This window comes from Girardinichthys multiradiatus, chromosome 5 (genome assembly GCF_021462225.1).
Source record: "Girardinichthys multiradiatus isolate DD_20200921_A chromosome 5, DD_fGirMul_XY1, whole genome shotgun sequence".
Classification (NCBI taxonomy): Eukaryota; Metazoa; Chordata; class Actinopteri; order Cyprinodontiformes; family Goodeidae; genus Girardinichthys; species Girardinichthys multiradiatus.
Window position 1 is genome coordinate 37,968,546 of NC_061798.1, and position 71,352 is coordinate 38,039,897.

The 71,352-nt window shown below is 38.9% G+C and overlaps 1 protein-coding gene across 1 annotated transcript; it reads left to right on the forward strand.

The window, feature by feature from the left end:
- The first annotated feature begins 29,927 nt into the window (after nucleotides 1-29,927).
- si:ch211-79m20.1 lies at nucleotides 29,928-57,456 on the forward strand. Its single transcript, XM_047366919.1, has 7 exons — nucleotides 29,928-30,810; nucleotides 41,268-41,370; nucleotides 43,131-43,196; nucleotides 43,306-43,502; nucleotides 49,223-50,336; nucleotides 55,232-55,370; nucleotides 56,494-57,456. Exons 1-6 carry the CDS (start codon nucleotides 30,709-30,711, stop codon nucleotides 55,360-55,362), a joined length of 1,713 nt encoding a protein of 570 aa, XP_047222875.1. The 5' UTR covers nucleotides 29,928-30,708; the 3' UTR covers nucleotides 55,363-55,370; nucleotides 56,494-57,456.
- The last annotated feature ends 13,896 nt before the right edge of the window (nucleotides 57,457-71,352 follow it).

Consider the following 71,352-nt stretch of genomic DNA (forward strand, 5'->3'; position numbering starts at 1 on the left):
CACAGAAAAACCACCAGAATTTCCCCAGATGTCAACTTTGGGGAAGTGGCTTTCCTTCAGGGCTGTGTGACTTCTATATCTGCTGCCGCCATGCATGCTCTTTAACATCAGTGTGTATGTCGTTTGCACCAACTTGTGTTTTTTCTGTAACACTTATGACGCTTTGTTCCGAAGTTAAAAACTTGAGTCAAAGTTGTGTTTTTTTCAGCTTGCTCTCATGTTTGGAAAATATTATAGGCTGGAAAAAGCTGTGGTCACGCCTCACTAAGAGTTGCTCAGTTTGAACAAAGGTTAACTGCTACAGTTGGGGAGATGGGAAATGCAGGTGCAGGAAAATTACAAGTTATTTCAGATGCCTAAACGTGTATTTTCCTAACTGTGTTTCTGTGAGGAGCAGATATTCACATAACTGTGCTTCACAGCATCTCCTTGAGGAAAGTTTGTCCTTTTGCGACTGCTACACCTGTGTTATTTCAGTTACAACCTCAACTTAACCCAAAATATTTGTGCCTTCAGGCATAATGTTCTAAATGAATGTAAGCCTTTGTTTTTTTTAAAGTGTCTTTGCACAATTAGAGTCTCTGTAATTAATTTATTCCAATAGGGGCTTTTAAAACATGGATATCTTTGTTATATTTGACAGATTTGATGAATGAATTGGATCTGCACCAAGGCCAGTTTTTGTGCAAGTCTGAAAACAACTACCTTTGATAACATTACTGAGGACTACATAGGCCTGAGTTAGGCTTTGGGTTTTTGAAAGTCATTTGTTTTTACAAAAGAATGTCAAAGCTGCACTACTAAACTGACCTATCAGCTCCTTTTGTTGTTGGTTTTACTCAAAGGACATCATAATTTTTACAACTTCTACTTTTTAACTGTGTTTGAGCTTTTAGATCAAAATAGTTTGGTTGATTTCCATATTCAAAGCAAAAAAAATAATTGTGAAAATTAAAGAGAGCCAAAACGTGATGATGTCATGTGTGGAACACTGACCTTGGACATTGCGTAACACAATAAAAATATATCTAAAAGATGGGATTACAAAATATGAAGACCCAATTTGAGATCATAAGGTGAATATTTACAAGGTGATTTGTACAGTGAGGAGAACGAAGTCAGAAGAAACATTAAACAGAAAGGAGAAATGGAAGAAGTCAGGAGGGTCGTTGTCTGGGAGCAGCAGCTTGAAGAACAAACAGACCGGCACCATCCCCAAGGATTTAAAAGCACTACGTGGTGACACCATTCTGCCTGTAATTCACCCCAGTGGAGAATGACTGCTTGTGACACAAATTGTAAATCAAAAAGCTAAAAATGACAGCAGACTGACAGACAAGATCATTTCTGCTTAGGTTCTGTGCAGTGCATCTTGTCCCCACAAGTGTGTGACCAGAATAGCCTCTTTTATAGCCTCTTTTATATTAGCGAGCCATGCAGCAATTATGTAAGTCTCACATAATGTAAGTCTTCACATAATCAGTTCATTTTATTCATGAGGCAGTAATGAAGCTTTAAAGGCATTATTAGTTGGCACTCTTAAACTACATAATTTTGTTAATAGTTAATAGCATGTTTTTTGGCTTAAAACGTCAAGCTAATGCTACAGATGTGGAGGTTGGAAGGGATGGTAACATACTTTTACACAATCAGACAGCAGCTGTGGTTAAAAGCTCTCTCCTTCATTTGGCTCACATACTGAGAAAACACAAGTTGTGCTACGGCTAATTCTGGTAAAACAAAACACTTTCCTATCCGAAAATACTCATAAACAACATCCGTGAACACCTTAGTGGTCTCCATGCTGACTCACTACTAGAATTATCTCTAGTAGCTGTGGCCCAGCACATTATCTGTGCTGGGTCCTTAACCATCAGCTTCCATTGAGGCCAATTTCATATTGTCTAACAATTCTGAGGCCAGAAGATTTTTCCAACAGGGAGACCATTTTTGATGGTTGACTAGAAAGCTGTCTTTTGTTTACTTTTACAAAGGTTACCCATGTTTCCTATAGTGGCTCTTTGGGGAAAGCAATGTTATTTTTTATGTAACTAATAAGCAGTCACACATCCATGGGAACTATTCCTATCAGAAAGTTCATTTTGGAAAAAAAATTAAATGTTCTTTGTTTACAGCAAATGACAGTGGTGTGGATCAAGATATGTAGTCACAAACAGTACGTCATTATCCATAAAAGGTAGTGCCTTTCTGTTTTAGACAGGTGGAGGCTCCAAAGGCTCTTTTGATGCCAGAAAGGTGTGTTTGTAATGACTTATACTTATCCTCTTTAAAAAACAATAGGAAAGTCAATTGTAATTTTGCTTTTCATATTTTCAAGATTTCTATTTTGTGTCGCTCTAAAATATGATATTTGACCTTTGCCGGAAAGGAAAGTTGACAGAATAGTGGAACCAAGACATTGACATAGTAACCCTGGTCTGAGCATGCCATTCAGCAACACAGAGAAGATTTTCTGAAATATTTAAAGCAGTTGTTTGAAGTATGACACCATGACCTATGGAAACTATTGGTGGCGTCCCTGCACAAGGATCAGAGGGCCAGGAACAACAAGCAGATTGAGAGTAGTTCCAAGTGAAGCAGAAGAAGAAAAAAGGAGGGTGGAACATTTAAACCTTTCATCCCTACAGAGCAAACCTTAAGAAGCTTCAGAAGAGTTGGATGAAGAAAGAAAATGAAATACTTTTCTTTCTTTATTAGGAGGTAGTGGAAATAGAGCCTCCTACAGCAATACAACAGGGAATTTCCTAAACGCATCAAACCACCACTCAGATCAAAGTCTATGGATGTTTTTCAGTATGCATCTTTGCATGTGGTTAAGTCCTGAACTTAAAAAGGGATAACTCAGGAGCCAAGCAAACCCCTGACCTATTGACCACTTTATATGTGAATGACCAATTGACCAGTTGACAGGTGAATGTGCCTTGTCCTCCCTAAAAGAATGAGACATAGACAGACAGACAGAGTAGGACTGATTGATTGAGGACAGACCCATTTATAATCCAATGGTCCAAACATTACACATTTCAAAGGCATTTAAGGGAAAACCATATATATTACATCACTGTTGCAGTCACACTGACTTTTTATATTTTTCACAGCAAACTTTTTAAACTTCACTTATGTGGTTTGTTTGGGTAAACGGTTCTGCATATAAAGCAGTGTTTTTTAGACATTAAATGTTTTCGAGCAGATTGTTTTGTCTTCCCTGTAAGCGAGGGAAGTGTTGCTGTTTTCTTTTAGCCAGTTTACAGACGATGTGAGCAACAGGTGAGGCAGGTTTAACCTGACTTTATTCTTCTGAAGGGACTGGAAGTTTTACTTTCTCTGGCATCTCATTAAAGACCTTGGGGAAGGCACTATTTTAGTGGTTTTGAAAACCATAACTGTGGCTTGGCATAGCTTGATATCGGTAACTGAGCCATACCTATCATAAGCTGAGATCCCTCTGATCAGTGTCTATGGCATGTCATCACTACCAAAGTAGTCAAAACTCCCCACTATAAAGTCATGGTAAAAAGAAAGTACACCCTCTATCAAAACTAGGATTTTAAGATATATATGTTACCAGGTTGCTAGGCTCCAAAATGAATAAAATCTTAGTTTCCGCCATGTCATTATTTATTAAACGAAAAACATTATTTTAAGACTGGAGCAGAATAACAACTAAAGGTCAAAGTGTATGAATGTAAGTAAAACCTTAAATAACAATTCTATGTTGCATTTTGATCACCTAACACTATTTATTTTTATATTAATGGCATACGTTTTCTAAGTCATTTGTATACAGTATAACAAATATGATCTACAAAACCCACATTTTATGCACAAATTCTGTTTCTGTGAAGGTCTGGTTATCAAATTCAGCACATTTCAGCTATTTGCTGAAATGTAGCTCATATTATTTTGTTTTAGCAATTTGCTTTACTTTATATCAAACAAGTCAAAAAGACTTCTCTCTGATCTGATGCAGCAGATTTTCTGTCTGTCAGGCATTTCCTGGCCAGAAGCATATGTAGACTCCTAAGCAAGTTCTGGGTCTGCACCAGGGTCTCTTTCTAGAGGGATGTGTCCAGAAAACCTCCTTAGGGAGGCGCTCAAGGCACATTCTCAACTCAAACAAACCCAACTGACTCCTCTTAATGTCGAGAAGCAGAGGCTCTATTTTGAACTCCTCTGAGGCTGAGCCAAGCCACCCCTAGTTCATTTCAGCCACTTGAGATAGAATGTAGACAGACAGATAAATTAAGTACTTCACTTTTTGGCCCAGCTCTTTGTTCACAATGACAGACAGGTGGACCTTCCTTGTCCTCCCAGTCCCCTGGATGACCCCCAGACTTCTTGTGTCGCGGGCCTCTAAAGTTTCTGCGTCCCTTCCACCGGCCTCCAGAACTCTGTGCCTCTACAGGATAACCTCTGGGTCGTCCACCTGATTTTTGTGTTTTGTTTTGTTTTCTTATTGACCCGTCATATTTGGATTTGTTGCCAGTACGGTTCTTTTTTGGCCTTTCCAACATACCTTGCATTCAGGCATTCTAGCTGACCTGCTTGCAAATTGATCTAGGAGCTAGAGTAGATCTTCAGCAAACCCAAAAATGACAAAAAGTAGATATATCGTGATTTTCAGTCCCATTCTCACCGTGACCTTTCAGGTATGAAAAAACTAAATATGGAGTAAAAAAAAAAAAGATTAGCCAAAAACACAAATACATACAGGTATTTTTTGTTTGTTTAATGTTAAAGGGTAAAGAGACAAGAAGAAACAAAAGGAACTCATATAAATCATATATACATGTAAACAAGTCAATGTTTATATCTATTAGAGAAGGTAATATAAAATAACATACATACACACTTTGAGTAGTAATATTAATATGAATAGTAGTAATGGTTATGTTAATTACCACCAATAATAATAACAACACACAGAGCAGCCAGGATGCAATGGACCCCAGAAACAACCATCACCCCTAACTCAGGTCACTAAAGGAACCCAGCAGCATTACCCAGACCAACCACTACAAACGTTAAAAGCCTTACATTTTTTAATCAATCTTAAGCTTCTTTCATGCATTTAAAAACATGGCAAGCACATCAGTAAAATCTCAGTTTTTCTAACCTTCAGTTGGTAAGCTGTTTTCTGGTGAGCTACAGTGAATGATATACTTGGTCAAGTTCGGTATAGGAGCTTCTACTTCTGGCAGAGATGGATTATTAAGTCAATGGGCACTTAATATTTCATGGAAACCAACCATTCATGCACCATGTGGCATTTGACCACATAGGCTCCTATACTGCCCTGTGGCTGCCAAAGTGAAAATGCAACATTTAAACTTTACCATAGATCTCTGACATCTCTGATCTTAAATCAGTTTCCAACACAACATCCGAAATGTCTGTGTTTGTGCACCCATCACTATAAACTGATCACACTGAGGCTCTGAACAGCTCCCAACAGCTTTGCAGATATATCGCTACTCTGCTTAAAACACACTAGGGCTACACGGGATTAACAGAATCTTTAATTGTGATACTATTGCTAAATTGTGGCTACTATATTGATTATGATAATTCAACACTTCTCTGACACTTTTTTTTTTTACCTTAACACAATATAAAGTTAACACTGAAGGCAATGCTGAAGTTCCTCAGTGAGCTTCAAAAAGCCATTAAAATAAACATTGGGTGTTGGCGTTTAGTTCAAGTCCATCAATTGGCCAAATATATTATTAATATGCAGAGTTTGAATGCCTGACACTTGAAATAAAACAGCCTACCAAATACTACATGCAAGCAGTTCTTTCAGGTTGGGATGCAGCATATACTGACATTGTGAGAACGATTGCAATTCAACATATGGCGCAGCTTTAAAACAAGCAGTTGTCGTTCAGGTGCAGAAGCTGAACCATTTCAATCTATAAAGACACTGAGCCTCCTGCCTTCTATATGCCACTTAGCCTTTTCCCTCGTCAGTTAATGTGATATGGTCCAAAATTTGAAACTGAATGGAATCTTTTCTGTTTTATTGCTTTATTTACTGTTGTGTTGTAACTGAGTTGTTCACACTTTCTTCCCACACATGTACACTTGTAGGATAGTTAAGGGCATGTCTTGAGTTTCTTGGCTTAGTTTTGGATATCATGAGTCTTCACTTGCTTTTCTTTGTACTGCTATCTGATAAAAAACTGTTTGCATGACAATTGTTTAAATAAGAGACACTTTAAAGTGGTCTCTGTAACTGTCTTTTCAGCGGTCTGTTTGGCGTGGGCCGTGGAGAGTCAAGTGGAGTTGTGATTGGCACACTCCGTCACGGTTTGGTATAAAAACATATATTACCACTATGGAACAAGTTCAGTTCAAAAGACAGCCTACGTAAAGTGTTTGTCATTTAATACCATTTTAACCACCAAACAGTTTTTGGTGAAAGCTGTGTTTGAACAGAAAATCTCTTAATCTGCCTTCAGTTGTTAAACCCCTAAACAACAAAACCATACCACATTAGCGTTTGACTATTTCTAAAGATCTTTCATTACACTGGAATTATCAAATAACATTTTAGCATATAAAATTATATTGCTTTTTAATGTGACATTTCATTCACTTATATTACAAGGCACATCTAAACCAACTAGAATATTGTCAAAAAGTTTGATATTTTTTATCAGTTCAAAAAGTTAAACTCACATAGTATATAGATTCATTACACGTGGAGTGAAATATATTAATGTTTCATTTGTTGTAATTTTGATAATTATGGTTTACAGATAATGAAATAAAATTAGAACATTACATAAGAACAATTTAAAAAGAGGATGTTTGAAACAGAAATATCAAGATTCTGGAAAGTATGTTTATTCTACGGAGGCCGGGGGGTGCAAAACACTTTTAAAAGTACCAAAACAAATTTACATTTCAGAAAACAAATTTATATTTCAGAAAACACTTTTACATTTCAGAAAACTAATTTACATTTTAGAAAACAATTTAACAAGATGCGAAACAAATTTACATTTCAGAAAACAAATTTACATTTCAGAAAACAATTTAACAAGATGCGAAACAAATTTACATTTCAGAAAACAAATGTGCATTTCAGAAAACTAATTTACATTTTAGAAAACAATTTAACAAGATGCGAAACAAATTTACATTTCAGAAAACAAATTTACATTTCAGAAAACAATTTAACAAGATGCAAAACAAATTTACATTTCAGAAAACAAATTTACATTTCAGAAAACAAATTTACATTTCAGAAAAATAATTTACATTTCAGAAATCAATTTAACAAGATGCGAAACAAATTTACTAAGCACTTAGCTCCCGCTGGCAGTCATCACAGTGAACGTTTAACACAAGGGATTTTTAACAGTTTATGTTATTATTTTAATTGTTACTGAAAATCAATTTAATATTTCAGGTGATATTAAGGTTAACCAGAATAAATGGACAGTTTTATGTAATCCAACTGTATCGCTGGAGAGTGTGATTGAGAATAAATAAGCTTTTCAATATGAATTTTTAATAAAGAAATGTGCTATATGTTTTAAAAGTTTATTTATAATTCAGTTAGCATTATAATTTCTGATTCCAGGTACAATCCAGAGACAATCATGTTCAGGTAAAAAAGATGTTTGATTTAACTAGCCAATAAACAAAGAGATAGCAACTTTATGGCTAATGTATGTTGACATATTTTATATATATAAACAACAACTTTAAATTTTTAGATAGATGGGAATTATAAAGTATTTGATCCCCTCTGGCTGTTCTTAGATAATTATATAATAATGCAGTGTTTTTGGTGTATTAGTATCTACTTGCTTTGATCACTTAAAATATCCAGAAACATGCCTTAAAAATAATGTGTTTTTCCATCTCCATTCTTCCCTTTTCTAGACCAGACCTCTTTACTGCAGGATCAACCTGAGTGTCCCAGTCCTGAAACGCTTCTTCAACCAGGAGGACACCAGGCCTGATTTTCGGCTGAGCAGGGAGTCTCTGGCAGTGCTGCTTAATCTTTTGCACCAGGATAGGCGATATGGATGGGTGCTACTATTGAGACCTTGGTTTTTCTTTTCTGGCTGGCAAGTGGCACATCCGACAGAGTGGTCTGCAGAGTGTTTGGGATGCCTCGCTCTACTGTCCATCGCATCGTCCACAGAGTTACAGAGGAGATCGTGGCTATTCGTCACCAGGTCATCTACCTTCTAAAGACCCCTGAGGACTTAAGGCAGTGTTCCGTGAGTTTGCAGTGCTGGCACGCCACAGAGTTTTTCTTAAAGCTGTGGGTGCAATTGACGGCTGCCATATCCACTTCAGGTGTCCAAGCAGCCTTGATGGTCAGTGCTACAGGAACAGGAAACTCTTCCCTTCCATAATCCTGCTGCCAGTTTCTGAGAACCATTTTATTGACACGTATGTGGGCTGGCCTGGGTCAGTGCATGACTCTACGGTGCTCCGCCACAGCCCACTGTACAGTTTATCCTCCTCCAGGGCATTTTATCCTTGCTGATGGAGGGTACCCATGCCTCCAATATCCACTCCCCCTCATCACTCCCTACAAGAGGACAAAACAAGGTGTGGGAGCCCAGCGCTTTAACAGCCATCATTCCAAAAACACGCTCTATAATAGAGCGTATTTTTGGAATGATGAAAAACAGATTCAGGGCCATCTTCCTGCAAGCGCTGGAGGTGCACGACACCTTTGTACCTCACGTAAGTTTTGACCTAGATCCATTTTATATATACATTATACATAATATATACACACATATGCACCCTCTTTTAAATTGTTTTCAGGTCATAACAGCATGCGCCATCCTCCACAACATCTGCCTTGGTGCTGGGGATGTCATGGCCCCAGAGGATGACCCAGAGGAGGCTGTAAAAGAGGATGAGGGAGAGGTTTGGACTGAGGCAGTCAGCGTTGCTCTGGCAGGACCAGCTTTCAGCTGAGGTGTCCGCCCTGGAGGAAGTACCACCAGAACATGACTACTGTGTCAGCCAAGTATAATATTATAGATGTGATTAATGTTTGAGGGGTATAACTAATTGTAATATTTTGTGAGCACAATCTTCTAATTCTGCATTTTTCCGATTACCTCTTAGTGATGTGGCAGCCGTCAATTCAGCCAGCCCTTTAAACCCACTTGATGGATGATACCGTGGACAGCGGAGAGAGGCATCACAAACATCTGCAGACCACCTGTTTGATGCTTCGCTCACCATCCAGAAAGACTAACCACAGATCTCAGTTGCAGCATCCCATTCATGTCTCTGACCTTGTGAGAGATTTAGCCACACCACCAGACTTTCTGTTCAGAAAGACATCTGCCTTTTTGTTCTGTTCAAGAGGTTTTTCCAGGAACCGGTCACTCAGGTTGATCCTGCTGTCGCCATTGTAAATACTTGTACATAGTTTTATTTTATGCCTTTTGTCTTGTAATCTTGATCTGTTTGAATGTTTTCCTCCCCCATTCTGTTTAAAGTGCTGTTTGTATTTTTCATAATAAATTCTGTTTATAACTTTAAATGAAGTTGATGTATTGTTAGATCAAATGGAAATAACTAGTGACAAAAACAATTTTGAAATTTATTAGAACACCTTAAAACTTTAAGAAACAATCTAAACAAAACACATTTATTTATTTATTTTATAGCACCTTATTTTGGTGCCATTCTTTGGAAAACAGTCTGTCCATTCTCTGTAGCCTCATGTCCTCCCTGATCAACTCCATCATCTCTGTCCCTCTTTCTTTTCTGACCCTTTCCTGCTGGCTCACTGTCTTCCTTCTCCATCTGGTTGCCCACCGCTCCGCTTGGCCCTGGAGTGTCCTCAGGGATGGAGGCAATTAGGACAGGAGGTATTGTGGAAGACCTCTGTCCCAACACCTCATCCATAGAGACAAACCAGGGCCAAGTAGCAGCAGTGGGCTTTTCACTGACTCCCTCTCCTGACCCTGGATACTTACAATCCTAAAGTTAGATGGAATAAAAAAAAAAAGAGTTGAATAAACAGAGAAACCAACAAGACTTTTAGAAATATTTTTTTTATTTGTGTGTGACATGAGAACTTCTGAACATACTTTATATTATTTTATTTTTTTTTTTTTAATTGTCCCACATTGTTTTGGCCTGCAAAGGGGGTGACCTTCCCCTGTTGGTCCATCTTGTCCAGAATTGTCCTGAACCGAAAGAAGTATGTTAATCACTGGATGGATATTTATGAAAGTTAGAAAGATAGGAGTTATTGAAAATGGACAGAAACTGACTGCAAAGAATGTTGTTATTGTACCTCCAAGCCACGGTGGCTGAGTTTTTAGCTCCAGTAAAAAGGTAGTCATTCTCACCCCTGAGCTTAATAAACTGGCCCGTCTGCTGCTTTGTACCTAAAAAAAAATATGAAAATACCAAAAAAAAAAACATCTTGCTTAATATCAGAGCAAAAATAAAGCCTTTTTTAATTTTACATCTGTCTTAATTTGAAGAAAATATTTAAAATATTTCTATGCAAATGTCTAAAACAAGCTCTTTCAAACTTTTAACTTCTTTACTGAGATTCACTTACATTTGGAGGTGTATTACTCGTCGGGTTTACCTGGAATCAAAAATTATAATGCTAACTGAATTATAAATAAACTTTTAAAACATATAGCACATTTCTTCATTAAAAATTCATATTGAAAAGCTTATTTATTCTCAATCACACTCTCCAGCGATACAGTTGGATTACATAAAACTGTCCATTTATTCTGGTTAACCTTAATATCACCTGAAATGTTAAATTGATTTTCAGTAACAATTAAAATAATAACATAAACTGTTAGAAATCACTTGTGTTAAACGTTCAATGTGATGACTGCCAGCGGGAGCTTAGCGCCGATAGTCCGGTCAGATCTCTACCGGGCTAGCTCACCTCACCGCCGGTAGGGCTGGCGAGGCGAGCCGGTTACTACGGTGGGAACGGAAAACTCCGAACACGTCGGAGCACATTTGAAATTAAGCGATGTCTAGATAAATCAAGCAGATATTTCACGTCTACATAGTTATATTCCCGCACTAAAAACATTGTAGAACTTAATTTGTGTCACAGAAAGTGTAATTTTCCACAATTTACTCACAACTTTTGTTGCTATGGTCCGCCATGGCTTCCCCTGCTTGACCAATCCGCTTCGACCCGCAATGAATGATGGGAAATGATTGGCCGCGAAGGATACTCACGACCCATCCTTCAAATCAGGCAAAATAAGGACACATTTGTCGGCAGCATTTGCTCGGAATGATTCATGAATTGGGACAGCCTTCGTCGCTGCGCTGTAGCGTAATCGGTCTACAAATACGGCCTTCGAAGGATGCAGCCCAAGTCAGCCTCGGCGTTGGTACATTCCCTTTCCGGTTGATTTTCTGAAATGTAAAAGTGTTTTCTGAAATGTAAATTTGTTTTCTGAAATGTAAAAGTGTTTTCTGAAATGTAAATTTGTTTTCTGAAATGTAAATTTGTTTTCTGAAATGTAAATTTGTTTCGGTACTTGTAAAAGTGTTTTGCAGCCCTCGGCCACCGTATTATTCACTCAATACTTGTTTGGGGCTCCTTTGGTTCAGTATCGTTTAGGTGCGAGGAATATAACATTTCTATCCCATGTGTAGGATTCATCTGTGCAGAGTGGCTCTTGACGCTCTGACTCCAGCCTCAGTCCATTTCTTGTAAGCTCACCAAATTCTTGAATGAATTTTGCTTGACAATCTTCCCGAAGCTGTGGCTATTCCTGTTGCCGGTGAACCTTTTATCAACCGCAATTTTTCCTTCCACTCAACTTTCTATCAATATGCTTGGATACTGTAAACAACCAGCTTTTTTAGCAATGACTTTTGCGGTTTACCCTACCTTTGGAGGGTGCCGTGACTGCCTTCTGGACATCTGTCAAGTCAGCAATCTACCCCATGTTTGTGTAGCCTACTGACCCAGACTGAGAGACCATGTAAAGGCTCAGGAAACCTTTGCATGTGTTTTGAGTTAATTGGCTAGTTAGGGTTCAACGCCATGAGTTTCCAATATCAAACTTTGTCACAATATTCAAATTTTATGAGATACAGAATTTGTTTTTTTATTATCTGTAAGCCATAATCATCAAATGATATTTCAAATTATGTTTCACTCTATGCTAACTGAATCTGTATATATTCAATTGATGAGTTTTACTTTCTGAAATGAGTGACAGAAAATACTGAACCTTTTCACGATACTCTTATTTTTTCAGATGTAACTGTATATGCTACCATTACTCAGTGACCCCTTCCTCCTGTTTTATGCTCATGGTTGATGTGAGCACAATAATGCTGCTTTGTTAGATAAATTAGGAAATATTAACTGACCTTAAACAGAAAATGTTTATAGTCATTTAGCATCAGACAGTAAATAAAAAAACATTGCTTTTTATAAGTGAATTTCTGGTTTGAACTGTATGGAGTTGGTTGAGGTGGATGAAGTTGTTTGAAGTTGTAAACAGGAGTCAGCAGGAGGAAAGATGATTCAGTTTATTGATGTTTTCATGTTTTTATCGCTCCTTTATTCACCCAAACAGTTCCATGTAAAGTAATAAAAACAAATTCAAACATTGCCAGAGTAATGGGGACAAGTTTCTGACACATCATCCTGTTTTTTGTGGAAGTAGTTACTAAGAAATACCATTGAACATTCTTCTATTATTTAGGTTTCTGAATGCACAAATTTGCTTTTGTCTTTTAGTTTCAGTCAGACATATATGACGTATGAATTCTTGTGGGTCTTTTGGGTGTGGTGGCTCAGCTCTCCATCTGTGCACCTGTTATACAGGTCCTTCTCAAAATATTAGCATATTGTGATAAAGTTTATTATTTTCCATAATGTCATGATGAAAATTTAACATTCATATATTTTAGATTCATTGCACACTAACTGAAATATTTCAGGTCTTTTATTGTCTTAATACGGATAATTTTGGCATACAGCTCATGAAAACCCAAAATTCCTATCTCACAAAATTAGCATATAATTAAAAGGGTCTCTAAACGAGCTATGAACCTAATCATCTGAATCAACGAGTTAACTCTAAACACCTGCAAAAGATTCCTGAGGCCTTTAAAACTCCCAGCCTGGTTCATCACTCAAAACCCCAATCATGGGTAAGACTGCCGACCTGACTGCTGTCCAGAAGGCCACTATTGACACCCTCAAGCAAGAGGATAAGACACAGAAAGAAATTTCTGAACGAATAGGCTGTTCCCACAGTGCTGTATCAAGGCACCTCAGTGGGAAGTCTGTGGGAAGGAAAAAGTGTGGCAGAAAACGCTGCACAACGAGAAGAGGTGACCGGACCTTGAGGAAGATTGCGGAGAAGGACCGATTCCAGACCTTGGGGGACCTGCGGAAGCAGTGGACTGAGTCTGGAGTAGAAACATCCAGAGCCACTGTGCACAGGCGTGTGCAGGAAATGGGCTACAGGTGCCGCATTCCCCAGGTCAAGCCACTTTTGAACCAGAAACAGCGGCAGAAGCGCCTGACCTGGGCTACAGAGAAGCAGCACTGGACTGTTGCTCAGTGGTCCAAAGTACTTTTTTCGGATGAAAGCAAATTCTGCATGTCATTCGGAAATCAAGGTGCCAGAGTCCGGAGGAAGACTGGGGAGAAGGAAATGCCAAAATGCCAGAAGTCCAGTGTCAAGTACCCACAGTCAGTGATGGTCAGGGGTGCCGTGTCAGCTGCTGGTGTTGGTCCACTGTGTTTTATCAAGGGCAGGGTCAATGCAGCTAGCTATCAGGAGATTTTGGAGCACTTCATGCTTCCATCTGCTGAAAAGCTTTATGGAGATGAAGATTTCATTTTTCAGCACGACCTGGCACCTGCTCACAGTGCCAAAACCACTGGTAAATGGTTTACTGACCATGGTATCACTGTGCTCAATTGGCCTGCCAACTCTCCTGACCTGAACCCCATAGAGAATCTGTGGGATATTGTGAAGAGAACGTTGAGAGACTCAAGACCCAACACTCTGGATGAGCTAAAGGCCGCTATCGAAGCATCCTGGGCCTCCATAAGACCTCAGCAGTGCCACAAGCTGATTGCCTCCATGCCACGCCGCATTGAAGCAGTCATTTCTGCAAAAGGATTCCCGACCAAGTATTGAGTGCATAACTGTACATGATTATTTGAAGGTTGACGTTTTTGTATTAAAAACACTTTTCTTTTATTGGTCGGATGAAATATGCTAATTTTGTGAGATAGGAATTTTGGGTTTTCATGAGCTGTATGCCACAATCATCCGTATTAAGACAATAAAAGACCTGAAATATTTCAGTTAGTGTGCAATGAATCTAAAATATATGAATGTTAAATTTTCATCATGACATTATGGAAAATAATGAACTTTATCACAATATGCTAATATTTTGAGAAGGACCTGTACATCACTGATTTACTCTTTTTGTTTTCTCTCAAGTCATCTGCAGATTGACTATATAATATGTTGCTTTTTATTTGTTTTTGTTTTTTGTTTTTTTGTGGTGTAGATTTAGGTTTGCAGTGTGTCTTCACATTAGCTGGTCTTTTTTGAACTGTTGTATTCTCACCTTTTCTGGATCTCTGTCTTTCGAATCCATGCTTGGAAATAACCCTTATGGTCACAACTAAGCAGCTGGTGTGACTAGGTGAGGTTTGTAGGCTGCCTTGCTCACACATATATATTGTTTTTAGCTTTGCCCTGAAATCACAGCTTAGTGACAGCCACTCCAGAAAATTTACTTTTTTGTCCTTAAGGCTTTTTGTAACTAATTTGGTCGTATGTTTGGGGTCATCGCTCAGATGGAAGATTTACATTTGTGTTCAAGATTTAACCCAGCCAATGTCTTGAGATTCAGCTTCAACATTTTGTACTAATTTCCTTTTCTCGTGACGTTATTTATTTGCTCAGTGCAACAGTTCTTCTACAGCAAAACTCCCACATAACATGATGCTTCTTCCTCTGTACCTCACAGCTGTGTTAGTGTCCTCAGGGGTGCAAACTTCCCTCTTTATGTAAAGTGATCATTAGGGTTAAACACCTCAACTATAATTACATCAGAGGATCAAAGGATGTGTTTCCAAAATCAAGGTATCTGTTGCTCAGTGCATTTACAAATTGTAATCTGGATTTTTATGTTACTTTTGGTGTAATGGCCTCTTCTTTGCTCAGTGGACTTTTGCTTTTTTTTCTCTGGTTGATCCTAATATTTTGCACCAAAACATGTTCATCTCTACAACACAGAACCCACTTCCTTCCTGAATGGCATGATGGCTGGACATTTCCATGCTGTTTTTGTTTGTGTGTAATTGTTCAAACGGATGAACGTGGCACCTTCAGGCATCTGGAAATTGTACCCAAGATTGAACCAGACTTGCGTGGGACCTGAAATGTATTTCTGATATTTTGGCTGATTATTTTAACTTCCCTGTGATGTCACTCCAGGAAGCGGTATGCTTGATGTTATGCCCTAAAAAATATATCCACAGGTGTAACTCCTTTTAACTTGTGTTGCAAATTAACAAGCTTACATCATTTGGGTTTTCTCAAATGATATAGGCATGGTAATATTAGAATATGTATCTTCTGACTTTGAAAAAAGCAATAAAAATCTGTAAAGAGAGACTCATCAGGTCTAACCTTCCCTCCATCTAGGACTTGCACAGGTCTAGGGTCAGTAAAAGAGCAGCTAAAATATCTGCAGACCCCACACACCCTGCACACAAACTGTTCAAGCTTTTACCTTCAGGTCGGCGCTACAGAGCACTGTCTGCTAAAACCAGCCGCTACAGAAACAGTTTTTTCCCTCAGGCTGTTTCTCTGATGAACACTTGACAGTCAGAGTTCCAGAACAACACCATGCATACTTGGACTGATCTCATATTATATTATTTTGTAAAGTCAATTGTGTATATATGTACATTAAAAAAGCTATTCTTTATTTAAAAGAAAAAAACTCACTGGGTGTATTCACACCAGGAAAGTCATTTGGTCCGCTTGTTTGGTCCGGACCAAAAGCGAACTTTATTTTTTTCATTTGGTGCGGTTTGTTTTCACATTGTACTTTTTGCAAGTGAACTATTACTTGTAAACAAAGCCACGCGGGTCACGATCATTGTTCCCATTGGACAGAAATGACGGGGGCGGGACAGAGCACAGACCCGGAAATTGAGGAAAACATCTGTAGACGTGCTGCGTGCAGCACCTCTGTTCTGCATATTTGTGCCGTTATTACAGCTGCAATATTATTGTGAGGGTGAAGAGCAGCTCATTCAACTCAGACTTTGAGACGTTATATTTATAATGTTGGAACCCCGTCGGAGAATGCGTGCTGAACGCCGACGTTCTCTACGTGTCCCACAACAAGCCAGTAGCGTTGCTAAGCAACACACAGCTTATCAGGTATGTTTACCTTACAACACACACCTTTGCTACCGGCTACGGTGGCTTTTTATATCGAAAGAAACGTACGCTTTTTGTAGTTGGTTCGGATCGGGGCCGGTTTGTATTCAGACCATAAGCGAACCGCACCAGAGTCCGTTTGGAAGCGGACCGAGACCACCTTAAAAAGTGGGTCTCGGTCCGGTTGTTTGATCCGGACCATGGTTCGCTTGAGTGTATTCACACCTGCACAAAAGGTCCGGACCAAGGGGGGAAACGAACTCTGGTCCGTTTAAAGCGGACCAAAAGGGGCAAGTGTGAATACACCCACTGAAACTAAAGTGTACTGGAGTCAAAGTTCTTGTTTGTCTGTACAAACTTAGCAATAAAGCTGTTTCTGATTCTGAAAAACCTCTCTCTCTCTCTCTCTCTCATTATACTGTCATTTAGGAACTAGAAATAAATCAGGTAATCCTAACACTGAAGTAAAACAGGAAATGTTCAGCCTAATCTATTGTCAGGCAGTAATAAATAAAAAAATATGTATTGTTTTATACATTGTAGGTAAACATGTGGTTTTCACTGTGTTCCCTCTGGTCCCAGAACACCTAGGAATCCTCCAGGATGAGCTGAAGAGTGTCACTGGGGAAGGGGTTATCTAGGTTTCCTTCCAGGGTCTGCTACACCACGTCCTGACTCCAGATGAGCAAAAGACGATGGGTGAATGAATGTTTTGGCTGTGTTGGTCCCAGTTTAATAGTTTAATTAGTATTAGGCAATCAACTACAGGTCTCGAGGGAGATAGGTAACCTAAAGCTATTGTGTTAATTGTAAGAATCTGTATCACAAAAAAAGTTTGGCTTCTCCATGAGGTCGTGCTCAGGAAACAGAAGGCAGTCCTCACAGCCATGCTCCACTGCTTCTCCACACTCGGTGCCTCATTGTGCTGTTTGTATATTTAGCTGCACTGTTCCACTTCCTCCGCTGCTAATGTTGGGAAAACACACAACAATACAGCTGTAATTCTGACCTCTTTTCTTCTGCTATCAGATTTCCACCATCTTCTCCACCCTGTAACACCTTCCCTTGAGTCAGTGGTCCCTTGTTCACTTTTCATCTCATCAAAGCCTTCTTTGAGAAAGAAACTGTGAACTGATTCACATGACTGCAGCAACCCAAACACAACCCTACCTACCCTGGTATTAGCTTAAAATACAGTCTGAATGCCAAAAAAGAGTAAGAGTCTTGAAAATCTGAATCATGCCTTCAGATACAAATAATAGCTCCAATGACTCATGCACACAAGTATCTGGCTTTATTGTTCCGTTCACATTTTTCTCCATATAAGCACTATTTGTCAGTTTTCTCTACTGGACAGATTAGCTGATAGAATTAAGAAATAAATCTTCTCATTTGAACAGGGCACAGATCAGATATGGGACCTATGAGTTTTGGGATCTCTCTGTATATTTATACTCGTTAGGAACACCCTAATGGGACATCTCATTACAAGACAGGAATGGAAATGGTTCTTTTATCAAAGTTCATCTGACTTCATGGGAGAATGAAATTTTCTTTTTTTATTAATTGTACTATAAAGCCTCCATGTACTGGTATATATATTCCAACAGATTTAAAATAAATTCAGATTTTAATGCAGCAGCATTAACTCAGAAGAATAAAATTAGAATACATTTCTTTAATTTGAGTACATTTAATCAGTAGGGTTATAATTTTGGCTGAACCAAATTATTTTGAAAGCAATAAAACCAAATAATATAAGAGATCATCCCATTTATGTAATGCAAATGTCAGTTGATCTTTATAAGTCTGAAAGTTTATGGAAAAAATGCAAAATACATTGAAAATATGTACAGTATCCCTCACTCCCTCCCTTCATCCATCATATTTTGTTAATTTGAAAATTATGGAAAAGATGATTTATTTTAGTAACTTTATTCACTAAGTGGAACACATAATACAGATTAATTATACATAGACTGATGTTTTATCAATCCTTTATTTATAATGATATTTTGCTTACAACTAATGAAAACACAACATTCAAAATGTGTCATAATTCATCATGTCATCAGTCATGTAAAAAAATTACACACATTAAATATTCAGTTTTTTTATTAAAAACTGCTCCCATACTGATGTCTAATCTCATTTCGTTGCCTGGAAACAGAAGTGATTTCTTTATGCTTAATAAAAATTGTGTTACTGATTTAACAAAAGATAAGTTAAATGAATTTTAGCTGTGAGATGTTTGAAAGGTTTCTTCCTGTACAGCCTTTTTCAGGTCAACCTACAACATCTCAATACGATCAATATCTGGAGTTTGACTGGAACTAGGACCTAGCTCTCTTAATTCTCAGTCAGTTTTTAATGCATTTAATGGTATGTTGTGGGACTAGTTCTGCTTCAGCTTTAATTTTTTACAGATGAGCTCCCCTTCACCTCAGGCAACCTCTGATACGTGGTAGACGTCCTGGTGGTGAAGACTTCGCCACCAGGAAGTTTTATTTCTGGTATGCTGTAATTAAAATATGCCAAAAATACCCTCTGTTCTGTTGTCAAGATAATTCAGTTTAACTCTCATCCGTCCAAAGAACTTGACCTCAGCGTATCAATTGAAATGGATCCACCATGGTGGTGTTTGCAGAAACATTCAGTGCTGACTGTTTGAGGTCTCATCTAGGCGAACTGTTGAGACAAGTTCACAGCAGGTTGTAGAGGCTGTGTGTAACGTCTGTGTTGCTGGTTTGAACATTTGTGGGAGAAAAGTGCCGCCCTGCCTCATCCTGTAACAGGCTATGGTGACAGGAAGTTGGCAAGAGGAGAGAGGGGGAGAAACTCACACTGTGAATTAGATCAGGATATTGGACAGGAAGTAAATTAAGTCTCCCACACATCCTCACATGTACAAATGAGTTTAAAAATGATAGGACTAATGAGGAAATATGAAAAATGTAATGGGACACAAATGAATGGCTATAAAGGATTTTAATAATTTTACTCAATTATCAATTTTCAAACATATCAACCAAACCTATAACTGTTTAAAACCTGATTTGGTTTTATTGGAACAGTTTTGTAGACTACAGAGTCTTTTAGTATCAAAATTTAAAAAGTTTCCAGAAATTAAATAAGTCCGGTTCACACTGCAACATTTATCTCTGGGTCCTCTTAGGTCATGTGATAAACTGGAAGATGTCTTCAAACAAGCATTTACAACAAAACAAACCAGTTTTTCTCAGATCTGTAAATTAACCAGAGACACAGATTAGGGAGGTCTTTTTAAACTAAAACCAGTATTTCAAAGTTTCATGGCCAATACCTGGAGCAGTTTTTAAGACCTAATATGATATCCCTATTGTCTGAATGTAAACCTTCACCCTTGTCTCGGGTTTTTTGAATGCTCTAACATGATTTCTTCCAGGATTGCCCTATATTTAACTCCATCCATCCCCAACAACTCTGAGCAGCTCCCATGTTCCTGCTGAAATAAAGCATTCCTGCAACATAATAATGCCACCATCACGTTGTCTGGTCAGGATGGTATGTTCAGAATAATCAGTGTTAGTTTTTTACTACACATACAATGTTTTGCATGTAAGCTAAATATTTTATTTTGATTCCATCTAAAACCAGAGCACATTTATCAATTTTTTCCATGTCCCATAAATGGTCACCAGGTGCCTATTAGCTGTTTTTCTTGTCTGGGAGTTTAGGTTTTGGTAGGTTATCAGTTGTACTATACTCTTCACATTTTGGATGATGGATTTGTTGTGACTATGAATCTGAAAATATTATTAATAGTAATACTTTAATATTAGGTCAAATAATATTTCGGTCTGTTAAGGGTTGTCCTGTGAATACCAGATCCAGTAAGGCAGTGGTAATAGGACAAAATCAAAAGGGCTCTGACATTGAACAGCATAAACTCTGCACATATATGAAATGAATTCACACAATTTCTTAAAATACAAGAATTTATTAACAAAAATATGTCAACTCAAAGTCAAACATATTTCAATCAACAAACTCTTTACTATGCTAAAACAATCCAACTGAACTACCAAGAAGAATTAAAGAATAGGGAAGACTAATGAGCTATGTACAATATAAATAAGTTGATTAACGATGGTTAAAATCATGACCAAAAGAGTGATGCAACATTACCATGTAATGTTCATGTTTGAGAACCAAGGATAATTTTGAAGAATCTGGAAGTGAAGTGAAGTTAGTCTTGGAACTAACTTAAGCAATAATCAGCATACCTTTAGACAACCATTCACAATGCAAGATCAGGTAAAATATTATTTTAATAACATAATGTTTTAAAGAATGATCTGCTGAATAAAACCAACCTTCTGGATGACTAATTCTCAACAAATTCTCTAAGTCTCATTAAGCTGCTTTTATTTATTGAAATAATATTTAAAGAAATATTATTAAGGAAATAGTAAAATATTTAGGGAGGTATTTTAGAAAAGAACCAAATCTTTCTGGAGAAATGGGGCTTAATGGTGGTTACTTAGTTATCAAATTTAGTAAAATAATGTTAAAGTTTGTCTTAACTTTAAAAACACACAAACAGAACACAACCTGAGCACGTGTGCTGCAGATAGCCTGCTAGCACTAAGATAGCTGAGCTCAACACAAACAAAACCAAATTTCAAACATCTGTGATGACATCTTTGGAGTGGCTCCATCCTCTCCTCGGCTTTTGAGAGCTCAAACTTCACAGCATTCTCTCTTTGAAGGGCCATCTGATGGTCAGCCTGTAACTGAGAATATCTTTTAGCTTCCAGTTGTGATTTCTGCTGATACAACAAGGTAAGCCTACCAACAACATCTGAAATCAGAATCTCTCTAGTTGGATTTTCACCTTTTGTGAAATAATGCCCACCCAGTTTGATTTTAAAATACCAGGATTAATGAGAGGGTTAAAATGCATAAGCGCGGACGGCGCGTTATAAGCAGTGTCCTGGTTAAAACCACCCTTTAAATAAAGTTTATCTTAGCTTTAAAACATACAAAGAACACAGAACCACCGCGTGCCGTAGCTAGCCTACTAGCACTAAAGATCGCCAAGTTCCACAAAACAAACTTCAATACATGAAAACGTTTAGATCATTTCATCCTAAACCTATCTGTTAATCTGCCCAAACCTAACCTCTGACCATGGTGAGTAAACGTTGTCCAAGGGCAATGAAGTTCGAATAAACGTCCACAGTCAACAAGCAGTTGGTTTTCAGCTAACCTCTGCGTTCGCTCTGTGAGCAATAGCGTTAGCTCCGGAGGGCTGGGCGGCTGTTCGTTACCGTAACACGGTGGTGCAAGCCGTAGTCCGTCCTTGCGGCTCTGCTTGTAGAAACAGCTTCTCCACTGGGATCTCTCCTCGATACAGTTTTGCTTCTGTGGGGCCTCGAAGAGAAAATGTAAGCAACTCTTACACCTTAATTTCCCCGTTCATGAATGAAAATACCGGATACACAGACAGTATTTCATTCTACTTAACTTTGCATATGATCGATGATCGTATGGCTTTGGATCCAGTTGAATTTATGTCTTTTTGCCAGCAAAAGACATCAGCGCGCTTTCCTCTCCTATCCGGTACCTCTGGAAGGCCGCATGGAAGAGAAAGACTTGTGGAAAGGTGGGGGCTTTTATTTGGGTAATGGCGCCACAGGAAGAAGGTTAATGCACTTTATTTTGAAAAGTTCCAGGAAAGTATGTACCGGAGTTTTAGTGTTGAAACCCATGGCTGTGGTCCCAACACTCTATTACTCTGCCCAAACCCTAACCTCATATGAACCATGCTGAGGAGTTGTCCAGGCGACAACGAAGTTTGACAAAACATCCACTTTGAACGAAGGTTAGCTTCAGCTGGCTTCGTAGAGACCACGTCTCTGCAGGGAACTCTCTGGAACACAGTTTGCTTCTGCAGGCCTCAGAGAGAAAGTAAAGCAATGCTTATACCTTAATTTCCCCTTTTTATGAATGAATACCGGATACACAAACAGTAATTCATCCGTACTTAACTCAGTGCATATGATCGATGAACGTATGACACCCTTGGATCCAGTTTGAAGAGTTTATGTCTGTTTGCCAGCAAAGAGACATTAGCGCGCTGTGCCTCCCCTATCCCGGTTGTCACCGTCATGGAAGAGATTGGACCATTGGAAAGGTGGGGGTTTTATACGGGCAGTGGCGTCAAGTCTGCTGCTACCCCCCCCCCCCCCCCCCCCCCCCCCCCTTTTCCAAATGTTGGAAGTAGGTTAAATGCAATTTATTTTGAAAGTTCCAGAAAAGTTTGTACCACATCTTTCACGTTGTTTCCATGGCTGTGGGTCCCAACAGATTAAACACTTCTCCACAACTTTAGCCCCGATCCATCTGCTGTCTTGTATGGTCTTCATAATGCCGCTTTTTCAGTAATGTTCTACCTTCACAGGCTGAAATCATTTTGAGATTAAATAACAGATAGGTGGTCTCTACTTCCTAAACGAAAGTGGTTGCACTAGATTTTATTTAAAGGCATCAGCCAAAAAGGGGCTAAATTCAAATGAATGCGACACATTTCAAATTTGTATTCGTAAAAATGTACTTTAGCTAAAATTGTAACATGAAAAATGAAAACAAAAGCGGTATAAATTGTTTTGCGAGGCACTGTATGTCTACTAAAACGTAATCATTAGAAAAACAAGGCATATATTGATGTGTTTTGCATCAGTTAAGATTTTTTCTTCCAAACCTTGTTGTCGTTTGTGACATTTTTCAACTTATTTGACAAAATGACAGTTCAACTGTTTTTGTGCTATATACAGAGTTGCACTGACACAAAAAAGCAGTTAAGGCCTTAAGTATGGGGTAAGAACGCTGTCAAAAACAATGTGTATGTAAAGACGGAAATGTGTGCATATTAGTCAATAGTTGTGCATAAATAAAATCCAAAAGAGGTATTGTATATTTTCTCTATAAGAATACAAAATAAAATGTTACAGCTTCAAGAAATTACAAACACAAAGTTCAAGTTTACAGTTGTGGTTTATTCTTCATGAATACAATATGCTATAACAGTTTGTGAATACGATTTATTTTCTTTGAGAATACAAATTTACATCTTGGTGTCACGTGATCTCAGGCTCAGACTATAGTGGGTGGAGTTATACAATGATGTACAGTAGGTGGCGGTATGCACCTCTGAATTTGTTGCGAACCGCCAGCAGAAGAAGAGAAGAAGAAGCAGCAGCACTAGCGCCAAAAGAACGGACCAAGAGCATATATGAACGACATTAAGACATATATAAACTTTTTAACATTACCTGGCTTTGTACCGTAGTTTCTTGGTCCGTCATCTTAGCGCTAGTGCTGCTGCATCTTCTTCTCTTCTTCTGCTGGCGGTTCGCAACAAATTCAGAGGTGCATACCGCCACCTACTGTACATCATTGTATAACTCCACCCACTATATTCTGAGCCTGAGATCACGTGACACCAAGTCGCTGATGTAAATTCGTATTCTCAAAGAAAATAAATCGTATTCACAAACTGTTATAGCATATTGTATTCATGAAGAATAAACCACAACTGTAAACTTGAACTTTGTGTTTGCAATTTCTTGAAGCTGTAACATTTTATTTTGTATTCTTATAGAGAAAATATACAATACCTCTTTTGGATTTTACTTATGCACAACTATTGACTAATATGCACACATTTGCGTCTTTACTTACACATTGTTTTTGACAGCGTTCTTACCCCATACTTAAGCAATTAACGCCTGTATGTGTCTGTGTCATAGACAGCTGTAAAAAATGCAGAAATGTTTGACATCCCACCTGCAGGAACTCACTTTTATACACATACATGATAGAGGTACATGTTCTTCCTCTGTTACACACCAGGAATGTTAAACTTGGAGCACTGACAGCAAGCAGCTCTGTTAACCTGATATGCTTACAAGCCATTGCACACTCATAGGAGTACACCGGGGTCATTGCTGTGCAGAGGGGGTCGTACTTTAACCTGTCACTAGCACAAGTGACCTTTCAGCCAGGCCTTCAGTCTGTACACAGCAATGCAGACTTTAATTAGATTTAACTGCTGTATTGCCTTTTTCACTTTTAAGGTGAAATACTGTCCAAGTAATGGTGTTTTAATATATATAAAGTAAACAAGGATAATCTGAAAAAACAACCTTGGAAACTGTCAAGCAATAAAGCCATAAATATATGTATTGTGATGAGAAAAATCCGATGGGAAAAAACTGTAACCTTAAATCACAAGCATTTTATATAAGCAGATATTTATTAGTGCGTGTTTGTGTGGAGCCCAGAAATAGCCTCACAGAGATGCCTCCTTCCTTTGTCTTTCCCGCTGCAGAAAAGGAAGAATCTGCTTTGACCCCTGGCTTCAACAGCGATTGCTCACGGCCTGACCCGAAAATGAAACATTGGGCTTCCTGGAAAACACTCGCTGTCTGCTCTAGAAATGAGAGCAAATTTGTCTTTTGTTTCAAAACAAGCACATCTATAATCATTTGCCACGCAACAGGTCAAAACATTGCTGCTTACCCAATGAGATAAGACCTGAGAGACAGAAGATGTATATGTGTCCCTCCTACTTGAAAATTTAGATTTTATATTTACATTTGTCACTTTATAGGCACAAATATAAATGTTGTGATTGGGACTTTAAGTAATAGACCAAAGAAAATAGTGCAGAAATGTATTTCTATTCAAACGCCCTTACTCTGCACCCCCAGATAAAATCCGTGCAATCAGTTGACTTCACTGTATTAGTGAAGAAAGTCCACTTGTGTGTAATTTAATCTTATGTGAACACCTCAGAGGGATGCTAGAAAACAATAGTGAACAAACAGCTTCATGAAGACAAAAGACCACATCAGGGAGAAAGCTGTGGAGAAGTTTGAGACAGGGTTAGGTTATAAAACAATGTCCTAAGATCTAATCTTCTTACAGAGGTTTGTTCAATCTATGATCCAAACATGGAAAGACTGAACTACTGAGATATGGATGATCACCTAAACTAACAGGCAGGGAAAAGCATTATTCACATTACTCTGCAGGTGCTGTAGAGATCGCCAGCTCAGGTGGGAGACAGGACAGGTCCTGCACCCCACCATTCTGGCTATCATGGAAGTAAAGCAAGATTATCCTGCTTAAAATGTTCCTAATGACATGTGTGGGACACAGCAAACATGAGGAAGAAAATGCTCTGCTCACCTGGAACATGCAATCATCACTGTTAAACTCGGTGGTGGCAGCATCATGCTGTGGCAATGCATTTCTTCAACAGTGCCAGAAAAGCTGGTCTGAGTTGATGTAAGGAGCTAAACACTGGAAGGTAAAGGAGCAAAAAGGGGTACATGCTGAAAAAGACTTGAAGCTGGGGTATGGGACAACAGCACTAAACACACAGGACGAGCTACAGTTGAATGGTTTAGAACAAATCATATGCATGTGTTAGAAAGGTCCAAGAAAAGTCCAGACCTAAATCCAACAGAGAATCGTTGGCAAGGCTACAATGAGGAATGAGCAAAAATGTCAGTCAGATTTGTGAAGACCTCCAGCTGTACTTGCAGCAACAGGTGGTTCTACAAAGTACCGACGCAGGTGTTTAGAGAGAAATGCACACCACTCTTTTGTTTTTCTTAAATTAAAAAGCATGTATCATTTTTATTCAGCTTTACAGTTAAACCCTACTTTGCATTGGTCTGTCACATAAAATTGACACAAATTATATTCAAGTGTTCAGTTGTAGGATGACAAAATTTGAAAAGACGTTCAAGGGTCAGGAATACTTTTGCATGGTTGTGTATGAGTGGGTTCCTAAATGTAAAAAGGCCACATATATTATTGATGAATAGACCTGGACAAGGAATTGTGTGTGAATCTTCGAGATGAAAATCTACTGAACACCACAGACATCTTGACAATGTCATAATTCAGTCCTATGCAAAGTAGGGGTTAACTATATTATTATAAGATGTCCAGAATTTGACTCCCAATGTCAACGTCCTTTGCAAAGCAAATGATCCCTGAACACTGACATGACATAAAAAGAAAAACAACTATGATATGAATCAGCCTCTTGTCACTACCAAGTTTATCCACTGATCTGCTGTGCAGATAGTAATGGTGAGTACAGTTGAAAAACAAAATGCTTATTTGTAAAACAAAACATCTGCATTTCAGCCTCTTAGCTTGTTGTGGTAGATGGAAAAACTCAACAATATATTATTTAGCCCAAATATGTGTTTTAGACTGGAAACACATAATGACAATAATAATAACAATAACAATAATAATCTTCAGCTTGCAAAGCTCCAACAGTAAGTCCAAGCAATAATCCAAGCAGATTACAAGAAATCCTTGTCCCTCCCTCCTTTTTTTCATCCACGATTTCAGTTAAACTAAGCCTGAACTTAGTTGCACAAGTTGAATGTTTTTCATGATGTAATACATGTTCTGTTTTTATTATGGCAGGGAATACAAGGAGCACAGTTGCCCCACTATTTTTCTGTAATGTTTTCCGGATTATATTCTAAGAAATATTCAAGAATGAATTCTTCAACTACGGCTTCAGGATTTTTATTCTGTCCAATCTTTGTAACTTCATGGGCATGACAGAATAGCAGTAGACAAAAGAAGGTAATTCAGGCCTAAACAACTACCTACAACAAAATGATAGTATTTGAAAAATACCTTTTTAAGTAATAGAAAAAAGGTATAACCCATCACATCAGAGACAAGCATCACACTCCAGGTTATCACCTATGTATGCCCTATCCACTTGGTCCAGCGATTCTTAGTTTAATTGTGCCTCTTTCTGGGAAAAAGACACTGAAGGGGCTATCAGGATGAGAAACTGCTGCAAAGGCGATCACTCAATGCAATTGGTTTGGCTTCCTTATGCAGTGTATATAAAAAAATCTCCAAATCTCTGTTAAAATCTTACTTTTTTTGTTGGAAATTATATTTGGTACATAAGTGTGTGTCCTCTTGAACTCATATTTTGTTTAAGCACCATCTGATTTTTGGGTAGGAGTCTATCAAAAAGGTACATCTTAACTTGACAATATTTGTTCACTCTTCTTTATAAAAACGCCCCAAATATGTCAGGTTGCGAGTGCATCTGTGCACAGCCTTGCACAGTCACCTTCATATCCCCCCACAGATTTCCAGTTAGATTTAGGTCTGTGTTGTGGCTGGACCATTCAAAACTTTAATCTTCTTCTGTTGGAGCAATTCTTTTGATGATCTGGATTCATGCTTTAGGTCACTGCAGTATGATTTACTTTGGGTATGGTGTTCTTATGGTGGTCTGCAGTGTTGTTTTTACACCAAAAAAAATCTTTCTGGAATCATTGCCGAAAGGTATAAACTGGGATTTATTAGATCATAACACATTTTTCCACATGATTTTGGAGACTTCAAATGTGTTTTGCTAAATTTAGAAAGCCACAGTGTGCCATTTTTCCTCAATACGATGATGGCAGTCTTCACTGTGTTCCATCATCTAATGCCTTAGAAATTCTGTTTTGTCTCCTTCCCCTGATTAATATCTTTTAATAATGAGATCCCTCGGATGCTTTTGAACCTCTCTGCGGACCATAACTTTTACTGTGAGATGCAACTGTTCCTATGGCAGGAAAAGCCTAGTAGATCAGCTGAACTGTATTTAGAGACAGGCACTTTAAATAATGACTGGTGTGTGCTGGCTGTACTTAACGTGAGTTTTAACGTGCTAGCTATTTCTGAACACAACCACATCCCCCAGATACAGGAAAGTGTATGCTTTTATGTAGCAACAACACCTTATTTTGACTGACAAATCACTCTCGGGTGGGGTGTGAAGAGTTCCACGCGTCCGCGAATACTCAGCAAAGCAGTCCGTTTTCTTCCTTGGTGGCCTCTCTGGCAGAAAGGTAGAAAAATTACGACAGACCGTCAATAGTCAACTGGTACAAAAACAAGGAGGAAAAATTGCGTCTCCTTGAAACTCCGTGGTTTTTTTGGTTACGTGTTAAACTCACGTCTTCGATCGGTAAAGTTGATAACTTACAAGCCTTCTCATTCCTGTAAGCTTAATTCGCTTAGTTTTCTCGTTGGCCAACGAAGGAGAGTGAATAAAATCCACGTGGGACTTTTTCTCCAGAGGGATGCGCTTCAGTTGCTGGTCCGGTTTCCAGCGGTAAAAGCAATGGTGGGCCGTCTCATCCTCTGTTATATAGTTGACTGTGGCCTCAGAGCTGCGATGCCCCCATCCTATCAGCCGCGGTGCCCGCTGGGATTTGTAGTAGTGGACTGTCGTGGGATACAAAATGGCCAAAAACGCCAGAAGGCCTGGTGGCATCCAGCAAAGTCCAAATGGTCCAATATTCAGAAAAACATGGTCCAACAGTAGATATACCTTTGGTTTTTCCCTTATTCCTGAGTGATTACTAGGTTAGAGTTAACATGCTTCACATGAAAACAGCATTTCTATTTATCACTTAAAAATAGTCAGCTACTTTACCGTGAGGGGTTCAAGCAGCAGCCAGAATCTATACACGCCTCAAAAGACCTGCAGAGAATCTGAAGATAAATGGTTTTAGCATCATTACAAAAAGATTACAAGAAAGCCTGGCTTCTTTGAAAGGACATATAAAGAAATGATGAATAACACAGTATTGTCAATGCACAAATTATACTTTATAATTAATACATATAATTATCATGTTTTAATAGAGGTACATACATGTAACTCTGGACTAGGGCTCCACGGTTTCTCTTTAAGAGCACCCGCCAGCGCCTCAGCTCCCTCACACCTAATAAGGAGGTCACAAACCCTGCCTTCAAGAAGCGAAGAACCTGCAGCACAGTTGGGGGCAGACGTAAAGACAGACGCCTGTGAAAATAAACGCCCAAGGACTTTCAATATAAAATACAGACTTTCATAATTCTTTATTCTTTTACATAAAAGTAATTATTGCAACTTGCTGCGTTATCAGATTTTTCTGATTAGACCGGAAGCTGTTAATTGTCCTGAGTGTAACCTGTGTTCGCTTAGTTCTTAAAACACATGATGTACAAATCTATTTTGGCAAGTCAGTATCAGCTTTAACTCTCTCATGTCCATAATGACGCATAGGTCACCTGAATTTATTTAAATATTATGGTTGTAGAGCTGTCAAAAAAAAAAAAAGCACAATAACTGTGAGATTACAACTTCAACTTTCAGCATCTGGCAACGATTACAGTGAGTTTCTGACTGACTGACTGACTGAAACAAATGTCAACTCCTGTCAGCGCTAATGCGGATGTAATAAGACGGTTTAACAATGGCACTGATGAGTTTATTCTTGCAGTTTTATTTTGAAAGCAAGATCAACATACTTCCGGAATGAATTATGATTTCTCCGTCTGACTTGATAGAAAAAAAGTTGTGGAGGGAGACCACGCTACCGCTGAAAGCCGCTCACTGCTCTGGAGGCAACCAGAGAGAAGAGGAGCGCGGGGCGAGAGCAACCTGATCCAACGTACCCACGGAAGGAAAGAGACACGGGGACGCACTAATACTCGTGGGATCGAACATGCAGGGAGGAAAACGCTTCGATTAAACACGTTTTTATACAGTTAAATGGATCGCGGTGAGATTAGAGTTGTGTGACATATTGCTGAACAAGAATTACGCACCAAGCGCCTTTCCAAGGTGAACCAGCGTTTTACGCGCAGACCTTGAGGAATGAGAGATTCCACTTGTGTTCAGAAATCTGCAAGTTTCTCACGCTAAAATGCAATTAAGGAACGGGAGCTTAAAAGAGGTCATTTTTCTGGCTGGAACTTTGCATATAGAGTGGACGCATTAAACACTTTGTCACATGTTGACGAATGCTTTCAGATCCATACTTGGACTGGTTTGTTGGAGCAATCTCTGTTGAACTGAACTTGGATATTGTGGGAACAGCAGAGACTGTGCATTGTATGATAGCTACACCTGCGCACTGGTCCCACTGACGGACTGAGTTTTCAGAACAACGGTATGGATAGAGTCATTCCAGACGTCTAACCTGCGTGTGAGTCACCGTGAGCAAACATTTGGACAAGCCGCGCTCATTGAGGCCAGTGACACGTTTGGTTTGGAGATATTTAACAGTGCCTGCTTTGCGCAAGCGGCCACAGCACACGAATCCGGGGCGAGGCTCGGTTCGGCTGCGGGATTGGACCTCGGGGTGCTAAATGCCCAGCCGGACCCATGCGGCTCCTCAGGCTGGGCGGAAACATGAAGTCCTGGGTCCTGCAGCCTCTGCTGCTGGCTGTGCTCTTATCGGCCCGTCTGAGGTTCGGGAACGCTGAGGTAAGACCGCTAAACATATGACCTCTAATCGGCGAGGGTACACCTAACCAAAGCATGGAAGACCACATAGATACTCTAAATTTAAAGTTCAATGTGTTAATGATGGAAATAGGTGATTGTGATACAGTGGGATACAGTTTTGTTTTTCTTAAACAGTTTATTTCTGGGCAAAAATATGTCAAATATTAAACATAATGGTTGAGAGTTTGGGTAAATTTTACACAAAATTCTTTTAAAAAGGCGTAGCTTAGGAATGTTTCATTTTTGTTTTGAGCGTCTGATATTTTTACATTTAGACTCAAATATATCACAGAGACTGCATTGAATGTGAGACAAGGAGCTCATTAGAGGCTTTCATATTCCTATATTATTTGCCTTTGCAATTTATAAGATAAGCACCCAGCCATATAAAGGGACCCATATGGGTTGGAAATGGGAAGAATAATGGGCCCCAGGAGGGACTGTCAGAGAGTCACATAATGTTGATTGCCTGTAAAGGGTCAAGGAACACCAAAATGTGAAACCCATATGGATTCCACTTTATAAGTTCCATGCATTCATGCTCTGCATATAAATACTATATTTGGCCAGTTGGTCTCTAACTGATCTTAATGCCCATATGACTAGAGGCTTATATACAAATTTTGACTTTTATTGAAACATTTAATTATGCTTTAATCAATTGCATACTGTTCAACAATACGATAGCATGAAAAACAAAATAATGTTTTATATATGATGTATGTATGCCTATATTTTATTGAAATTGAAAATTGTATATGAAGTCCATGGAAGCAAGTTTAATTAAGTCTCCCGGTTCTTCCCCACCTTTGCCTTGTGGACACTAATGTTTAGTCTGTGCTGTCCATTCAATGCCAAGTCAAATCCGTGTACTCCACACTCTTTTCAGGTGAACCACTCCATGCTGGTAGCTGTCTGTGCTATGGTGCTCAGCACTGCCCCCCTACAGTGCGGCACGGTACTTTTTGCGTCACCCTGTCCATTTTCAATGAGCATTTATGGTTCATAAGAAAGATTAAACGTGTCACACATTCATTAAATATATTAGACAAACTGTGGAACCTCGGCATATTTAGTACACGTGTAAGCCAGCATGATATAAAAAGAGACAGCATGCGTCAACTGCTTGCATGCCCATTGCAGTGCCTCACCTGTCTCCCCTGACTGCATGTCACTGATATGTATGTGTGTGTGTGTGTGTGTGTTTATATGTATATACAGTATATGTCTATACACGATTGATTTTGTACCACTCTGGATAAAATGTAAAACCCTATATGGACCATCGAAGTATGGCCTAATTTGATTTCTTCTTATTATTTTCAACTAATGCATGACTTATTTGGTTGTACCCATCCAGCCCGGGCAAAATCCATATGGGGCCCACTTTACATTGGCTGGGTAACTACTAAAACAGGAAATAATGTCCAGTAAGGTTTTCCCTTTGGAACTGAGAGGATCTGATCATATGCAGGGAGGAGTCACTTTGTCATTGAAAGATGGAGAAAAATGGTGAGATTATATCATGCCTCCATCCAACAGAGTTAAAACAATGATGCTGGAGCTGAAGAATCTACTTCCTCATTACAAGTGTAAACTGGTTCTCATCCCTGAAATAAGTTTTATCAGAATGGGTTCCTTTAGGACATTTTGTGCGCTCACTTTTTTTCAGACCTCCATCCAAGACAAAACTATAAGTGCAAAAGCAAAAAACTACACATCTACAACAACTCATTTATCATTAGCTGACAAAATTAGGTTTCATGTTGACCTGTATACAAGGAAAGTTATAGTCATTTAACATGTAGTGATTATTGATGTTGCTTAAGCACTTTACATGGTCCACAATGATTTTACTTGTCCAGATCTCCTCTTCTGTGTGGATAATCTGCCAAAATCTGCCCTCCAAATACATCCAGAAGTGCTTACAGATAGAGATGGACTGATCAGATGCCGGTTCCAATTTTTTACCAATTCCAGTTTCTTTTCCCAGGGTCTATGATACATAAAGGAGACAAAGAGGTAGTTTTGAATCAAATAGAAAATTAAGAAATTCAAAGATTTTTTTCTATGTATGAATCAAAGCCTATGCCCCTAACCTTACAGTTTTTATTTAATTTAAAATAAGTGTATATAAGTACATGTTGTTGGTTGATGCATTCATGCAACAAAAATAGTGGGAGTTAATTTTGATGCATGTTATAAATAAGAAAAATAACCTGATTTTTCAGTATTTGGCAAGCCAATTTACTAATCAGGGCTGATCAAGGACAAATCGGTTGATTGATTGGTGCGTTTATACATATAAATGGAACAAAAAAATCATTTTAAATAAGGCAGTAAAACATTAGCATAGTCAATGTGATGCATGTGTTATGGCAAAAAGGGAGACAACCTTGTTTTAGTTCAGCTATATCCACTTCTTGAACAGACTCCATATGCACTGATTACTCAGCAGTTTTACAGCACAACTTCTTTAATGTCAGTCTAAAATGTACCTGAAAATGTATTGTCATTCATGAGCCAGAGAGCATTAACTCTCTGCTCCTGTGCATAATCTAGTAACACATTGCTGCTTATACAATATTTTGTTGAACACAAGCAAAGCATGTCTACACTTGTGCGAGGAATTATTATGTTTCATTTTTAAATCTATTTTAATAGTGGTGGAGTTACACCCACAAACATGCTGACACGTCAGGTTAGACCTCAGGTGTTCCTCATCATGTTCTGCTGAAGATAACAACTACTCATTGGTGACTCTTAAACAGGTTGTTTTGTGACAATTGTCTCTGCACACAAGCTGGCTGCCGCCTGTTCGCTTGATCCATTTTACATAAGAACAGCAACTAATCTGCCAGGGATTTCATGGAGTTTATGCTCTGTGTGTTTATTTCTATGTGTGCTCACATCTGGATGCATGTTCGAGCATAGATGTGAACATGCTAGTGTGACATATGTGCTTGTGTTTTTGTCTGTGTGTGTTAGGGGTTAGGCCTGCAAACATCAGATAGAAATGTGCAGTGGCTCATAAGAGCATTTATTTGTTAAGCCTCGTATGGTGTGATTTCAGAGAAAATCTTGTCTGTATAAAAGGGACTATTTGAATTTATAAAAGGGTTGTTAAATGAAGAATATAGTGAACGTGTGGATGGTCACTAATTTTACAAATCCTACAAACCTTTATCAAAGTCTTAGTGAGAAGATGTGTTGAGTTTTTTTGGATTTTGGACAGAAGATACAGCTTTGGATAAATCAAAGATTATTGCAACATATATTAAAGCGACTCCATGTTTTCAGTTAGACTCCAAATAGCTAGAAGGCTTTTACTTTGAAGTAGCCTCAAGTGTGTGCAGTATGTATGCAAATTTCATCACAGTAACTGGTCTGAAAAATGTGGTATTTATGATGTTTTCTGATTATAATAACTTTTTTTACAGAATAACTTGACTTATACACAGTGAGAAGACTACTGAGCTAATTCATTAAGTCATAGTTGTTAAAGTGGTGTTAAAGAATGCATCTCAATTAAAATATAATATCCTACTAAAAATTGCTTCCATGTAGTCCTTTGCAATTAAACGATTGGATACGGTAATATTGCAGTGATATATTGAGCAGCTCTGAAAAAAGTCAAATAGCTCAGTGTCAGCAATTTGTGCAACAATTTCTTATCCTGTTGTTGCCAATTCATCCCAATTTACTGCCATTTCATAGCCATACTTTGACAATTTTATTTTTTGGTAAATAGGTAATTTTTATAAATTTTTATAGATCACCGAGGTGTTTAAAATTGAGCTCAAAGAAAGAATACAGATGTAAGAAGCTACATATTATCGTTTTGTTCATCGTGAGTGAGAGAGCAAGTTTCACCAGAAAACAGGAAAACATCCTTATCCTTTTGCACTTTCAACCGTTGTTATGGAACATGATGGGTTTGGAAATGTTGGCAGCCTTTTGGGTCTATGCAGGGAGTAAACAAAGCGACTATGGTTTTAGTAAAGCTAGCAACGTTAATAGCTAATATCAGACGCTAAAGATGGCTCTCTCATTCGCCTGTGTTTCTAATTCAGATAAATGATGACCGCTCATGCAGGGAGAAAAGAAAATTCAACAGTATTCCAGTGTGTTATATTATAGTTCTTAAAGACAAATGAGAATTGGCTAAAATCAGTATTTTAAAGCTTAAAGCTTGCATCCTATTTCAATTTATATTGCAGACTTTTACGAATTATGAGAGATGATGGCCTCTGATCAAACCACAATAAATTCTGCAACCTACTGCTGGTAAATAATATTTGTTAGAATCCCATAACCAAAATTTCCTTACATTAGATTGTGAATAGATCAAAGAAAACTTCTTTAAATCACCAGTTGTCAAAGCGGGTTCGAAATGTGTCCAAGTCTGGTCCAATATGACAGACAGTCAGTACCAAACGCCCTGTAAGGCAGCACCGTTTTATAGTTGAATGTTTAGGATTTAAAAGGCCACTAATAACTAGCAACCTTGGCAACCACATCAAATTGCTTCATTTTGCAAATGGGAAGATATTTTAGTAAGATAAAGATCATCTTGCAATACATTTTGCTATTCATCCTCCTGTAGAAATCCTAAAAAGCACCTGAAGAAGAACACCCTTCAGTGTACAGCATGTGAAAGCACAAGGGTAACAGCTTTCTTTGAAGGGGCAATAAAAAGAAGAATGTTAACTTGTGTACACATGCAGTCACAGCTCATGATTGTTTTCTCAACTCAACTCCTCTCCTCTTATCTCATTTGTGTTCTCCTTTGAGCTCCTTTTTTCTGTCATCCCTCCATCCATCACCCGCACCCTCATCTCTTCAGCCAGGGCTGGGACGCAGCATGTGTAGGGGGTGTCTGTTTGCTCTGCTTGCTGCTGTGTGCGTGATTGAAAAAGGACCCACTGAGCTCAGCGGGTCTTTTTCTTTTTTGTTCCTGCAGCTTAAAGTTGGCAACCTGCCACCAATTTGATAAAAAGAAGGCATGTGGCATCGCATCTCTGAGTGATTGCCACTCAACCGTTACATGGATTCTCTGTTATTGTTTGTGTTTGCCTTCTCTTGAAAACGTTTAGACTATGTTTGTGGTTGCTAGCCGTCTGCTAGCCCCATAATTACATTCCATTACACTTCACCTTTCTCCTTTAACATTCCTTACAATCTCACTGCCTTCAGTAGTGGGTGTTTTTCACAAGTACATGTATGACCTGCTTGTACATCACAACATCCTAACAGACTGCCTTTTTGATGTATAGTCTCAGCTAGCCACCCATGCAGGATTGATAACAGAACTGGCTGGAGATTTCTTCTGTGCAAATGTGTCTGTTGGATGAAAAAGAAAGAAAAAAGGTGTTCTTCTTAAATCACTGTTATTTGTCCAGTAATGTTCTTATTTTAAACCAGTGGTTTATTTGCCCATGCGAGAAACTATTTCCTGACTGTGTGTTTCACTCTAATTTGTATGCATGTTTGCAATAAGTGCATGGACTGTAATAATGGCATAGTATAGAGTGAAAAGTGTCTCTTTGTAAGTGTGAGTGTCTGTTTGTTTGTGTGTAAGGCTGCCTTGGCAAATTGGGTGGACAGTGGTTAAGCATCTATATGTAAAGGACAAAAAGAGAAGAGGAGTGTGTGTTTGTGTGTGTGTGTTTGCTTAAGTGGGTCATCCAATGGCTCGTGAAAGTCATCCAGGTGTCCTGAGCCATCACCGCCCACTAAGCAGACAGAGAGCAGAGGGAGAAGAAAGCTTGGAGTGGGAAAAAGAAAACATGAAATGAATTTCAAATCACTCAAGGTCAGACACTACAGAAGATCCAATGGAGTACTTGGTGTGCCAGCAGCTCTGGTACACCAAAAACGAAAATTTTGATTAAAACAACACTTAGATCACAGTTTTGGTTTTTAAATATAGTGCATGAATCACTATTGTTTTTGTATGCATCATGCTTTTACTGAGCTTCAATAGAGTCACTTTAGTTGTCTGTCTATGAAACCAGAGTGTTTGCTGTTCTTCCCATTTGGCGGAAACTAAATTTATAATGCAGCTGAGTAAAATGCAAAGCCCTACTAGGATTGGTAATCATTCCTAGAAAAATGGCCCCAAGGATGGAAAAACATAAAAAGAACTCAGTCAAACATCTGTAATTTTATGTACACCAGTGGTGTTAACACCACATAATTTACAAAAGATAGCATTTATGGGTCTTTAAGGAGTTCACTTCTTGTTAGTGACTCGTTTAAAAGGTTGGCTCTTTTTTGGAATTACTGTTTTTAAAGCAGCCAGCAATAGGTAACTTATTTTTTCTGGATGAAGAATGCTGGTAGAAGTGATAAGATTTGGATGAGATCTGACAGAATTAGTTTAAATGTAATCTTGCTATTTTACCAACATGTTTCTTCTGACTGGAACTACTGTTAATGGAGTGGCCAAGCCAGCGTCCTGACTTGAATTCCTTAGAGAATCTATGGAGTGAGTTAAAGATTAGGGTGATGGCCAGGAGGCCTTCCAACCTCAAAGACTTTAACCTCATCACTAAAGATAAACCCTCAAAATCGCATATTATGTATTTAAATCTATAAAATGTAAATAAAAACTGATTTATTTTCAAACCTGACAGTTCTTTAAAATTTTTTTACTATCTTTTGGAAGATGCCTGTTTCATTTCCAACCAGAAACAAACTTCTTGGTTAAATAAATATAAATGTCAGTCTTCCGGAAGTTGGAATAACTGTGTATTAAGTTAGAAGGATATATGAGCTTGATTTTTTTATGTTGACCATAATTTAACTTGACATGTATAACTGACACGGATTTTTAATCTGGGATGTTTTTTAATTATTCTTGCTGCAGTCATTTGTTAACCTGGTCTTTTTTTTTTTTTACATTTTTGGCAGTCTCTCTAGAATGTGTCAGACTTGTGAGGACTATTGATCTAAACCTTTCCATATTAAGTGAGAGCATCATTTAAGCTTATAACAACTGAAACTGTGACAAACAAGGCTGAAGTTTGTTTTGCCACCACAAACAGGGAGGTTAAAGAAAATCTCACATTAGAGTACTTTGTGAGATTACTCGTACTTGTCGTCTTCCGCTTATCCGGGACCGGGTCGCGGGGCAGCAGACTCAGCAGAGACGCCCAGACCTCCCTCTCCCCAGACACCTCCTCCAGGTCCTCTTGGGGGAGCCCAAGGCGTTCCCAGGCCAGCGGAGAGACATAGTCCCTACAGCGTGTCCTGAGCCGTCCCCTGGGCCTCTCCCCGGTGGGACGTGCCTGGAACACCTCCCGAGGAAGGCGTCCAGGAGGCATCCGGTATAGATGCCCGAGCCACCTCAACTGCCTCTTCTCGTTGTGGAGGAATAGCAGCTCTACTCCGAGCCCCTCCCGGATGGCCGAGCTCTTCACCCAATCTCTAAGGGATATCTTTGTGAGATTTTAAAACTGCAATAATATATTTGTTTATATAAGGCCTCTCACACATTTTTACCTTGGATACCAGTAATTGTGGAAGGTGCTGTAAACAGCAAATCAAGATGTGCTTCACAAAATATACTGACCCTTATTGTTAAAAAGTTAATTAATTTTAGTAACTTAGCTCATTAAGTGAAACACATTATATAGATGAACTGCACACTAACTGATGTTTTCAACCCTTTATTTCTGTTAATCATAATTTTCTGCTTACAGCCTAATGAAAACCCAACATTTAAGATTAGAATATTTTATCAGACCAATAAAAAAATATGTTTTCAAAACAGAAATTTGGGCTTTTTGAATGGTATGTTTTGTAACTGCTCAAATAGTTATTTTCATAAAATACTCAATTCTCATTGTAACATATATTCTAATTTATTGAATTTGACTGCAGTTCTGCTCTGCAGAACTAGTCCCTACTGAGAAAATAATAGAGCTGCACAGTGGGAATGATGGTGGCAAAATGAGTCGTATTCAATTGTAACCAGAGTCTGATGTTATCCGCTTTGGCTTTCTGAAATTTATATAAAATTAACAGTAATTGTACGATTATTTTTTTTTGTTTGTTTGTTTTGCTGAGTTTTACAGATATTAGCTAAAATAAACGTGCATTCAAAATCTTCTCAGTTTTACCAGACACCTCCCGGTTTCCAAAGAAATTTGCGTGGTAAAAAAAGCACCTTTGCATGATGAGATTTATTACGGCAGTTTTGTGTTTGACAATTTTGTTAGCATTGATCGCAGCACAAGTAAACTTGGCGTGCGCTGTTGTCTAACTGCTAATAAAACATATGAAGAAAGAATAGTATCAAATTGATGACATTTTGTCAGAGGTAGTTTTTGTTTTATATTTCTAAAGATGCAAAGGTTTTATTTTCATATTTCCTTATTCAGTCAATTGCCATCTTTCAGTTTACCTTTTCATCTAATGAAGAACAGAAACAGTTTTATTTTGTTTAACAACCATTTTCTGTTGATTGATGCAACGCAGAGTGGAGTCCAAAGCACCAGCTGCTGATTATACTGCTGCAGCCCTATTTTTTGTGTACTGGTATTTAACTGCTGTAAAGCAGGATTTCTGAAGTATCATTTCACTTCACAGCTGGTGGAAACACAAATAATGTGATTCTAGATTGCTTATGTTAGGGTTTATTTAAAAGAACTGATAGTGAATTTGACTAAGACAGTGTTCAATATGGGATCTGTGTGGTAGTTGATCATGTTCTCAGTAAATCTGGAGTGCAAAAAAAGTCAAGCAGTACACTAGGACCTATTTGGTAGCATATTTCCAATTTAATGAATAGGAGCCTCTGAAGAATTAGGATTTCAGTGAATAAGGCTGAGGGAAAGAGAAATTCGAAAGCTATGAGATCCATCGTCTTTCTCACAGTTATCGTATCACAGTTAGTTCAAATTCTTGGCAGTCCCTTAATTTGTTTTGGCATGTTTTTGAAATGATCTTGCATCAAATGTTTCTCTAAGATGGTATCAACTAACAGCCAACTAAAACAAAATGCATCAAGAAATATTGCTTTACATCCGCCTGTGATCCCAATAATTAAACCACAAGTCTTTCTTTAAATACAGCCATGCTAGATCCATTATAAAATCCTGCAATGGCAATCTTTATAACCTCATTAAATCTCACGGTCCATTTATTTTCTTGAATAATGAATTATTTTTTTACACAATTAAAAAAGTATATATTTTAGAGATTGGGGTTTTGAAATGCGCAGACATTTCCACAACTTGTTCACTTCTCAACTATTATGCGAAGACACTCATTAAAAAAAACAAATGAAGATGGGAAAAAATGATTAATGCAGTCAGAGAGAGAGAAACGGAGAGCGAGCTTATAAAGAAGCTAATTTCCTGTATCACAGTAGAAGAAACAGGGGGTCTTGTGGGTAAACAGACAGGGAGAGAGTGAGTGAAGAAGCAGCAAGCACCAATCACAACCATTGTTTCCTTCAAAGGAGGAAGTGAAACTGGAGCACATTTTGACTGGAGATCAAGAACTGAGATACTAAATACAAACCGTTTTCTTAGGATGCTTCTTTTTCTTTGTCCTAAAGTCCATTATTTGCTTCCATTGTCTTTAGTGTAAACATAATAAATGCAATTTAAACATATTTCTTTTAAATTACGTTTCTTTTAAATTAAATATATTTACAATTCAAGCTCATGTCACCCTGTTATAATTGTTACTCTATATAGAGGAGAATAGCAAAAATGTATAAAGTTCTGTGCTAGAAAACATGTAGCATATTTAGAGGTTTAGTCTATATTTTTGTTTAAGTCTATATATCAAAATCAAAATAACAAAAAATAAAAATAATTAGAATGTTTCATATGGTTTTGGGACCAGTGAAAATGATTGCTTATTTTTAAATAAAACCAGTTTGATTATTTGAACTGTCTTTAGCATCCTGTTGTACCAGTTAGCATGGTTGGGATTATTAAGTGTGAACAGCAGTCTCTATGTGTATATTTGAATTTAAACCTTTACCTTATTTCTGGGATTTCCAAAAGGCTCGTGACATTTACATCCACCATGTTCCATCACAGATGGTAAAACAGAGCAACTTTCTCCAATATCTTTAGCCTTCCTGTTATCTGCTCTCACTGTTTAAAATTAGCAGCCTGAATGAATGGCAGAAATGTCTTTGTAGAACTTATAGTTATGTCAGAATGTGTACTGTATAGGTAGTTTAGGTCCCATAAATCAAGCAATATAAAACAGGATGAAACATTTTAATACTCATGGTTATAAGGTGATGTAGAAGGCAGTTATTACTTGGGTGTTTTTAGTCAGGAGGTACTGATTTAGTCAAATCCAACCTCAGAACTGGGACGTTCTAACTGCATCCTCTTTTAAGATTTATATATATATTTCCAAAATAGTTAATACCATATTGCAACTGTATGTCTCTGTCTCCACAGGGCGATCCACTCCCTCAGTCACTGGTCGACCTGGTGTTGGAGTCTCCCATCTCCTCAGTGGAAGACCTAAAGCTGCTGCTGAAGCAGGAGGCCAGTTCAATAGGTACTAATTACCGTTGCACACATATCTCTCTCACACACGCACAATAATTAGACAGACACGGAGGAGGTACGCACGGGGGAGTATCCACAGCCATTAAAGGAGAGAAATGTAGTGTGAGAATGTCAGCATATATACTAAGCAACATGCTTAATCAGTCAGGAATGGAAGAGGTTTGATAGAAAGCAGCATCAACCTTTTTATTTTGCAAGCTGAAACAGGGAGGAGGGGAACGCTTCCAGTACAAGGTCACTGCATTGTTCTGCTGCTCTGGATCCCTCAAAAGGTTTAAATTATGGATGTGTGTATTTGTGTCACAGAAAGAGTTCAGCCCTCGCTATGTACTTTCCCCACCTCAACAGAGTCCAAATACACCACCTCACATGCATATATCAGCAAACTGTTTTAAAATTAAACCACAGAGGAACCAAGTCACACATGCGTATATTTATAGACAGGACTTTGGTCATCTCATAATACATAAATAACACAATGACATTACGTCCGCCACAGAGCAGAACAAGCAGAGGGAAGGATGCTTAGAAACAGGACAAGAGGAAGTCGCTCAAAATCTTTTTATCTAGTATAAACTTTTTGAAGAAGGGGCTGATGCATCTATGAATATTTTTTATTAGAAATCAACTATCTTAATATTCATTATTATGTCTTGGTGGCATTCACAGATCTAAGTATAGTAAATGATTGAATTAAATTACTCAGTCCATCACAGAGCCAACCACAGAAATGAACAAGACAACCATGTAGGCCCAACATGCATGTTTTTGGACTATAGGAGGAAGCACAAGTACCTACCTTGGCCCTGAGATTGAAATCGTCAAACTTGTAGCTATCACACAATAGTGCTAACTAATCGGGACACTTTAGTGATTGTTCATTGTTAATTTAGTAATGAAATTATTAGTTATGTATATATTTTTACTTCCCTCTAGCTGTAATTTGTTTATGTGACACTTACATTAGCATGTTTATATAGCCATTTTAGTATGTTGACAAGCTAACTGGTCTGTCTCTCAATTTGTCACAGACTAATTAACTTTTTTAGGATTTACCCAAACCTTTTGAATTTTATTGATTTTTTTTCATTGCCTGGAATCCTGTGTATTTAACAGCTCTGAACAAATGGTCTTCAAATTGGTGCTATGCTATAACTAAAAGAGCCAGGGATTCAGACTGGTGCCAACTTACAGAATTAAGCCAGTCAGTTGGTAATAGATAAAAAAAGAAGAGATAAATAAATTTTACAGTTTATTTAGAGACAAACAACGGAACACATAGCAACCACTGTAAACAAAACAGAAGCGTTCCTTTAACACCAGGCAGCTAATTAAAGTTCACAGGCAACCACGTAACACCTTAATTTGCATTTTGGAAACAGACACATCTCACACATTGGCCAAAGCAGCCTACACCAGGGATATAATTAGGACTTAGGGGCAACAGTATGAAATTAGAGTATATTCACATGCATGAGTAATATTTAACAAGTTATATCTTTGTTCAACAGTTCTTGACAGCAAATTGTGGCAGGAAATAACCTAATTGTCTTAGAGCGGTTAAAAAAATGGCTTCCTTTATGCATTGAACAATGAGCTTGGCATAAATCTGCCCAACAGGCTGCTGATATTTTACATATTTGACTTGCATCTGGTAGAGGTCTTTTTGAGTTTCCCAGCTTCAAATCAAAATTGTGAAAAATAAAGGTTACCTAACTGTGCCTTAATCTTTTGATCTCTTTTATTTAGAAGATACAGAGGATGAGCATGACAGTCTTCCACACTCCACCCATGGTCGATACATTAGAAGTCTTGGTAGCTTTCCATATCTTCTTCTATTCTCAGTATTAGTTTTATTTTATCTCTATAGTTCTCTTTCATAAGTCTCATCTATGTTTTCCTTTTCTACCTCTCTTCCTAAAAGTGGAAGCACAGCCAGCGCAGAAGGCAGAATGTAAAGTCAGAACAGAGGTGATGGAAATAACAAGATCCATGCTGGATCGTCGCAACGCCGACTTCATGCTGTTTCCTCCTTGTGTGGAAGTGCAGCGATGTTCAGGCTGCTGCAACACCGAGCACCTCCAGTGTGTCCCCACTGTTACCTCCAGCCGATACCTGCAGGTACACAATCTATCCAGCTGCCATTAATACATATCTCACAAAACATATATCATCTTCTGTAGAAATTACAACTGAGAAAATGTCCTCCCTGACTACAAATGCCTAATCATTTTCAGCTGCTCTAAGAGGCAGAAAAAAAACATTTTGGTGAATTACATTTGTTTTCGGCATGGAGTTATTTCTGAAATTTGCCAGATTATACAATGATTTACTACAAAAACTTGCTTGCTCCTGCTTTTCATTTTTAAGTTACTATTTGTGTAAACAAATCTGCCCTCAAAATATAGGACTAAGACCAAAGACATTAACATAGATCAATATTCAAAAAACTAGAATATTATTGAAAAGTTTATTTATTTCAGTTACTCAATTCACTAAGTGAAACACATTATTTAGATCAATAATGTATAGACTGATGTTTTTAAGCCTTTACCTCTGTTAATTATGATGATGTTCCACTTACAGCTAACATTATCAGATCAATAAAAAACTACTTTTAATACAGAAATGTTGGCAAATTGCACTTATTTTTATTACCTGCTTAAAGGATGTTAATTTCAAAAAGTACTTTTAATCTAAAGAACAAGCCTAGGTGGAACCCATATTCTAATTTATTTAATATGACTGTACATAAAATCAAAAATATGAAGTTTAGATAAAAAATAAATCACACACTTAGTATGCATGCTATAAACCAAATATTCAATAATACAGACCCTACAACTTTGTATAAATAGAACATTCTCAATCCATATTTCTACAATCCAACTTCCTAAGACACTGTACTTCTTTCTGTTATCACTACCCTACATCTGACTACACTATTTAAATTAGTACCCAACAAACAGTAACTGAAATCACGGCTTTTACTCTTTACATGTGAAACATGGTTTTAAAAGAAGTATGTTTTGTAAGATTACAAGGGGATCCATTATAAAACGTAACGAGAAAGAGCAATACATTTGTGTCAAGGACATATACAGTTATGTTATCATTTTTGTTCCATTAAGTATTTTTTATGATCTTATACCTTATGTAATTTAGCATATGATCCCTCAAACACAAGCACGAATAGGAATGTTAAAACCTATCCAACACAACCAATACTAGGATTTGTTGTTCACTTAAAGTTAGAGATGTAACAGCATATGAGACTATACACTACACCTGGGTTCGAGAGAGTCAGAGAATTAAAATCAGCTTGATTCACCAAGTTTGTGCACATAAACAAGAAATTTGGCTTTGGTCCCACTTTGCTCTCAATGAGGAATTTTTTTTTCAGACATATAAAAGGAGAATAAAAAATATTTTTGTAAATATGTATATATTGTGTTTTTACAAAAGAGAAAGACATGGTAGAATTAGTGAAAATATGCACAGTATCGGTCCTGGCACTCTGACAATTAAGTGTTAATCATATAGGCAGCCTGAGGAAAGAAACTGTCTCTGTGGCAGCTGGTTTTTGCAAATATTGCGTGTAGCACAGACCTAAAGGTAAACAGATTGTACGCAGGATGTGTGGGGTCTGTAGAAGGTGTTAGCTGCCCTTTTCCTAACCCTAGACCTGGACTAGTCCTGGATAGAGGGAAGGTCAGCCCTGATTATCCTCTGTGCAGACCTGATTGTTTGTTATAGTTTGGACCTGTCCTGTTTTGTGGATGAGCCAAGCCACTCAGTGATTGAGGTGCACAGGACAGATCGAAATATGGTCGTATAGAAGATGACCAGCAGTTCCTGTGGCAGGTTGAACTTCTTGAGTTGCCACAGGATGTACAGTTGAACTCTACAAACAGGATCCTGGGGTACATCCCTGGGCAGTCAAGGTGATGCAGGATGAAGTGTAGTCCCAAGTTAACTGCATTATCTGCTAACCTGTTTGCCCAGTTAGCCAACTGAAGGGGTCTAGAAGGGAGCCTGTGATGTCCTTTTAGATTTGTCAACACTCAAAGAATTTCATGACCACAGACTCAGGGCGACAGGTTTGTATAGTCATTTAATCCTGTGATAGTGCGTTTCTTGGGGACCAGGATGATGCTGGATTGTTTGAAGCACGAGACGACCTCAGACAGTTCCAGAGACTTGTCAAAGCTCTGAGTAAAGATGGCGGCCAGTTGGTCAGCGCAGGCTCTCAGGCATGGAGCTTTCTTGGTGTTCTGATGCTGAAAAAAGCCTATTTATATCACATATCTTAAATCCAGGCAGTGGATCCGGGGAGAGGAGGGTAGTTGGTGCATGGGGAGCTTTTATATTTGCATATAATGTGGACCAGTTGGTGGGAGGTGAGAAGGGTTGATTTTTAAACCTGCAGTAGAAACTGTTATGGTTGTCTACCAGATGTAGATTTTGCTCAGGTTGGAGGGATGGGATCTTGTAGACAGCGAGGTTTCTTAAACCATTCCAAGCTGCAGCTGGGTCTTTAGCTGAGAGGCTGTTTTTTAGCTACTGGCTTTAGCTTCTTATAGCTGCCCTGATCTCATTGGTAAATTTGCTCCTGGCCTGCCTTTAGAGGGCCTGTCCCCACTGCTGAAAGCCTCTTGCTTGGTCAGACGCAGCTTGCTAAGATGTGAAAAAAACAACAACATAGTTTTATTGTTGTTTGTGCAAAAGATCTTGGTCTGGAAACACATGTCCTCACAAAAACCAATGTATGATGTCACAGCGTCATGGATTGATGTAGATCAGAGGATGAAGCTTCAAAAACTATCCAATATGTGCAGTTTAGAAGGGTTAGAGGTTTTTAATTTCTACATATATGTTAGGATCAGATGAAGCAGACAGTGAGCACAATAAATTAGATTTAGCAAGAAGAGCAATTTGGGGGCATACTAAAACTGCTGTCAAACTGTTTCCTATCTTGCCTTATATATTGACTAATGCAGACATGTGTGATACATGGGTCTAAATGTGAGAAAATGAAAGTGATTTTGTTGAACATCAAGTCCTGTCACATCTTTCAGGTATGTGTGTTGCTTTTGATGTGCTCCCATTCTGAATAGTGTCTGTGTATTGGTATCAAGGGTATGAAATTCAATGTTTTGCTGAGTCAGAATATATTATACTACCTATTTGTTAGTTTCAAGATTACCTGATCATCTGGGAATGACATTTCAATGCCCTGTGAGTGCCTTCATATTGTTAGTTAAAAATGTATAGTTTGCCAAATTAACCAGAAAGTACGTCAACCTGTCAGTTTCACTCAGTGTAGACAGTGCAGTGTAGTGTGAAATTAAGTAATGTAATTATGTCGTTGTTGTTGTGATATTTGAGTCGCATTTGTGGTCATTCTGTAGCAATAGCGGACATGAATGTTAAACAAGCCACATGATAACTGTGGTGCTCATGGGAACGAGTTTTTTAGCAGTCTGTCTTATTCAGTGATCAAATTGTGTATGCTGACGCTTCAAAGGTGTAGCAAGGTGAAGCTGTAGTGTCTTCCTCGGCCATAAAACAAATGCCAGATGCAATAATGTTATGAGGGCATAAAAAAACATTAGTTTGTTTTGAGACATAAAGTGAAGGTTTAATAAATCATAAATTGTCTTTTAAAGAATTTTTGACTGGTGTAGAAAAATTCGGTCCAAGTTTGGTTCTGCCATTTATTATGTTTTTGGATGGTTATCTAAATCTAAGGTTTGTTTTTTAAGTTGTTTTTTTTTCTCAAACAGTGATATAAATAAATATCTGTTCAGTTTAGAACTATCTAGCTCAGGTTTGATCGATCTTAGTCTTGCAGATTTTAAACTAGATATAAAAGGGGGCGGTATATGCATTAAAAAAATTTTTTAAAAGCTAATACCACCATCAAACTGAACACTGAGATAGGTGCTTTTCCATTACTCAAGAACTGCTTCCTTTTTCGCTTCAATATAAGAGTCCTGAACAAAGTTACAACATTGTTTCAAACATAAAGGAGACAACTCCTTATTCTGGGTTCATAGCAATAATGTACGCTTATCTCAGCAGAAGCTTGTGAAATAAGATCCTGTGAATCCCTTAGTGAATCCGAATCAGGGTACGCTGCATTGGCTAAGTTTGTGCTGCCAAGCAAGGAATATGACGTTGCTTCCTAATGCTCTCAGTCAGATTGTTACATTAATGACTTTTAACGCAACAATCCAAATCCAACCTAAATCCAACCACTTAACCTTACTGCGACAAAACAAGTGTCATTTTTAAGATTGTCGCTTTCCTTTTTGAATCATTATGCTTCATATTCTCACACAAGTCACAAGATACCTATGTGTATTCCTATAGAAACATTTCATTCAAATTAAATTCTTATAAATCATTCTGCACCTTTTGACAGTAGATTTTTTTCATTCGTGATTTTGTTAGCAGACCGATACGAGAAAGATTTGTGTATTGAAATGTCATCGTATGTCATAACCGCTAGATGTCACAAGGCTGATCAAGCTCTATGTTGTAATTTATGTTATTGTATTGAATGATCAATTTGCTTGCATAGACTGTTTGAATTAAGCTACAGGTTGTGTGTTTTGAAACATTAAGAACAGGAATCTCAGCTTTTTCTTTCTCATGTGAGGAGTAGAAACAGGTCCTGACAGGTAGCAACTTCATCTTTTGCAATTAGATGGTGATAATAGGAAGCCAGCTTCATACAACATACAATAGTTTTTGTCCATATTGTTGTCATAGCATCACGCAGTTGCTATCACGATGCTGTAAATATCCCTTTTCATGCACCAGTGACCGTGGAGGCTCCTGGAGTACAGTAAAATCAATGTTATGCACAATAAACCAGTTTAAGATGATTTTAGTCTTGTGATTATGCTAAAAGTAGCCATCAGAAAGGTACTTAGTGGTCATAAAGGGACTGATATATTCAGCAGCAATACTCTGGTCGGCTGTGGCAGTCAAACAATGCTCACTTATTGCTAGGAGGACCAAAGTGTGCAGAGAAACTATTCCCTACTCAATTACACCACCATTAGCAACCTAAACACTTGATACAAGGCAGTATGGATGCATATTTTCATATTCAAGCCAAAAACTAACCTTGTCATCTGAATTTTGCAGCTTAAATTGAGACTCATTGGACAAGGCAACATTTTTCCGATTGGTTATTGTCTGATTTTGGTGAACCTGTTTGAAGCATACCCTCACTTTCTTAGCTGATCACAGTGGTGCTAGGTGTGTTTTCTTGCTGCTGTAGCCCATCAGCGTCAAGGTCCAATGCATTGTGCATACCTTGGTTGTAAGGAGTGGTGATTTAAGTAACTGTTGCCTTTCAACCTAGTCTAACAGTGCCTTTTCAAAACAGTCTGCCCATATGCCTCTGAAAGAAACAGGACATTTTTATCAATGCAGCTGCCGCTTACTAGATATTGTCTTTTTTTGGACCATTCTCTGTTAACTGCAGAGATAGTTATGAGTAAAAATCCCAGTACATCAAAAGTTTTAATTACAACAAGGAAGTGGGTTAAATCATGTTTCTCCCATTTTGCTGCTTGAGTTGGACCTGGCAAGTTGTCTTTACCATGTCCAGATGGCTAACTTTACTGATGTACTACTTTGTGGCTGGCTGATTATTATTTATGTTGGCTAGCAACTAAGTTGATAGGTCTACTAAAAAAGTTGTTGGGTGTATTTATGCAGCATGTTTCGAAAGCTGACAATGTATGTTCTTTATTAAATGCACCATCACATCTTTACCCAAAATAAACACTTTTGTTATTTGGTCCTTCATCTGTTTTTCTCAGGTAATTAAGAGGAAGTTCATCAACCGCAAACCTCACTATGAAAATGCCATCATTTCAGTGGAAGATCATGTAAGCTGTCGGTGCCAGCGATCTTCTCCCTCCACATCATCTTCTTCCTCTTCAACTGTCGTCTCTCAACCAAACCCTCTTCCACCTCCACCACAAAAGCCTCCTGCATCTTCCCACCTACCTCTGTTCCCACCCCATACCCCTCACCCACTTCCACCAAAGACTCATGCTTCCAAGGCGGACCTCCATCGCCATGATGATCTCAAGCACAACCAGCAACACCACCATCCGCACAAGCATGATCCGTTGGCGAGGCAATGGCAACAGGGCAGTTACACTCAGCTGGTGCGCTGGACGCAGCCCAGGGTGCATCAAGCCCTCACGCATGTGCAGACTGGAGTGCGCCACACAACGGCTGGGTTGCTCGGGTCAGTCAGTACCTGGCCATCTGAGACAAGGGCTGAGCACACTATTATGGGAAGCCCACATTATATTGGACATGGGAGTGGCTTTGACAGGAGCCGTGAGGAGAAGGAGGAGACAGATGGTGGGGGAGTGCACCATACTGATCATGAACAGCAGCAAAAGCAGCTGTTAAAGCACCACCAGAGGCAGGAGCACCAGTGTCATCAACACCCACACAACTCACAACAGTACAACCCTGGAGGAGATGAGGACCAGGAGCTGAGAACGCAGTATCAGCTTCATGCTCCCCAGTCGGACAGTGCTTCTCCACCTGTCAGCATAACCCAGGCACCTGAGACAGGAGAAAATCCCACCGCTTTTATATCTTTTCTTCAAAAAGACTCAGTGACCACTGAAAAATATGCAGAGGTAACTCATCACAAACAGATAGAGACCAAAGCAGACGGTCAAAAAAAGGGGGCTGAGAGGGAAGAAAGTGGGTCAGCAGTTAGCGAGGACTCGGCTCGGGCAGAGGCAGCCAATCAGGGGAAGGAAAAAGACTCCAAATTGAGTGGGGAGGGAGGCCATTTAACAGAGGAGGAGAGACGACAGAAGCTACTGGAGATGGTACAGAGTGAGCCAGAAAAAACGCCTCTCCTGCATCCTCACCAAAGACCAAAACCAACAACGTTTAAATCAGGTAATTCCTAAATGTCTGAGACAATGTGGTGATATTGGCTGCTTCATACAGTTTAAACGCAATGTCATAATATCCGTTAAAATGTACATAATTATGTATGTGGAGTGTATTTGTTTCTGATATCTTTTTTTTTTTTTATTTAACATTTATTTGATAGGGACAAATACAATAAAAATAGATCATTACCTCAAAACAGTCAGATGCCTGCATTACAATGTTTATAGCCATGGTTAGTTCGCAACACCTATCCCTAGAAGGGCCTTTAACAATTAACTTAAATTAGATGGAAAGTAGAACTTAACAGTAAATACAGGTCCTTCTCAAAATATTAGCATATTGTGATAAAGTTCATTATTTTCCATAATGTCATGATGAAAATTTAACATTCATATATTTTAGATTCATCGCACACTAACTGAAATATTTCACGTCTTTTATTGTCTTAATACGGATGATTTTGGCATACAGCTCATGAAAACCCAAAATTCCTATCTCACAAAATTAGCATATTTCATCCGACCAATAAAAGAAAAGTGTTTTTAATACAAAAAACGTCAACCTTCAAATAATCATGTACAGTTATGCACTCAATACTTGGTCGGGAATCCTTTTGCAGAAATGACTGCTTCAATGCGGCGTGGCATGGAGGCAATCAGCCTGTGGCACTGCTGAGGTCTTATGGAGGCCCAGGATGCTTTGATAGCGGCCTTTAGCTCATCCAGAGTGTTGGGTCTTGAGTCTCTCAACGTTCTCTTCACAATATCCCACAGATTCTCTATGGGGTTCAGGTCAGGAGAGTTGGCAGGCCAATTGAGCACAGTGATACCATGGTCAGTAAACCATTTACCAGTGGTTTTGGCACTGTGAGCAGGTGCCAGGTCGTGCTGAAAAATGAAATCTTCATCTCCATAAAGCTTTTCAGCAGATGGAAGCATGAAGTGCTCCAAAATCTCCTGATAGCTAGCTGCATTGACCCTGCCCTTGATAAAACACAGTGGACCAACACCAGCAGCTGACACGGCACCCCAGACCATCACTGACTGTGGGTACTTGACACTGGACTTCTGGCATTTTGGCATTTCCTTCTCCCCAGTCTTCCTCCAGACTCTGGCACCTTGATTTCCGAATGACATGCAGAATTTGCTTTCATCCGAAAAAAGTACTTTGGACCACTGAGCAACAGTCCAGTGCTGCTTCTCTGTAGCCCAGATCAGGCGCTTCTGCTGCTGTTTCTGCTTCAAAAGTGGCTTGACCTGGGGAATGCGGCACCCGTAGCCCATTTCCTGCACACGCCTGTGCACGGTGGCTCTGGATGTTTCTACTCCAGACTCAGTCCACTGCTTCCGCAGGTCCCCCAAGGTCTGGAATCGGCCCTTCTCCACAATCTTCCTCAGGGTCCGGTCACCTCTTCTTGTTGTGCAGCGTTTTCTGCCACACATTTTCCTTCCCACAGACTTCCCACTGAGGTGCCTTGATACAGCACTCTGGGAACAGCCTATTCGTTCAGAAATTTCTTTCTGTGTCTTACCCTCTTGCTTGAGGGTGTCAATAGTGGCCTTCTGGACAGCAGTCAGGTCGGCAGTCTTACCCATTATTGGGGTTTACTTATTTAACACAATATTTAAAAATGACCACATTTCTGGTTTGTCTTTAGCCAAATCTTCAGCCTGGAAGGGAGCATTTTAACATCAGATAAGGTCTTTAAGTCAGATGGTAGTAAGTTTCAGAGCTTACAACTCTTAACACAAAAGGCTGTCTGTGCAAACGTCATCCTGCAGTATGGTATTTTACACTCATGATTTATGGTGCTTCTGGTAACTCTTACTGTTTATTGTCTCAACTATTTTACTTGGTGGCTCAGGGGCTAAATGGTCGATGCACTTGTGAAATAATTTAAGAAAACAGAAATTTTGAAAGCTCTCAAAGCTCGTTAGATAATATTTCTTAAAAATGGCACAATGATAATAGCGGATTGGCTTTTATGATTAATATGATTTTTATAGCTCGATTGTATGGGGAGCCAATGCGTTTGGTTATTACAAAATGCAATTATATAAATGTAGTAATGTCAAAATAACATTTTAACTCATTTATATTACAGTACACCTTTAATTCAAACATTTTAATCAGTCAGCTCTCATGACAACAGGCAAACACACTGTACTGATACCATTTGAATTATTTTCAAATTTTGTCATTGTGCAAACGCAAACTTTAATGTATTTCACTGTGGTTTTATGTGATATATCAACACAAAATGCTACATATTTGCGAAGACAAAGGAAGAGAAAGGTTCTCAAAATGTTTACCAATAAAGTTCAGTATTAGTTTTCCACCATGCATAGGGTTTTCCATGTTGGTTTCATCTGGGCAGATCACCTTCTTCCAAACTTGGATCTAACGTGATCCAAGTGTTCTGCATTCCCTGAATGACTTGTGGTAAACTTTACAACAAATGGGTTACTTGTAGTTTTCTTTCAACAACTGGTTTCTTCTTGAAAGCTTGGGATATTATTTTATAACCTAAGACGTTTTTATAACATTTTTTATAACCTAATAACATAAGACTGCTGCACAAAATGGAACTTTCTCTTGGGTATTAAAGTGACTTCCAAAGGCATTTGGTTGCCCTGAATATTATTTTATTTTATAGATTCAGTGCTATCTGAGTAAAGGATGGTAAATACAAATGTACGCCCCACTTTTCAGATTTCTGTGTGTAAAACGTTTTGAAAACCATGCCTCATCGTCTGTCTATGCTAGTTTGTCTTGGTCTGTCACCTAAACTCCCAATTAAATACAATTTGTTGTAATGTGACAAAATGTAAAAAGGTTCATGGGGTACAAACACTTTTGCTTGGCATTGTTAAAAAATGTTCCACAAATCTTAAAACCAAATACAACGATTATACCATGTTTTTTAATGCATGGCAAAACATCCCCAATCAGAACCACAAGGAATAGCTTGTTAAATTTTACTGTATGCGGTTTTCAGTAACTGTTTAGGAGAAACTGAAAAAAATATTGATGAGTCACTATCCCTATTCTCGCTGTTTGTTATATGTGTCAGAACACAGATTACAATCTTAGTTTATAACACATTAGTGACTCACTATGAGTTTATCTAGCGAGATATAGCAACCTGTACATGCTTGATTAAACAACAACATAACAACATGTCCAACTATTTATCCTCGTTTTGTACTCTGCATCACAGTCTGAACAGGTCTTCAGGTCCCTTCACGGCACAGTTGCTAAAATTCCAAACCCAGTGTTTATACTTCAGGTCACTTTACTTTAAACCAACCTGTTGTTCAGGTTTTGCTAGCTAGCCTTTTCCTTTAACTAGGACCATCCCGTAAAAGTGCATTTGTATATGTTGACTGTTGCCTGTTTGCAGCACCCTACATATTTATTGACCCACCTGGTAAACATGCGTAAAAACTGCAACTCAGTGATTAGACGTTCTCCAATCTGAAAGTTGTGGGTTTGTTTCCAGCTTCCTCGTACTACATGTTGATGTGCCCCTGGTCAAGGCACTTCACCCCATGTTGCATACCAATCTGCTGTTATAAATGAGTGCGTTTGTGAGTGCAGACAGGTGAATGTGGCTCTCCTGTGAAGTGCTTTGATTGCTCACTATGACTAGAAAAGCGTTATACAAATTCAGTCCATTTACCATTTATAAAGTCCTAAAATAAATACATCTTAATATTTTGCATATTGATAATGTTACTGAAAGGTTTTGGAAACACAAACCTTTAATTTGAGTACATTTACTAAGTGTGGAAGAAATCCAGCATTAAAAAAATTATTGTATTGTACCTAAGAATTCCTATACTATTAATGTGACTAAAGCCTTCTTTTATTCATATTTTACTTGTGAGAAGTAATCAATGACTTTCCGTTTCCATGGAGTATAAATATGACATGACAGGGAGGTCTATTTCTCTCAAACAATGGAAAAACACTGTAGGAATCTGTAACAGCCATTAATGTATTCAGGGAGATGGTAAAGGAGGTAGAAAAATCTCAAACGTTTATCATCAGAGCATTGCATCAATGAGGGGCATATTTAGGTCTCCAAGTCTCCATAACAGTTATAACATCGAGCTATATCAGAAAAAAAACTTTCTTTGTTCTACCAACTCAAATCTAACATTTGCTAAATGCTTCAGGGACATAACCTGGAACTGGACTGAGCTATTCAGTAACAAACTCTCCTGCTGAGTTTGGCCTAAAACAAAGAATGTATATGTTGAAAAGCACATAATTTCCACTTTTAAGTATAGTGGAGGATCTGTGCAGCTGTGCACCCATTTCTATACCAGTGGCCCTGAGAACCTTTCTAGAGTGCATGGTATGATGAAATACTTTAGTGGACTATAACAGCAAACCAAAAATGGGTTATTGTTCTAGTAAGATAAAGATGTAAAACATAAGGTCAAACATAGAAATAGTTTAACATATCCCAAAAAAATTAAACCCTCTTCCATGGTCATCCCAGTTCCCTGACTCAAATTAAACAGAAAATCTGTGGCTTGAGCTTAAGAGAAGAGGGTGTAAGAGCTGATGATCGTTGAAATGGAAATTTATTGGAGAAGACTAAGTGGTGTCCATTAGGTAAAAGGGCGTTGTACAAAGTAAGACATTTTATCTACCTTTACCATGTTTGCCTATAAATGTGAAGGGCTGTGTGGTCTCAACTAATAATATTTAGTGCTGATATAAAAACCTTTACTAAAGTCTTTGGAAGATTTATATTTCAAAAAGCAAAGAAAACAAAGACGAAAAAAGTGCATTTAAAGCTGCTACGAAATAAAATTGCAGTTACATATGCACTTTGAGACAAGGTGACTTATCCTGTCTATTTAATTCTCTCTTTTCACATACAGCACTGTCCACTGTAGCACCCATGTCGATGGCAGCTTATCAGGTACCATTCCGTCCTGCCTCTCCTCGCCGTAGGAAAAGAAAACATCGCAAACGCATCAGCAAAGCCGCTATGAGGGCTATGATCATGTAGAGATGAAGGTAAGGATAAGGGAAAAGCTACAGGAATGGAAGAATATGTTTGTTTTTGTAGTTTGTTATCCTCTCAATACTTTGATAAGATGTTCACAAATAATAATAACAATTTAACAATCATTATAAGCTGTTTTCTTTAATCCAATTGAAAAATTAGTTCTGAAATCCTTGTTTTAAGTTGAAGCAGATGCAAAGAATTAGTGAACATTTACAGGGGCAATAAACCATCATCTCAGATGAGACAAACTAATTAGAGATGGACTGAGAAAAAAGCTGTTATCAACCAATTTTCAGTTTGATTGGCCCTGCTGGTGGCTTTTCTTAAATTCAAAAATACAATCTTTCTCTGATCAGTGAACGCACCATTGGTAAGCGCCAATGGGCCGCACTGACACCAACATGCTTCAGTTCAGAAGTTGTTATTGAGGGAAACTATTTCCTTATTAGTGAAACATTTAAAAATAAAGGCAAAGGAAGCAAAGCAATGCAAGAAGCTATTTAAAAGGAAACTATTTTCTATGACATGTCAAGATATTTATGCTGCTTATTCAGGCTGCCAGAGACAAAGATAGAGCAAGACTTGCGACAGATAGCAGGAAGGTTAAACAGAGTACATAAATGTTGCTTGATTGGGAAGTGTTGGCAGCATTTTTTGGAGATCACAAAGTTAAGGGAAGGATTCTACTTTCTCTAGTGAATACACATGGAAACTGCTGTTTTAGTAATGCTAGCTGCACTAATCTCTAATATAAGATGGTAAAGGCAGTTTAAAATGTTGATTCAGTAATCGTTTTGACATTCCTTTAAAAAACAAATATTGAAACCCTGTGTTATAGTGACACTTCCTTGAAAGCATAGTGTTGTCGCCTCAGCTCCTGATGAATAAACATTGACGATTCACAACAAAAAGGGTGGAAAACGTATTTTAAATCCTGGTAGTTACAGTTCTTAAATAAAAAACGAAAATCACCTGTATATCCAGCACGAAGCTTCACAATATCTGAAGATCGAAAATCAAGCCACAAAATTCTGAATTCTGGTTGGTCTGTCTTTTTTACAAGAATCAAACAAAGGACAGAAAAAAATACATTGGCTTGCTTTTCATTTTCCTCTTTTCTTTTTCCAACAGGAATTGGCGCAGCAAAATAAAAAAAAAGTTATGAAACACGTCTTCAAAGGAATATGGAGATGAAAGAGGTGTTTCCTAATAGCGGAAACACCTCAAAATCAGCTTAGCAGAAAGTCACCTTTGCAGCTTTGGAGATGCTACAAAGTATCCACCAGTCTGGATTTAATAAGTGCAATCTTGTGAACTCCTTAAACTAAGAGAGACTTTGACACACTAAACACTGGACCTCACTTGTGTCATTTAAAAGCACAGATGGAACTAAAAGGGATTTATTTGGACTGTGTGTAAAGAAGGCAAGATAAGGGGCAGCCATTGACTGGCTACTTTAAACAAGTTGCTTATACCCAAGATTGATATTGAATTGCTGATTTGGGGCTAAACATGGAGTTTGAAATGAAAACGAACAGACCAGGAGAACTGGATTTCTACACTGGGATGATGACTGGAAACTTTTGCCTGCAGCTTTGGCCTCAGTGCCAAAAATTACAGTTATTGTTACCCTGAAATCTTTGAGTGTAACATAATGTATCACTGGAGTAGCCATACACTGATCATACTACACTGACTTTAGAGACTACTATGTACTGTAGCTAAATGTACAGGAAAATATCAGTAAGCATTCTTTACTACTGCCTGATGAAATGAAACGGAATAACAACTAAATGCCTGCTTTAATAACATGCTATAAATATCCACAAGTCTTAAAGACATGGCTTTTAGAGACTGTTGTGAGCCAGTTATGTATAATGCTACACTGTAAAAAAAATGCTTTTAAGAAAATAATTTCCTGGTGAAAGAGAAAAGAATAGTATTTCTTAACTTATTAAAACATTGAGGATATGAAGTCCTTTGGTTCTCAAGTGTAATTACTGTCACAGACATGTAATGTTATAATATTCGGTTGTACAACTGTAATTAATGTTATTTTTCATAAAAAATAAAAAATGTTCAAGGAAAACTTCAGTCTTATCTTTTGTAGGTTTGTTTTAGCAAATGAGGGAAAGACCTGCACATTATCAATGCCTGCAAATGTTGCACATTAGAATCATCTGCTAATCTTTGCCTTATGACTGCAAGTCATGTAGCACCGTCTTGCGAAGCAAAGCAGGGGTCAGCAGAGTTTCTGGTTGCTATAGGTACTCATGGACGGACATGTCAACAGAGGAGTATCAAATGTTTGAAAGAAGAACGACGGAGGGAGGGTGTCAGCCCAGGAATGACGAGATGACAAATGACAGACAGGGTGAGAGCATATTAAGGGTCCTGAGAGGGGTACTGGGACATGACAATGCATTGACGAGATACACCAAATTCACACACAATTGTAAAAGACAAGTTTCATATAAAATTTACAGGACCAGGACGGTGTGCAGCAGATGAATCCAACAAGGAGTGACTAAAACCTGGAGCATAAAGTACTGAGAAGCACAGACTAGCTGTGCTAAGGAAGAGGTGGTACTTAATTACTGGAATGTGTCACAGCTGTGTGGGAAGCATGGCTGCTGAATCTACAGGAAAACGACAAATCTACACAGAATGAATTCAAAGGAAACAACAGGATCAGGGTGACTAAAAATGGAAAAAAGCATTCTTTTTATCCTTCTTTCTCTATTATTTTCTCTTTATCTCCCTTTTACCTTTTTACCTGACCTCTTTCTGTTGCTTTTTCTTCCCTTTCCCTTCTGTTTCTGTGTCCATTTGTGATTGAAATAATCCCAAAGCAGTTTATAGAGTTAGCTGTAATGCTCCATTTGTGAATGTAAATCTGTTGGGCTTCTTCGTGGCACTCAGACAATTATTCTGAGTGCCATAAAATAAAATAAAACACACAGGCATATCTTGACTGCCAGGATCTGGCATGGCCATGATGATATTATTAAAAGTCATGCTTAGAAATGGAAAACGCCAGTAAAATTCACGTTTGAAAGGAGTGTTGGAAAAGTATTAAGTACTAGTCATAAAACATTGACATTTTCACTTCAGACACTATAGTGAATCACATACTTTTGGAAATTGCTAAAATCTAATTTAAAATATTTGTAAATTGGGGTGGATAATATATTTTCTATCTTTCCAAGATACAGGGATGTAAAAAACTCCTGGCCCTGGATGCATGTCTTTCCCTTGTCTCTCTGCCCTTTTCCTGTGCAGCTACTAATGAATGAAGGCCACAAAATCTAAAATAAACAAATTAAAAATACAAATTAATAAAAATTTGAAGGAGAAGAAAGCTTAAACAAAAAGCTTCCACAGAGATAAACAAAATTTGTGATGGGAAACTGGTATTTAAGCCACAGACTGAAATGCCCTGTCATGACCCTGACCAAAGTCAAAACATGCAAAAGAAGCAGGCAAATATTAAGTTAGGCTGTGGACGAGGGAAACATGTTGCCATGTTCTCATATCCAGTCATTTAACTGGGTTAGTACAATGTTATTGGTTCGAGGAATGAAAATAAGGCCAATGTTGTGCTAAGACTCACTTGCTGTGTGGTCCCTCCCTGCATGAGATGTTCTTATGCTGAGAAAAAATTTATCCACTTTTGCTGACAAGACTTCTTTTTTCTGACAGGATAGGCTAAAAATGATCTTTTCATCAAATGAAACAAATTGCAGTCATTTTTTTCTTACTTTTCCACAAAAAACAATTTTAAATAGGAAAATCGAAACAATACTGCTCACATCTTCATGTGATTTTCTTGTTTGCTCTTCTTCTTTGCAGTTTCTTAGAGATTTCTGCTCTGCTAGGTCCTCTGCTCTAATAAATCATAATCCCCTGGTCTGGTCTAGTTGTCTGTAGAGTAAGTGTGATGTTTTGTGGTGTAATGAGCCACTGAGGTTGAGCCAAAGTTCAGCCAGGTCACAGAGGCTACAGAAACTTTCCTCTCTCAATACATTGTGATGACTTGTGAGAGTAGTTGTACATGTGTTGGTGAGCATGTGCACATGGCTGCCTGCCATCCCTATGGTGTCCCTCTGACAAGTGTGTGTGATAGTATTCATGTGTTGTGAAACAAATGGACAGTGTCTTTTGGCACAATGTCCCCCCACACCAGTAGCTTAATGAGCTGGTTGCTGGCAGCCACTTATGGTCACCAGCATCCTTCGGGTTCACACCATGGTGTCCTGTGTAAACAGCTCCATTGGTCCTCATACATTTTACACACACCTGAGAAGATGAGTACACACACTTTTCAGAGAGGTCACAGCAGCTAGGGCACAGTTTTACCAGATCAACACGCAGATGATTATATGCACATATGCCAACATCAGGGACACACCTTTCTGGCCAACCGCTATGTGTTTGCATTCACGTTTTTGCAAAGCACACCCTCTGGTTGTGGAAACTACGACAGGAATTTCCTGAAATGGATTCACAGTGAGATAAACTGAGCTTTGCAACATCTGTACCTGCATTCAACTTTTCACCTAAACAACCATTTCTCAATACCTGCATTCAACTTTTCACCTAAACAACCATTTCTCAATACCTGCATTCAACGTTTCACCTAAACAACCATTTCTCACCTGTCAGGTGAAAAATAGTATGGTGGAATAGTTGTTAGCAAGAAAGTCTATAGTTTGAATCACAGCTTGGGCCTTTCTGTGAGAAGACTTTATGGTTATTTCTTTGTATGCATTTTTTCGGGTACTTTGACTTCTTTACAGCATTCATAAACATGCATGTTAGGGTAACTGGCCACTCTTAATCTTGCTTAGGAGTGAGATGGACTGGGATTCTGTCCAGGGTGTACCCTATCTCTTGGCCAGCTGACAGATGCAGATGACCAACCCTGTCATGACAATGCAAGGATTAAGCAAATTAATGGATGGACATTTTTCCTACAAAAATAAAAAATAGCAAACTGTTCGTGCTTTGTCCTGTTCAGGGTCAAAGGGACCAAAACAGACTTGCAGGAAAGCAGTTAACATAGCAGGCATACTTTTGGAGTGTGAAAGGAAGACACACATGAACAGGAAAACCAGGCAAATTCCACTAATAAGGACATCTGCAGTTGAGATTCACCATGAGATCTTTTCCCCCAAAAATCATACCATTAAAGGTAAAGTTATCTGTATTTTATTTCAGCCACACTCCCACTTAGCCACGAGGAGTGTTTTGCTAAGTCCTCTTTTTAAACACATTTGTATAATCCTCTTAAGTTGATGTATCGGTCCAAAGCATTTCACATAAACCAGCTAAAGGTCAAATAACCAGTGTAAATAAAAACAATGTTTAGAATAACAAGTTCATAAAATGCATCACTGAAAAACTTAAAAGAAATTATGCTGGTTTCATCTTTTTTGCATTCTGCATTCCCCAAGGTTTAAAAAATCCCCAAATTGTTATGATTCTGGCACGTCTGCTCTACCCTGTCTCCCTGGCTGCAATCAGCAGATTAGATGCACCTGGTGGCTTCTGCAGTGTAGTGCAATCTGTGGCATGCCAAGCACCTGTGTCTTCCCTGATATATACTGACTCTGACAGGCAGACGGTGCCAGATTTTTGAAAGCCATTGTGTGAGTAGATATCCAACGTTCCTTCCTGTCTGATCATTGTTCTTGACCTTGCCTTGCCTTTTGGATTTATGCCCCTGCCTGCTCCCTGTCGGACTATTTGGATTTTGGTTGTCGATCTTATTTCCTGCATCTGGTTTATGCCTCTGCCTGCCCCTTGCCTGATGCCTCTTGTTCCGATCGTTGACCCTGTTTCTGTCCTTGGATTATTGAGCCAGCCTAGCCCTCGAATTATTCAGCCTGGAGTCACTTTTTACCTGTGCTGTGGAGATCACCGCCTGCCGCCCACTGAGGTTTCCCCTCTGGGTTTCAAGTTCCACTCAAGACAAAAGCAGTGATTCCTGGAAGCTGTGAGGAGTGTTACCTGTGTGACGTTTTCCTGTGGCTGAATAAACCTTTTAAACTTTCAGTACTGTGTCTGGCTGGATCTTGGGTCTGCCTTTTTCTGATTCATAGCAGAAAAATCTGGCCAAAAAATTGACCCATCGCCAGCACAGCAGAGGCGCACCCACATTGATGAGACTTTTTTCCGGTTGAGATCCAGCATGGAGGAAATATTTTCCACATTGCGTTTTGGCAATCTTGTCTCCGAGCCGCCACCGTCACAAAGGGAGCCACGCCTATCTCCGCCTGAGATGTTCAGGGGAGACCCAGACCAGTGTCGAGCTTTTCTAACTCAGTGTGAAATTCATTTTGAGCTTCAGCCGTCATCCTTTCCCACTGAACGTTCTAAGGTGGCGTTTGTTAAATCTCTGCTGGCAGGAAAGGCGAAGCAGTGGGGGACTGCTGAATGGCAGAACAGGTCTGCATCTTGTACCTTCTATGAAACTTTTTCCAGGGAACTCATTCGAGTTTTTAACCCTGTTCATCCAAGTCGTGAAGCCGCAAGAGGCTTACTGTCCCTCAAACAGGGTGATCAGTCTGTCTCGTCTTATATAATTGACTTTCATTTGTTGGCCACAGATAGCCGTTGGAATGAGGCAACACAGATGGATGCATTTATGCAAGGACTAAACGCAGAGATCAAGGATGAGTTAGCGACCCATGATTACCCCTCTTCCTTGAAACAACTCGAGGACCTGGCTGCTCGCATTGCCATTCGGCTGGCAGAGAGTGGGAGGGGGAAGCGACATGAGGAGGGTCGCTCCTCATTAACTCAGGGTCCTGGACTCTGGCATGAGAGAAGGAGTCGGTCACCTCTCACTGAGGAAAATGAGGATTGTGAGCCCATGCAGTTGGGCAGAACCAAGATTACCCCTGAAGAGAAGGATCGTCGGAGAAGATTCAAGCTCTGTTTTTATTGTGGAGAGAAGGGACATTTAGCACTCAGTTGTCCATTAAAAAGGACAGGCTCAGCAGAGGAAGGGAGTTTTCTACTGAGCCGAAGTCAGCTAACTGCCTCCTCCTTCTTGTTTCCTGCTCATTTTCGAACCTCTTTCATGTCTTTCCAGGGGGCCGTGTTTATTGATTCAGGAGCAGACACTGAATTCATGGATGAAGCATTCGCCGATAAGAACAACATAAAGCTCATTCCGTCAGCTGACACACGTAAAGTGCTAGCATTGGATGGTCACAGCATGAACAATTCACACCTCAGGACGGAGGAAATTACCTTAACAGTTGGAGGTAATCATCAAGAGAATGTAACCTTCATGATCATAAATTCACCTGAACTTCCTGTTGTCCTAGGGGCCTCCTGGTTGCAGAAACACAACCCTCACATTGACTGGAAAAAGAAAGAAATTCTGGGTTGGTCTGAGTCATGCTCCACTGCCTGCCTTTTGTCTGCTGCTATGGAGGTCAGCGTGGAGAATGAGGTCAAGGAGACATACCCGGATTTATCCAAGGTACCTCAAGAAGACCATGATCTAAAAGAAGTATTTAATAAGATTAAGACCAAGAACGCTCTGGCTCATGCTGTTCAGTCAGATCGTCATGACTGTGATTTGCTCAGAGAGCAGTATGAGGAGGAGCAGGAGGCCAAACCTGAGCTGCAGCGTGCTATGTCCAAGGCTAACAGCGAGGTGGCTCAGTGGAGAACTAAGTATGAAGAGAGTCAAGCCGAGCTGGAAGGAGCTCAGAAGGAGGCACGTGCTTTGAACACAGAGATGTTCAAAATGAAAAACTCCTATGAAGAAGCTCTGGACCACCTGGAGACCCTGAAGAGGGAGAACAAGAACCTGCAACAGGAAATAAGTGATTTGACTGAGCATATTAGTGAAACAGGAAAGACAATTCATGAACTGGAGAAGGGTAAGAAAACTGCAGAGAATGAGGTAAGGAGCAGGAACGATGCCCTAAGGTGCCAAAGAATATGGAGAAAGGCCAGGAGGTCGATAATCAGAATGTCACTGATTAAGTCAAGAACAGTCAACCGGAAACGGACCCCTGCCCCTAGGTACCAGGTGGGGCAGAAAGTTTGGCTCTCCGCCAAGAACCTACCATTAAGGGTAGTATCCCGGAAATTGGCACCCCGATTTGTTGGACCTTTCCCAATCTCCAAGATCATCAACCCTGTCACTGTACAACTGAGATTACCCAACTCCATGAGGATTCACCCCACGTTACTCAGGTCAAGCCCTTCGTGGAGCCCCGAAAAGCATGTATAAAACAGAGATTAGAGTGAAAGTTTGTGTGTGTAACTCTGAATAATGCACTTAAAGTAACACATGGTTGAATTTATTTACTTGTTTAGGGTATTTGAAACACACCCACACTGTCTCATTTAGATTTAGTATGCTGAGGGATTTCCATGGAACTCTCTCCCCCAGCAGTTTGCACATTTTTTGGCTCAGTCCGCTACTTATTGTGACAAACTTTGTCAATATTATCCGTCTGTCCCAATGGGGAAGTGAATCTCCCTAAATCCATTTGTTTCACTCTCTAGAGGAAACCCAGATGATCAACCGCACCCATGTGAGCAACCCCAACCACCCCCACACACACATATGGTCTGCCTCGGCCACAGTAGTGTTGTCATGTGGTAAGACTAAGTTTGCATGGGCTGAGCTGGTTGTTTGCTGAGGGGGTGTTGTGGCTCCATGTGCGTCCTTGTCTAATATCCCCTCCCACATATACACACAAACAATTTGTCCTCAGTTCACTTTGTGTTAGGACTTACACATGCACAGCCATGTGAGCATTAGATATTATATTGAACTTGTATTTACAAATTTGACAAGAGGGGGGACAAACTCAACCTGCTATTGCTGTGGATTTTGAATGAGTTGCTAAGTTTAAGTCCAAGGAGCTCAGAGTTTAAATGAGAACAGCTCTGTTTCCCCTCACAAACTTCAGTACGGTCTTGAACGGTTAAAATGTTTCGAGAAACTAAGTGGAGATTTTACTCACTGCAGCTGTCGAATTGCATTTCATGTTGATTGGCACAGGTTTGGTTCAAACTCTGGAAACAATATTCACTGGAAGCCTAATGTGTTCTAGAGGTGGGATATAAAGTATTTTTCTTTTATGCATCAAGATGCTGACATGGACAATTATGAATCAATTAATTAAAGATTTTGAAACACAACAAAGATCAGAAACCAGATCAAACGGTTCCAACCAGAGGAGAAAAAAAAAAAACAGCTGATCTTACATGCCCAGAGGACCATTATGCAAGTAAATTTTAAGCGTCCCCTTCAACTCACAAAAAGCAAAACAAATTACAAAGTTCATTTCTGCTTTTAATACAAACAATTTGTGGCCACAAACAGCTGTTGAGAACCATGGCTTTTGCACCGTGGAGCACCTTGAAGATGTTTCACTGACATCAATCTACACTCTACAATAAGACCAAAACTACATAAAAAGATCACTAAGAGCTGGTAGGACAGCTCTAACACGTGGTGCACGGACTACCATTTCAATGGAATCTTGTGTACACAGCTCAAAAAAATAAAGGGAACACTTAAACAACACAATATAACTCCAAGTAAATCAAACTTCTGTGAAATCAAACTGTCCACTTAGGAAGCAACACTGATTGATAATTAATTTCACATGATGTTGTCCAAATGGAATAAACAACAGGGGGAAATCGTTGGCGATTAGACACACTCAATAAAGGAGTGGTTCTGCAGGTGGGGACCAGAGACCACTTCTCAGTACCTATGCTTTCTGGCTGATGTTTTGGTCACTTTTGAATGTTGGTGGTGCTTTCACACTCGTGGTAGCATGAGACGGACTCTACAACCCACACAAGTGGCTCAGGTAGTGCAGCTCATCCAGGATGGCACATCAATGCAAGCTGTGGCAAGAAGGTTTGCTGTGTCTGTCAATGTAGTGTCCAGATCATGGATGCGCTACCAAGAGACAGGCCAGTACACCAGGAGACGTGGCGGAGGCTGTAGGAGGGCAACAACCCACCAGCAGGACCACTACCTCTGCCTTTGTGCAAGGAGGAACAGGAGGAGCACTGCCAGAGCCCTGCAAAATGACCTCCAGCAGGCCACAAATGTGCATGTGTCTGCAAAAAACGGTTAGAAACCGACTCCATGAGGATGGTATGAGGGCCCGACGTTCACAAATGGGGGTTGTGCTCACAGCCCAACACCGTGCAGGACACTTGGCATTTGCCAGAGAACACCAGGATTGGCAAATTCGCCACTGGCGCCCTGTGCTCTTCACAGATGAAAGCAGGTTTACACTGAGCACATGTGACAGACGTGACAGAGTCTGGAGACACCGTGGAGAGCGATCTGCTGCCTTCAACATCCTTCAGCATGACTGGTTTGGCAGTGGGTCAGTAATGGTGTGGGGTGGCATTTCTTTGGAGGGCCACATGGCCCTCCATGTGCTCGCCAGAGGTAGTCTGACTGCCATTAGGTACCGAGATGAGATTCTCAGACCCCTTGTGAGACCATATGCTGGTGCGGTTGGCCCTGGGTTCCTCCTAATGCAGGACAATGCTAGACCTCATGTGGCTGGAGTGTGTCAGCAATTCCTGCAAGATGAAGTCATTGAAGCTATGGACTGGCCCGCCCGTTCCCCAGACCTGAATCCGATTGAGCACGTCTGGGATATCATGTTTCGCTCCATCCACCAACGTCACGTTGCACCACAGACTGTCCAGGAGTTGGCGGATGCTTTAGTCCAGGTCTGGGAGGAGATCCCTCAGGAGAACATCCGCCGTATCATCAGGAGCATGTCCAGGCGTTGTAGGGAGGTCGTACAGGCATGTGGAGGTCACACACAATACTGAGCCTCATTTTGACTTGTTTTAAGGACATTACATAAAAGTTGGATCAGCCTGTAGTGTGTTTTTCCACTTTAATTCTGTGTGTGACTCCAAATCCAGGCCTCCATTGGTTAATAAATTTGATTTCCACTGATGATTTGTGTGATTTTGTTGTCAGCACATTCAACTTTGTACAGAACAAAGTATTCGATGAGAATATTTCATTCATTCAGATCTAGGATGTGTTATTTGAGTGTTCCCTTTATTTTTTTGAGCAGTATATATATAATGGTTTACTGATGCGTGGCAGCTGACGTGTTGTGTGATCAAAAAGAAAGCTATGAATTTGTGAATTATTTTTTTTTATTCTAATTTGTAATCTAGCTGCTAAGCCTCTCAGTATTAATGATTAAAACCATGCAGTTTGATTTATGAAATGGTGCCACCTGCAATGTAGGGGTGTGTTGATGTAAGGTAAAAAGTTATCTGTACAACACCTATAAGATTATCCAAACCATTTCCAAAAACAGGCTTTTCCATAGCACCTCAACAAAAAAAAAAAAAAACCACTGGCTTTGATAGAGTCAAAGATGATCTGATTTTTTTGGATTACATTTATTTAAGATTTACATGAACATACTGTAAGTAAAGTAACTCAAATAGGGTTTACTTTTTAAATAAGACCTTTTGTTACAAAGGCATTCATCTCATTTATCACAACCAAACACAGAGTACATGCATGGCTGTATCTTGTTTTGCCAACTTTTAACTCAGCTATATCTGTCTTAGCAATTTGTTGTTAGATCTAGATCATGTAGTGCAAACAGCATCCTCAGATTTGGTCTTTGACTTTAACATTTTCTCCAGGTCTCCTTAAAATGGCCTTTTCAGAGTTTAGACAACATTGTTCTTTGTTTTCATTTTATTTATTGACATTACCCTTAAGGAACAGCGGATCAGGCATCCAAAGGGCATTACTTTAGTCATTCAAAAAGAAAAATATTAGTTTTTTATATTTGATTTGTGTTTCTTTCTGCTTATTTAACCATTAGTAAATATACTTTATCTTGCAAACGTATGCTACCATGCCTATAAATGTAATTCTTGATAACATTTATTACTCTTCATTTTTTCTTTTGGGTTTTGAATGTAATAAAAATCACTGAATGCAAAGGAAAGTGTTTAACCCTTGGAACTATTCACTAGATTGTTAGACTGATTGGTTCAATGTGGTTCGACCCCATTACAATCCACAATTCAGATTTGATTCTTTCAGTTTTTAACTAATTAAGATATACCAAAAATGGCATTCTTTTTTAGTTTAGTAGACTATAAGATGTTATTTGTGTGTTAATTTGCTCAAAAATAGTGAAGTCTGCAAAGGTTGGCACGTAATCCAGTTACCTAGCTGTGGCAAATAGTTTAAAATGCTATTCAAGAATTGAAGAGGTGATTGTGAGTTCACAAGTCAAGGTAATGACAAGTTTATTTTTTTTTCTTTGTGTCTTCTTACCTTTGTAGTTAAAAATAAAAATGTTTGAACTTATATCAAGATGAACCCTAAAACAACTTATGAAGCATCCTTCTGTAAGTGCAGCTTACACTTTCACTGTTTACTGTTCCAATGTAATTTGGGGTCAATAAATGGTACTAAAAGATCTTCAACAAAACCTGCTGAACCTGTGCTTTTCCTTGTAAAGATGAGTCAGCTAGTCTGCCATGGAAAAAGGTCAAAGCTAAGCCCTTATAAGACATGCCAAGGGCACTTCTTTCAAACAACAGCAGCACTTGAAGCAGAAGTCAAACCAGGGTTAGCCCTGGTATTGCTTTTCAGTCCTGAATTACTAAGTTCGTTTGCTTGATAATATGTAATTGAGAGTAGTTAGACTGGCTCTATCACATCATTATCTTTCTGATAAACTGGAACAACAGAAATGTTGACATGTCATGGCGGAAAAAGCACAATTGTACTGTGACAGCAACAGTTCTGTGAAAAAAGAAACATCCCAAATGTTGTCAACAAGTAATTTGACTACAGATAGTTATTGAATACTTGTGCAATAATACTCAATATCATCATCATCTGGTATTATCCAAAATGAGCTGGAGAGTATCTGGAAAGAGGGATGTTTGGGCCATGTCCTGTTAGCTCTGGACTTGTAACCCAATCTCAAAAAGTGTAAGATAATGGAAATTTACCATAGGTATTTACCAGCACATTGTTTATAATATATATGTTTCTAGTTACTTTGATGCACAATTGCACAGGAGAATGGTAGAAAGCAGGTTAGTGTCATATTCTGGATCGTTGCAATTCATTCTTCAATGGTTTTCCTCTTCTCCAACTGTTCATGTTCTCCTTAGTTGGGTGTGTTTGCTCTGCTGTGGTACCTGCACACCTGCTGCTCATTTTCTCATCAGACTTGCTGCTTAAAGCTTCTGGCAGATTTCTCTGCTACGCCTGATGGTCACTTCTGGTTGTGGTGAACATAGCATCTTCTTGCTATGGGTTTTCTAGTTTCCAGTGGCTTATTCTCAGTCTCCCATTGTCTTAGTTTTGTACTTCCAAGCTCCGTCTCATATGCCGTAGATATTAACCTCTGGTCAGCCTGCAATCCGCACCTCTACCTTCCTGACCTCCAGCACAACTCCTGAACAACTGCTCACAAACCTGTAGAACCACAACCATACCTCACCTCAATGACGTCAGCTTATGCACAAGCCATCCTGGACAGACAAACACTTACAGGAGCAAGTAAGGCAACATTTTAACTACCCATTCACTTCATGCTTACTTTGGGCCATCACTATCTCTCCTCCTCTGTCCCAGAGAAAACCCTAGACAAACAACCTCCCTTCAGAACACCGAAGGAAGAAAAAAATATTATTTTTGTACTAAACTTCATTTAACTGGTTTCTCATTACTTGCCTGCCTTTGGGTCAAAACAAATCCTTTAAACATAACTGGGAGTATGCCATGAAATGGTGCAGGCAGGAGGCAGGAAGGTGAAAATCATCAATTTTACTCAAAGGAAATTCCAGGGGGATTCCAAAATAATAAATCACAAGAGAAACACAAGGAATTCCTAATATTTATTTTCGGCAGGTTGTTACTGGAATGCTGGACAGGTGAGATGTTGAGCAGATGGGAGACAGCTGGGGAGTTTAGGGATCTGTGACACTGAAGGAAGCTACTGGGTAGATCAGACACAGAAAACCATCACTATCAAGACACAGACAGAATTAACACTGGAAGAGACGTAACCCCACCCTAACCAAAGAATAGAAAAATCAAGAACTATTATCTATAGAGAACAAATGTAACTAACAACTGCAACTCTCCAGAATCTATATACATATGACCTATTAAAGTACAGAACAAACTCATAAGAAGTCTTGAACAAAGGAATAAACTGAATATAAAAAGCAATGAAGGACAAATCCTAAAATAAAGTTAGAAAATCAGGTCTGAGTAAGGAATTTATGTATATCAATTAAGATGACTAATAAGCCTCAAGACAAATTCCAACCAAACAGTCTAAATTGTTCAATAATCCATTGTATGAGACAGTGAGGGCTCTGTTCAAATGATTTAACTTTCCAAAAATGTTCAAACTCGCAATGTCTGATCCTCCCCAAATGTCTGCAAATAAGGACACAAGCTTAAAAACAAAGAAGTTGGATTGTCAGTCTTGCTCCATATTTGTCATCACTTGAATTTGTTACACAATAGCTTGGTATTCAAACTTTCTGCACATCTTCCTGCACAGCTTCCTGTTATGATCTCAATAGCAACTGAAAAAATTCAGTTAAATTAAATTCAGTTTTATTTATGTAGCGCCAATTTACAACACATGTTGTCTCAAGGCACTTCACAACAGTCAGGTACATACATTCCAATTAGTCCTAACCATTGAACAGTGCAGTCGGAGTTAGCTTTTTATTCAAATTGGATAAAAAGTTTTTCTATCTAAGGAAACCTAGCTGATTGCATCCAGTCAGTGACTTGCAGAGACAGTGGACAGTCACTGGCGTTGACTTTGCAGCAATCCCTCATACTGAGCATGCATGTAGCGACAGCGGAGAGGAAAAACTCCCTTTTAACAAGAAGAAACCTCCAGCAGAACCAGGCTCAGTGTGAGCGGCCATCTGCCACGACCGACTGGGGGTTTGAGAGAACAGAGCAGAGACACAAAAAAAACAAAGAAGCACTGATCCAGGAGTACTTTCTATGGGAAGGAAAAGTAAATGTTGATGGATGTAGCTCCTTTAGTCGTTTCACCTAGAAAGAAAGAAGGAAAAAAAGGAATAATATCATGGGAGAAAATCAATAACAGCAATTATCTGTCACCCTTTTGTGTCACTGTTACATCCAACAATTACTGCAACAAATTTTCAAGAATTTTCATATTCAGCTTCCATATTCTCTTATGAGCAAATCGATATAATGTTCCTTCAAAACTAGTCTGTTTGACGTCTTGGACATACATTTAGAACTGACCATAATTAATTTGCAGTTGGCTCAAGAGTCAGTTGTCCTTTAACCCATTTTTCAGTGGAAAACATTGGAATTGTGGTGCAGCCAATGAATAGGAAAAATATTTTTTTTTATTTTTAGCACCATATTATTTCTTGCAGGAGTTGTGGTTACAGTAACCAAGCATTAGCTTGCTTCCAGATATTTATTTAAATAACCAGAAGTGAAACAAGAAGATCTTGTTCATTTGTTCCCCTTGTCTTTTCTTTCATTAAGCTTTAAAATCCAATTCTCCCTCCCTCCTGTATTCCCTTTTTCTTATCACGCTCCTCTCATCATGCTGCTCTGCATGTTTCCTCTTGAAAACACGAATAAAGTAACACTGAAAGCGGAACACATTATCCTTCTGACCAGAACTATATTAGTCTCTGGTTTCGTGTTAAAAGTGGCGTAATTCCACATCAGTGTTGCAACATTAGGGATTCATCCTCAGAACCTCAGAAAGTCTGTGATTAAAAAATGTGAATAAGAAATACACCAGTTATTGATCTTCACTTTTTTCTCAGAGGTTAGTCAAATTTTAAGAGAGGAAGTGCATCTTTATTTAAAGGTTCATTTTGAAAGCACAACCAAGGTCAGTGACTTTAGGTATTCTACACAAAATTTGACTGGTTCCTCATTTGCCGACA

Excerpts from the sequence above, each read along its gene's own strand:
- si:ch211-79m20.1 (XM_047366919.1), top strand. The coding sequence starts at position 30,709 with ATGCGGCTCCTCAGGCTGGGCGGAAACATGAAGTCCTGGGTCCTGCAG. Across the intron at positions 41,371-43,130 it reads GCAGGAGGCCAGTTCAATAG|AAGATACAGAGGATGAGCAT; the intron begins GTACTAATTACC and ends TCTTTTATTTAG. Across the intron at positions 43,197-43,305 it reads TCGATACATTAGAAGTCTTG|TGGAAGCACAGCCAGCGCAG; the intron begins GTAGCTTTCCAT and ends TCTTCCTAAAAG.